At 43.4% G+C, this 72,089-nt stretch overlaps 1 protein-coding gene and 1 pseudogene across 2 annotated transcripts; one reads left to right on the forward strand and one right to left on the reverse strand.

Moving 5' to 3' along the window:
• Window positions 1-858: 858 nt before the first annotated feature.
• LOC121286107 lies at window positions 859-13,374 on the forward strand (annotated as a pseudogene).
• A 7,467-nt stretch (window positions 13,375-20,841) lies between these two features.
• Window positions 20,842-58,436, reverse strand: cmasa (cytidine monophosphate N-acetylneuraminic acid synthetase a). Of its 2 annotated transcripts, XM_041203494.1 has the most exons (9): window positions 57,993-58,436; window positions 54,723-54,865; window positions 51,822-51,974; window positions 45,160-45,290; window positions 38,049-38,143; window positions 32,641-32,791; window positions 28,121-28,253; window positions 26,611-26,828; window positions 20,842-20,910 (listed from the first exon to the last, which is right to left on the reverse strand). In XM_041203494.1, the coding sequence occupies exons 1-8, from the start codon at window positions 58,172-58,174 to the stop codon at window positions 26,650-26,652; spliced, it is 1,167 nt and encodes a 388-aa protein (XP_041059428.1). In that variant the 5' UTR covers window positions 58,175-58,436; the 3' UTR covers window positions 20,842-20,910; window positions 26,611-26,649. The 2 variants fall into 2 exon arrangements, with proteins under 2 accessions (XP_041059428.1, XP_041059427.1); XM_041203493.1 differs by lacking the exon at window positions 20,842-20,910 and having other exon boundaries at window positions 26,264-26,828.
• Between the last annotated feature and the right edge of the window lie 13,653 nt (window positions 58,437-72,089).

Below are 72,089 nucleotides of genomic sequence, written 5' to 3' on the forward strand. Positions count from 1 at the left end.
CCAGCTGCAAATTCTTTCTTTGAGGCACAAAAATTCCAGGTACATCAGGAGTCGAAATTGTTTCTTCATTCCCCACCCCTTTTGTCAAAAAATGTATTCACATTGGGTTTGCATTAACGTCAATGGAATTTTACACTGGGGCCTGAACAGGAGTTTCCCCACCAGGTGAAGACAGGTTTGAAGCTATTGGAAGGATGATGAGTCCCACTTGGGTCAGCTGGAATCTATCCTTTGTGGTCCTACCACCCGCTTCCTTTTCCTGCTCTCATTTCTGCCATAATCAACCAATTCTAAAGTGCATGCCAGGATGAAAACTTTCTAGTGAGTAGATTTCTTTATATATCTGTTACTTGCGATATGCATTTCAGTATGAACAGAGCTGAGGAACAACACTTCAAATATAAAATCAATTTGATAATTCATTGATTTATTACATGTTCATTTTAACATGTTCAATACATTATTTTACTCTGTTTTTCTGTCATTTTGTGTATTTTTATACATTACTAGGAGAAATGATTGATTGTAAAAGTTGCCTCAATTGGCCCTTGGTCGCGAAATAAGTTGATGAAAAATGAATTAACCTTTGATGATGATGATGAACGCTGTTTTCTATATGACAGGAAAAGTCACCAGGAACACATGCAGAGGCTATCCACAGTGTTGCAGGCATAAAGATAATAACAAACATACAAGAAGGTTCTAGAAAAAAGACCACCAACACCATCTCAGAAAATGCCAGCCTTGCCAACATCACCTGAAAATGCATATACGACATTAAAAAAACCTCTTTGCACAGTTTGCATTTTGGCTGGTCTGTGTGTTGAGCCTGAAGCACCATATGTGTGCACGAAGATCATGATAACCAGTCACCTGTCCAATCGCCCAGGTAAAGCCTTTGTTCTTTCTCCCAATGCAAGTACTTGCTGAGAAGTGTCTCTCATTAAAGCTAAATTAAACAGCACAAAGTTGTAGGTGTTTTCTCTAAAGCTGTCCCCTGTTTTTTGTGGTAAGTTAAAGGTCTCAATGGCATCACATAGGTACATTTAAACGTTTTTCTCTTTGTATATACCGATTGTAATGGATACTTCTCCAAATACATTGACTGACTGCATGCCATTTTTCATATTTGTCGCCCTCTGCTGTCCAAATACTTCAGTGATAGAGATTCATCAATTTGGCGAAAGACGCCCTTTGGTCTGCCCAAAACTTGTTGGTCTTCCAGTGCAAAGAGTTGTCCCCAACCGAATGATGCAGACTGGCACATTCCAAGGTCCAGGATTATGTGCTGAGGGATGCACTAAAGCTTGGAACAGCTACTGCAAAGGCGCAACGGGGATAGGTCGCTGTCTAAGACCTTTCTGCCAAAGGACACCAAGGGGCTGGGAATTGTATACACCCCTCGGGCTGTACGGCTCCCAATAAATGTATGCATTGAATATTGATTGTATTATAATTGTATTGAAGCACCTCAGAATGCATCATGATGTATGTTGATATCTCCAATACCACTGTCTGATTGTCTGTCATGACCATATTGAAATGACTGTAATATTCATTGATTGTATTGAAGCACCTCATGATCCACGTGTAAAAGTTGAATCTGATTGTACTTTTTGTGATGGTGATTTAGAAATGTTTTGTAATGTACTTCCAGATATTTTATGAATAAAGTATGTTTTCAAAAACAAAGACAGAGAACATCATTCCACCAAAGAACAATCATTGGGCGGAAATTTTGCCTTCACTGCCTGGCTGGGAACCTGGCAACCTAGAACTTGCCAGGTTACATCCCAAAAATTGTGCAGGTTTCATTACAGGTGGGCAACCTGCACTGCTAGTTTCCCAGCTAGGTGGTGACGGTGAATGTTACTCCCAATTATTAATGTGCACTTTATAATGGAAGTTGCCCAAATAAACCTGTCACACTGTAATCAACTACTCCCACCCTTCGTGTTGCTGTAATGCCAAAGTTTTGTACTCCCCACTCCTCAGCCTGTACTGCAGAGAAACCTCCATGCTCCAAATCAACTCTTCCCAAATTGCTATAAATCTTGCTATTTGATTGTGAACTGAGTATATATTTAAATTGTTGTAGACAGGGTGACTGTAACAGTGGTGAAATTGGAGGTCCAATGCTGATTCTTGAAGGATAATTAATCAAAGAGCAATCAACTGATGTTAGGAAAGTGGCAGCAAAGTAATCACAACATTTAGAAAAGCAGTTCAAATCTGTAGCTAATCTCGCCAGGGCCCCCTTTAACCTCCTCCAAGCCCCTATTAACCTTCCCCACCCCTCTCCAACCTCCCCCAATCCCTTTCAACCTTCCCAACCCCCTCAACCTCCCTCCACCCCCACAATCTCCTCCAACCTCCCACAATCCCCTCCAACTTTCCCCAAGCCCCACTGCAGACTCCGTCAAACCCCTACAACCCACTCCCAGCCCCCTCAAACCTCCCTCAATCCCCTCCAACCTTACATCCAACCGCGCCTCCAACCTTCCCCCAGCCCTCAACCTTCCCCCACTCCCCCTCCAACCTTCCTTCTAACCCATCCAACTTTTTCCCCAACCTCCTTCCAAACTTACTCCCCACCCCACTCCATCCCTCCCCTCCAAACACCCCTCCAAACTTCCCCCACCATCTCTCTAATCTTGCCCCCAAACCCCTTCCAGCCTTTCCGTCGGCCCCCTTAGCCTAACCCCAACCCACCCCATCCTTCCCCCATCCCTCCAACCTTCCCTCACCCCTCCTCCAATATTCCCCCACCCCTCTCCAACCTTCCCCCACTTCCCTCCAACCTTCTCCCAACCCCCTTCCAACCTTCCCCCAACCCTATTCCAACCTTTCCCCCAATCCCCCCTCCAATCTTCCTCTCAAACCCCTCTCCAACCATCTCCCCAACCCCTTTCCAATCTTCCCTCCCACCCCCCTCCAAAGTTCCCCCCAACCCCTCTTCAACCTTCCTCCACCCTCCCCCCCCCAACCCCCCGCCCACCCACCTCACACAACATACAATTGGTTGTAAAATTACAGGGACGTGACTGACCATTTTCCAAGCAGGAACATTCTCACTTGCTGCTGCTGCTTCTCACCTTTGGGCAGCTTCGTGGTTTCCTGGCGGGCTTTTCAAAATAAAAAAGATTGGAATCACGAAGCTGCCCGAAGGCCAGGAGCAGCAGCAGCAGCGACTAGTGAAACTGACCTGACATTGGCAGACCAGCTTAAAAAACGTCGGAACTCCCAACCTGACAGACCTGTTTTTCTTAAGCTGATTTCAAGCCTGCAGCTCTGGCTGCATGGTGCGGACAACAAAAAACTGAAACGCCGAGCCCAGGACCCCCAGACCCTGCCCTCCCACCCTTCTCCCAGGCCTGGGCAGAACTCAGAAAGAGATCAAAAAAGATCATTCACGTGCCAATTTTGGCTGAAGATGCTTGCAAACCACTTCAGTCTTGTCTCATGTTGGGTTCCCATGCTCATATATACAATTGAGATGTTGAAGGGGCTTGTTGTATTTTTATTTGCTTGGTTGTCCACTATTATTTTTAACTGGATGCGGATAAATTGGTTCTGGGACCTTAGTTCTTTCTATTAGATGCTGCTTTTGGGTTTAGTGTACAGTAGACCTATATTTCAGCTTCACCAGGATGGCACCTCATTCTATGGCATGCGTTGGTAGTACCCCTGGTTGACCCTCCTACACTGTCCACTGAGCTAGAGATGGACTCCTTGGTTGGGTGGTATAAGAGGAGTGATGCCCAGTTTTATGCTGCTAGATCAGTCCTTAGTCTGTCTGACCTAGCGGCAATATTGCAACATCACATGATGGAGAGTATCCTCAGAGTGGGAAATGAGGGTGTGTGTTCATTGAGGCCAATGCAGTTGTAACCTTTACCTGTGTGAACAGGCGTGTCTGGGATAGGCAGGTTGGTGAGAATGTGGTTAAGTAGGTAATTGTTCCTGTCAGTTCCCTCACCACCTGGCCCAGTTTGGTAGCTGTATCCTCAGGACTTGGCCATGTTGGTCAGTAATGTTATTTCCAAGCTACTGTTGGGGTTGAACATTGAAGCCATCCCACCCTGAATATAGGCTGTACCCTTGCTTCTCTCAGTACCTCCTTTAAATGGTGTTCAACATGGAGGAGTATTGCTTCATCAGTTAGGCAGGCTTGGGGAATGGGGGAGTTGCAGTGGGTGATCTTGAGCAGATTTCCTTGGCCTTGTTTGAGCTGAAGACATGCAACTTCATGGGGTCTGGAGTCAATGTTAAAGATTGCCAAAGCTATCCTACTTGATAATATGCCACTGCGCCCCACCTGTGGTGGATCTATCTTGCTGATGGGACAGGACATACCTGGAAATGGTGATGGAGGGAGGCCTGGGGTGCTGGTGATGACTAGAACTCAGAGTATGTCAAGTTGAGGCTTGACCAGCCTTTTGTACAACTCTCCCAACCTGTTTGCCATTCCTCACATATTAGAGTGAGAAGATCTTTGCTTAGTGCTTAGTGAGAAAAAGCTTTTTCACACAGCAAGTGGTTAGGGTTTGGAATGCACTACCTGGAAGTGTGGTGGAGGCAGGTTCAGTTGAGCCATTCAAGAGATATTGGATGATTACTTAAATAGAAGCAATGTGCAGCGTTCCAGGGAAAAGGCAGGAGATTGGCACTAATGCTCAGAGAGCTGGTGCAGACACGATGGGCTGAATGGCCTCCTTCTACACCGTAACAATTTCGTTATTCTGTGATTTGCAGTGAAATTCTCCTGAAAGTGCGTGAACATTTAATAATTCTTGGTCTGTGACTAAACCTTTTTTTAAATTTTGATTTTTGAAAATTAAAAATCTACATTGGTTTTCAACTGATGTTACTGCTGTACATCTATACACTACAATTATAGAGAATAAACTGAGCACAGAGCTGTGCAGTAATTTCACATATTAAAGGTCCAAAGCTTGATTATTACTTGCTGCAATTGCAATTAATTATTTTATTCTAATTTATTATTATTTACGAAGTAACTGCAGCCATTGCATTTCAAAGGTAGATTATCTTGTCCGTGTGACATCCTGAGGTCATGTAAGCCATTATATACAGTAAATGCAAGTTCTCCCTTTCCATAGTAACATTTGCAGCATTTAAGGTGACACTGTGTTATTATAAATGTGTTCAGCAGAGGGAGCCTAATTCTTAAGCTCATCCTGTCATTGACTTTTATAATTGTCTGGATATTAGAGGATCTACAGTTTAGGTTTATATCAATGGGGATTACCTGCATCAGCAGGAAAGAGGCCGCAACATGGGACTAGAGCATTTGCCAACGGTAAGCTGCTTGTGTCACGGGGAGGTCACATTCCTGGAAGATGGGCTTCCCACGGTGGCAGCTGCCTGAAGCACTGCTGCCTCTTCAGATCCCAAAAAGATAATTCCAGGGGTACTTTTGCCTGGGCCGCTTCCGCTCTAATACCTGTGGAACTGGTTAGAGTTTGGCCCAGAACTCAAACCTGCCAGCTTGGCCGTTTTGTGGTTTGACAGGTCAGGCAGATAACTTGTTGATAATAATAAACATAAAAATGCTGCGGATGCTGGAAATCTGAAATGGAAACTGAAAATGCTGGAAAATCTCAGCAGGTCTGGCAGCAACTGTGGAAAAAGAAATAGAGTTAATGTTTGAGTCCAACGTGGCTCTTCTTCAGAACTGGAGAGGTAGAAATGCGATGGATTTTATGCTGTTGATAAAGTGGGGGAGGGGCAGGTGGAGCAAAATAGGTCAGGGATAGGTTAGAGGGGAGGAGAGATTAACTGACAAAGATGTCATGGAATACAGGGTAATGATAGTATTAAAGACTAAAGCTTTAGTCAAGAGTAGGTGTCAATAACAGAATAAAGGTCACACTATCTGAAAGCAAAATAGCAGAATGTGTTAATAACAGAAAAAAGGTCAGCACTGTTTGAAAGCAAAAACATGAAAATAAGACACAGACAGGTACTTGAGGGAAAAAAATCAAAAACGGAGGACAGAGTTCATGGTCTGAAGTTGTTGCACTCAAAGTAGAGTCCAGAAAGTTGTAAACTACCTAATCGGAAGATGAGATGCTGTTCCTCCAGCATGCGTTGAGCTTCACTGGAACATTGTAGCAGGCTGAGAACAGACATGTGGGCATGAGAGCGGGATGGTGAATTGAATGACAAGCGACAGGAAGGCCACGTGATTCTTGTGGACTGAGCAAAGGTGTTCCGCAAAGCAGTCAGCTAGACCTTGGTGTCCTTGTACACCGATCACTGAAAGCATGTAGGTGCAGCAAGCAGTTAAGAAGGCAAATGGTATATTGGCTTTCATTGTGAGAGGACTTGAGTACTGCAGCTATACAGAGCCTTGGGGAGATCACACTAGAGTAGTGTGTGCAGTTTTGATCTCCTTACCTAAGAAAGGATATAGTTGCCACAGAGGGAATGCAGGGAAGGTTCACCAGACTGATTCCTGGGATGGCAGGATTGTCATATGAGGAGAGATTGAGCTGACCAGGCCTGTATTCACTGGAGTTGGAAGGATGAGAAGGGATCTTAAAGGAGTGTATAAACTTCTGACAGGGATGGACAGACTGGATGCAATATGACGTTTCTAAAACAAGGGGTCGCCATCTCAGGATACGGGGTAGACCATTAGGACTGAGATGAGAAGGAACATTTTCACTCAGAGGGTGGTGAACCTATGGAATTCTCTACCACAGAAGGCTGTGGAGGCCAAATCGCTGAATATAATTAAGAAGGAAATAGACAGATTTCTAGACTCTAAGGGCAGTAAGGGTTTGGGGAGAGCTCAGGAATATGGTGTTGAGATAGAGGATCAGCCATGATCATATTGAATGGCAGAGCAGGCTCAAAGGGCCGAATGACTTACCCCTGCTCCTGTTTTCTATGTTTCTATAGCTCACCACTGCCTTCTCAAGAATAAATAGGGATGGGTAATAAATGATGTCCACATCCTGTGAATGAAAAAAACGTGCAGGAATTCATTATTTTGCATATTGGAGGATGAGTTATAGATAGAGGAGGATCGCTCATACCAATTATGTGTTCACTGCTACTATCACAGCATCACAACTGAGAGAGAATCAGCAACAAAGTTCAGTGAACTCATGTATAGGTTCAATGACATTCCCTTTCCCATTGAAACGCTTTTACGGCTGTTTGACTCTTTTGAAGCCAGAGAGAATGATTTGCTGCTCAAATCCTCTCCCAAATCAGGTAAACATTGTTACACCTTAAGAAAGAAGGACAGACTCCAGAGGCAGAGGTGGTAATTGATGAATACATTTTTATAAGTCATTCTTGCAAAGACATTAGTGCTGCAGAGTTCAAGCAGGGATGTCTCTTACAGGCACTGACACTCCCAACTTTCTGACTTTAACAGGGCTCATTGGTTAATTGAGATCCTGAAATATCTGTACCACAGCCAACAGGATGTAAATGGTGTGAGAAAAATGAAACTCACTTTGCCGATGGGATTTGGTGGTCCTCCCAAATTTGAGCTGAAAAATCTTCTCGCTCTCGGACTCATCCCCACATATCTGAACTGCAAGATCTTGCAAGTGCAGTTTCAGTCCAAAAGATACTAGATGGAAATACTACATAGAAATACACTCACTAACTCTGGTACAAGATCTAAAGCAATTTTTCTGTATGAGTGGAAAGCTTCACAATCTTAAAATTGTATGAACAGATTATTAAAATATGTAACGAAATATGAACGGCATGACACTAGGAAGTTCTGAGGAACAAAGGGACCTTGGCGTGTGTGTCCATAGACTCTGAAGGCAGAAGGGCATGTTAGTGGGGTGGTGAAAAAGGCATATGGGACACTTGCCTTTATCAATTGAGGCATTGATTACTAAAGTAGGGAGGTCATGTTGGAGTTGTATAGAACCTTGGTGAGGCCACAGCTGGAGTACTGTGTGCAGCTCTAGTCGCCACATTATAGGAAGGATGTGATTGGACTGGAGAGGGTGCAGAGGAGATTCACCAGGATGTTGCCTGGGATGAAACATGTAAGTTATGAAGAGAGGTTGGATAAACTTGGGTTGTTTTCGTTGGAGCAGAGAAGACTGAGGGGCAACCTGATCGAGGTGTACAAGATTTTGAGGGGCATGGACAGGGTGGATAGGGAGCAACTGTTTCCCTTAGTTGAAGGGTCAGTCACGAGGGGACACAATTCAATGTGAGGGGCAGGAGGTTTAGGGGCGATGTGAGGAAAAACTTTTTTACCCAGAGGGTGGTGACGGTCTGGAATGCACTGCCTGGGAGGGTGGTGAAGGTGGGTTGCCTCACATCTTTAAAAAGTACCTGGATGAGCACTTGACACATCATAACATTCAAGGCTATGGGCCAAGTGCTGGTAAATGAGATTAGGTAGGTAGGTCAGGTGTTTCTCACATGTCAGTGCAGATTTGATGGGCCAAAGGGCCTCTTCTGCACTGTGTGATTTGTGATTATGTGAAAAGAAAAAATGCTGGAAAAACTCAGCAGATCTGTGGAGAGAGGGACAGTGATAATGTTTTGAGTCCATATGACTCTTCTTCCAATATGTTACGGTTACTGCTTTTATGACAATAAAGGAAAAATTATGTTTTATTTTATGAGTTAATCTCTCACTTTCATCAACTGTTACAGAAACACAGTTCCGAATTGTTCTGTATGATGCGTTATTGTCTCCTTGATGAATTGATACAGAAGTTGTACAATAGAAACTGGAAATGCTGCAAATACTCAGCAGGTTGGGCAGCATTGGTGAAGGGAAATAGAGCTAAAGTTTCAGATCGATGACCTTTCATCAGAACTCAGCATCCGCAATATTTTGCTCTTGTAGGAATTATGCATCATCATCGTCTATGTAGATTGTCTTTTCTCAATCACAGAATCTGATGGCGATTGTACTTGGACTCAGTTTGTTAAATGTTCTCTGAATTCTTAATGGTTGTAACCATAATCAACTCCCTTGTGCTACAGATTATTTACATCATTAGGAACCCCCAAGACAGTCATTTCTTTGTATCTTCAATACAATGAAAATCGCAGCCTATCGAAGATTGAAAAATTCTCACCTCTTTGGGGATGTCTTCAAAATAAGAAGGTAGGACTTACAGGCATGCTTCAGGAAGGGACATTTCTTAGATTCCTCGGGATTAATGTTCCGATTACTCCTTGAAAAAGTATGAATGTTACCAATAGCAGGAAATCTGACCCAGAGGTTAGGGTGCATCGAACAATTTATTGTCCATAAAAATCCAACTGGTTGTGGATCCCTTGGATCCTAGTATGCGCTTTCCCTGCACGTGGAACAGCAGAGTGGGTTGGAAATTTGAGATAGTAATTTATTTTTATGTTAAGGCTACTGTTAAGTAATGCATAATCTGAATGATTTATGTAGACAATCCTGAGGAGCTCCCAAATTTTGAAAACCTTAAGTGACAGGTCCACTTCCACTATTGTTCACAAATGAAGCAAATCATTCTTTTTTTCATTTGCAGCCTCTGTATATTTGTGCTAATAATTCTTTTTCATCAATCAAAGCTTAACAGAATCAAGGAGAAATAATTTTGATGGACATTTACATGCAGAATAATGCTCTGTATGATAGACAGGGAAAGGGCACTGTTGCAGCTGGAATCAGTCATTAATATGGACTTAACTGCTTTGATTTTGGATAACTTAGGAATGTATGTGGTTTTACCCATGATCAGAATGACTGATACTAGGCCATATACTCAGGATGACCAACCGATTCCAGGAGCAAAGAGGAAGGGGCAGGGCACTTAGTGGAGAATGTTGGAATGTTGAAAAAGACACTTATAGATGATTCATTACCTCCTTTTCACTTTTAGCTGTGATCTGTGGCTTATGGTGAGGTCACCTCCTGAGCTAGGCAGAATACAACGATGGCTGTGTTTGCATTCTGTGCTACAAATCAATTAAGAAAACTGTTGTACAATCTTCCATGACATCTGTGACATTAGATCATACTTGGAAACATGATGATTAGAAAAGATCAGATCACCGTGTTTTTCATAGTACAGCACATGCCCGAGATTTTGTTCCTCCTCTGTTACCACGGTACCTGATGTATGTGGATAAAATATCTTTCTCCACTATTCTGTCATAGTTAACTACAACAGTTTGTTTTTATAGCACCTTTAATGAAGTGAAATGTCCCTAGGCACATCACAGGAGCATATTCAGCCAAAATTTGCCACCTCAGTACTGTGCACCTGCCTCCCTTGTAACTATTTTCTGAAATCAAGGAATGGCTGAAGACACTGAATGCTGCAAACATTCTGGCTGTAGTGCTGAAGACTTGTGCTCCAGGACTAGCTTCATCCCTGGACAAGTCATTCCAGTACAGCTATAACACTGACACCTGCCCAATAATGCAGAAAATTGGCCAGGTATGTCCTGTCCATAAAAAGCAGGGCATATCCAATCTGCCATAATTGGCCCATAAGTCTACTCTCAATCGTCAGCAAGGTGATGGAACGCATCACAGACAGTGCTATCAAGCGGCACTTAATCTGTAATAACCTATTCTTCGAAGCTCAGTGGACCACTCGGTTCCTGACCTCAATACAGTCTAGGTCTAAACATGGACAAAAGTGCTGAATTCCAGAGGTGAGGGGGTGACTGACTGTTCTCGTCATCAAAACAGCATTTGCCATGTGTGGCTTTGAGGATTCCTAGTAAAATTGAAGTCAATGGGAATCAGGAGAAAATTCTCCACAAGCTGGAGTCATACATGGCACAAAGGAAGATGCTTGTGGTTGTTGGATGCCAGTCGTCTCAGCCCCAGGACACCACTGCAGGAGTTCCTCAGGGTAGTGTCCTAGGCCCAACCATTTTCAGCTGCTTCATCAAATGACCTTCCCTCCATCATAAGTTGAGAATTGGGAATGTGAGCTGATGATTGTTGTGTTCAGTTCCATCCTCAACTCCTCCGATATTGAAGCTACCTATGCCCATGTTCTGAACGACTTGGATAACAGTCAGGTTTGTATTGATAAGTGGTGAGTCAGGTTCACACCAGACAAGTGCCAAATTCACATAGTGCATTAAGTGCATGAGATGCAGCATTCTGAATAAGCTGTAATTTATGGTAGCTTAACACTAGCTAGGAAAGCCATTCCCATATTTCCTTGTTCCTTCTTCATTAATTTCCTTAAATTTGTACTGGGAATGCTTTCATCACTGACAAGATTCCCTTGATAATGTGACGCATGGCCTTCTTCTTGAACTGATGTGTCTTAGTAGTGATCTAATATATTTACTAGACAATTATGAGAGGTTTTACAATTTTGATGACTGATGTCACATAGAGCTCAGATCAGGTGTGGCAGATTCAGCAAGGAAGGTCTTAGTCAGTAGACTGCCTGAAACACAGAATTGTTACAGTGTAGAAGGAGGCCATTCAGCCCATCGTGTCTGCACTGGCTGTCTGAACATTTTAACTTGGTGCCAATCTCCTGCCTTTTCCCTGTAACCCTGAACATTGTTTCTATTTAGATAATCATCTTGAATGCCTCAATTGAACCTGCCTCTACCACACTTCCAGACAGTGCATTCTAACCCTAACTACCTGCTGTGTGAAAAAGATTTTTCTCATCTTTAATTTGCTTCTTTTGCAAACATTTTAAAACTGTGCCCTCTAGTTTTCGATCTGTTATGGTATATTATGGTATGGGGCAAACTGTGGTAGTCTTTGCAATTGGATCATGAAGGAGTAGCAAATTCATGCAATGGCAGGATAGCTCAGTGGGAGCACACCCACTTCTGACTAAAAAAGATTTTGGTTCAAACTCTATTATAAACTTGACCATACTTTATAATCTAAAATGGCACTGAAGTGTAGTATTAACAGAGTGCTATTTTGTTGGTGGTGGCTGTTTTTCAAATAGGGAGTTAAATCAAGGTTCACTGCCTCTTCAGGCAGACATGAAAGATCCCTTTGCAAAATGAAGGAAATTTTCCTCAGGATCCTGGCTAACTTTCATCCATTACCCAGCGCTACCAGAACAGATTAACTGCTCTATCTCATTATTACTTGTGGTTCCTTGCTATACACCAGTGTGCAGCCACATTTGCAGGCTAAACATTTATATATCATTGGTTAGGCCTCTGCTGAATATTGTGGACAACGTAGGAGCTACATTATAGGGAAGATGCAAAGACCTTGGAAAGGGTGCAAGGAGATCAACTAGAATGTTGCCATGGATCAGAGACTTCAATAACATGGACAGACAGAAAAATTCTAGCTTCTTCACCTTAGAGCAGAGAATGTTACAGGGAGATTTGGTAAGGGTTTCAATAATTATAAAGAATTTTGATGGAATAGATGGGGGAAGCAATTGGTTCCACTGGCAGAAGGGTCAGTAACTAGAAGACACAGGTTTAAGATTATTAGAAGAATCAAGTGGGAGATGAGGGAAGTTTTGTTGATGTAGGATGTTTTCCTAAATTGGCCTTTTTTGTTTCCATTAGTAGGAGAAACTAGGACCCGAGGCACAGCCTCAGAGTAAAGGGAAGACCTTTTAGAACAGAGATGAGGAGAATCTTCTTTAGCCAGAGAGTGGTGAATCTATGAAATTCATTGCCACAGAAGGCTGTGGAGGCCAGGTAATTGAGTGTATTTAAGACTGAGATAGATAGGTTCTTGATTGGTAAGGGGATCAAAGGTTACGGGGAGAAGGCGGGAGAATGGGTTTGAGAAACTTATCAGCCATGATTGAACGGTGGAGCAGACTCGATGGGCCGAATGGCTTAATTTCTGCTCCTATGGCCTAACTCATTTTGCCTTTTCCAGATTGTATGATTGCATGATGGTGTATGGAGATTATATCATGCTAGCATTGTACAGGCTTGTTCACTGTCTATGCTCCTCAGCTTGAGAAGTTATTTCACTTGTCCAGCATTGAGATGTCAATGAGCAACTCCCTTGCACAACTTCCTTCAGCTCTGCCCACGTGTTCCAACTCTGTTCACGTTTGTAACTTTTGAAAATGCTTCATTCAAATTTATGACGGTTCAAAAATCTGGTTTACATGCATATAACTTTGCAAAAATAACTTTCAATACAAACTCTCCAATACACTACCATTTATTTAAAACTTTTGGAAAGCATTCAGGTTTTAAAACAATTCCAAAAGTAGTTTAAGGTTAAACGCTGCTCGCATCCCTTTAAGTTCCAGGCTGACTTTGTGGATGTGTCTTTTCCTTCTGTCAATTTTGTCATAGTCATTTGGTGCAGGTTCACCGCCCAAGTGCGCTGAGGTTTATGGACAGTTCAGACTACATCACAAAGGTCCTTTGGGATCCTGGAGTTTGCCATAAGGTTTTTGCCGAGATCATTGCATCGGGTGGTGGGGGGAGTGGACGGTTTGGTCGAGGTCAGTGGTGAGCATAGCCTCAGAATCATAGAGTTTTATAACATGGAAAGAGGCCCTTCAGCCCATTGTGTCCTTGCTGGTCATCAAGCCCCAAACCACTCCAATCCCATTTTCCAGGATTTGGCCCGTAGCCTTGTATGCTGTGGCGTTTCAAGTGTTCATCTTAATACAAATGTTGTGAGGATTCCCGCCTCTACCAACTTTTCAGGCAGTGAGTTCCAGATACCCCCAACCTTCTGGGTAAAAAAAACTTTCTTCAAGTCCCCTCTAAACCTCCTGTCCCTTACCTTAAATCTATGCTCCACACCAAATCAGCAGTCTAAGGCCAGAATGTGATGCTGTGAACAGGAAAATCAGCCACAGCAACAAATTTAATAACTCCCTGCTCTCTGAAGCTGTCTTTATATTTCATTACAGGCTCAAAAAAGTCAAAAAATGAACTGAAAAGTCATAGGACAGGATTTTACGTCTGTCGGACAGGCGAGACTATCCCAACATCATTGCCCTCTCTCGTGACTTTTTTTGGGTCGGTGGGCATGCGTGAGAGTGGACAGCGTGCCAGCCAACAATTAAGCCTATCAAAGCCCTTAAAGTATTAATTAAGTTGTATTGTTCACTGCCCATTCAACTGGTCAGTTGGCGGCTGGGCGAATAGGCCAGGCGGCCTTTGCATTTTTTAAGAAACCTCATCCACAGGCTGGATGAGGCTTCCAAAAGAAGTTTGCCACTTCATTTTAAACATGTCCCTCTTCATGTGACTGAGTCACATGTGGGGAGATGTTTATATAATTTATTAAACCTTTATTTTCCTTTGTCCAAATCTTTAGCTGCCTGAGGCAGCTCTGTGCCCTCAGGATGCTGTCAGCGCATGCACCCCCGCGCATGCTCAGACTTCTGCGCTCACCCTCTTCCCACCCCCGCCTCGGCAGCGCTGAGCCTTTCATGCTGGCTGGCTGTTAATTGGCCAGCCAGTGTGAAATCGCGATCAAGGCCCAATCGTGGGCAGCGGTCCGTATCATGGCCACTCCTGGGCCCACCCGACAAAGGGAAAGTCCTACCCAGGTGCCATCCTCTGGTGATTTCAACTATGGCCTCAATGGCAGGTCTTTTGTTTCCACCCTTGTGCCATCTCGTCGTACAGCCGTAAAGCACCCCCAAACTTTATCCCGTCCGAAGCCCAAAAACTACCAGCAGGCAACGAGAAATTGTAGACACGTGGCTCATTAACAAGCTTAATAGCTCGCTAATTGGTCATTTCAAAATGCCAGATGGGATTTCGATTTTGCCTTCTGCAATTTCTAAGACTGGTGTGGTGACATTGAGTTGCCAGCCCGATATCATTGCCCTGTATTTTACATTCCTGGAGGGGTGTGGGCTGAGCCAATTTGCAGCTATACAATCCATCACTGTGTCAGCTGAGTTGGAGGTGGGGTGGGACTCGTGATTTTCAACTTTTTAAACTAGAGCAGTCTCCAAACAGTATTAAAACTACAGCATGAATCCCCCGAATGCTGCAGGATTTTTTCAGCAAAATGCAGTGAGTGGAGTAACATAATACAAATTATCTGCAAAAAAATCAATCATAGTTACTTACAGCTATGATCCAAATGTAATTGACAGGGGAAGTTACTCCATCATATCCATTTTTTAAAATTCTTTCACAGGATTTGGGTGTCATTGGCTAGGCCAGCATTTGTTACCCATCTTCAATTGCCCTTAAGATGGTGGTAGTGGTGAGCCAGGTTCTTGAATTGCTGCAGGCCATATGGTGTAGGTACACCCACAATGCTGGTAGGAAGGGTGTTTGAGGATTTTGATCCAGTGACAGAGAAGGAACAGCGATATAGTTCCAAGTCGGATGATGTGTGACTGGAAAGGAATCTGTAGGTAGTGGTGTTCCCATGCATCTGCTGCCCTTGTCCTTCTAGGTGGTAGAGGTCACAAGTTTGAAAGGTGCTGTCGAAGGAGCCTTTATTTGCTGCCATGCATCTTGTAGATGGTACACGTTGCTGGCACTATGCATCAGTGGTAGAGGGCATTATTACCGATGCAATTGGTAAAGCAGAGTTATTTAAAAATCCCAGGGGGAAACTTTAAACAACTGTCATAACATAGAATTTTAAGTTTATGTTTGAGATATGACTCTAAATTCAGGAATCAGGCCACCAGTTCGAGGTTTTACATTAAACTAAGTGAAACATTTTATTACTTTACACAGGTTAAACTCTCATTGCCTCACCAGCCCCTTTGAACTTCATCTTTTCACAGTGAAAACGCCTTTCATAGTACAAATTTTATTAGTAATATAAACATATTGCTTGGTAGCTGCTAGAAAGGCGTCAGTTTTCACCCCCCCTTCTTGAATGCTCTATTCAAAAAAATGCAAATACACTATACCTGTTTACATCCCAAACTAGTACATATCAAAAAACCCAGACTAGCTGACTTTAATCCAATTAAGATACACCCACAGACTAAACGTTTATTTTGAAAGAAAAGTATTTTCCAAAATTTTATATACATTTATAGTTTCATGACATCCCCCTACTTATCGAAAAACGAACCGTCATAATTCTAAAAGACGGCTTCATTTTAATAACCCAGCTCACCCCATCTCTTATACTTATTACACTATTATAATACCAGATGCATGCATTAACATAAATATATATACACAAGTCCTTAGGATCAATGGAAATCACTCCAGGTTAATGTGCAGGTTTCTTTTTTTAAATGTCGCATTTTCCTTTAAGCTTCAAGCTCTTGATAATGCATCTGTGAACAGATTTTCTCTTCCAGCAATATGTATAATACGCAGATTAAATGTTGTAATAATAGATTCCATCTGAAAAGCCTTGCACTTTTGTCTCAAAATATGTCCAAAAACCTCAAAGGATTATATGTGTAAACAATTGTTTCTGATGAATTATTTGCAACATAGATTTCAAAATACTACAATGCTCACACTTGGAATATTGCATGCAATTCTGATCGCGACATTACCAGAAGGATATGCAGGCATTGGACAGGGTGCAGAGGAGGTTTACCAGGATGCTGCCTGGTCTGGAGGTTATTAGCTATGAGGAGAGGTTGGAGAAACTTGGATTGTTCTCACTAAAGCAACGGAGATTGAGGGGCGACTTGATAGAAGTTTACAAAATTATGAGTGGCATGGACAGAGTAGATAGTCAGAAGCTTTCTCCCAGGGTGGAAGAGTCAATTACTAGGGGAACTAGATTTAAGGTGAGAGGAGAAAACTATAGTTCCTCCCGCATTTGACTGAAAACTATTAGATCATCAATATAAACCACACAATTGCTTAGACCTGCAATTACTTTGTTTGTCAGGATGGGAATAGAGGGATACGGACCCTGGAAGTACAAAATGTTTTAGCTGACGGGCAATATGATCAGTGCAGGCTTGGAGGGCCGAAGGGCCTGTTCCTGTGCTGTACTTTTCTTTGTTCTAACACCAACCTCAAAGTTTCTTTTTCAATCATTGGATATCTTCTCTGTTGTACGTTCAGCTTCCTTGAAAAATATCCTATCGGTTTTTCAATTCCAGCATCATCTTGTAACAGTACAGCCCCAATGCCTATATCACTTGCATCAACGGCCAACTTGAATTGCTTGGCATAATTGGCTACCGCCAAAACTGCTGTCGTAGTTAATACAGTTTTCAAGCTATCAAATGACTTCTGACACTCCAGTGTCCATTGAAACGTCTTGTTCTTTAATAGTTCAGTCAGTGGAGCAACCACTTGACTAAAATTCGGTACAAATTTCCAGTAAAAACCATTTGTGCTCAGAAATCTCAAAGCTTCTCATTTTGTTGTAGGCACTGGGAAATCCATGATAGCCTTGACTTTCACATCTCTCAGGGCTACCTTACCATGTCAAATGATGTGGCCTAGATACATAACTTAAGCTTTTGCAAATTCACTTTTAGCTAAGTTCATCACCAAATTAGCTTCTTGTAGTTGAATAAATAATTCTTCCAGATTCTGTAAATGCTCCTCCCACATTTGACTGAAAACTATTAGATCATCAATATAAACCAGACAATTGCTTAGACATGCAATTACTTTGTTTGTCAGTCTTTTTGAAATGTTGCAGGTGCATTCTTCATACTAAATGGCATGACTTTAAACTAATATAGTCCACTTGGCATTACAAAAGCTGATATCTCCTTTGCTCTCTCCGACAATGGTATCTGCCAATATCCTTTTAGCAAGTCAATCGAGGGGGAGGTGATAGTGTAGCAGTATTATCGCTGGACTAATAATCCAGAGACCCAGGGTAATGCTCTGGGGACCCGGGTTCAAATCCCGCCATAATGGAATCAGATGGTAGAATTTGAATTCAATAAAAATCTGGAATTAAAAGTCTAATGATGACCATGAAACCTTTGTCTATTGTTGTAAAAACCCATCTGGTTCACCAATGCCCTAAGGAAATCTGTCGTCTTTGTCTGGTGTCTGAAATGGCCGAGCAAGCTACTCACTTGTAACAAAGTCGCTAAAAAAAGGATGAAACCAGGCGGACCACCTGGTATCAACCTAGGCAGCCCTGTCGATCCTGCAAAATCTTCCTTACTAACATCTGGCGGCTAGTGCCAAAATTGGGAGAACTGTCTCACAGACTAGTCAAGCAAACAGTCTGATATCGTCACGGAATCATACCTTACAGATAATGTCCCAGATACCACCATCCCTGGGTATGTCTTGTCCCACAAGCAGGACAGACCCAGCAGAAGTGGCGGCACAGTGGTATACAGTCGGGAGGGGGTTGCCTTGGGAGTCCTCAACATCGACTCTGGACATGAAGTCTCAAGACATCTGGTGAAACATAGGCAAGGAAACTTCCTGCTGATTACCATGGACCGCCCTCCCTCAGCTGATGAATCAGTGCTCCAACTGGAAGAAGCACTGAGGGTGGCACGGGCGCAGAACGTATTCTGGGTGGAACCACAACTGACTGAATCCTAAATGACATAGCTGCTAGATTAGTGGTGAGGGAACCAACAAGAGAGGGAAAAACCATACTTGACCTTATCCTCACCAGCCTGCCTGCCGCAGATGCATCTGTCCATGACAGTATCGGTAGGAGTGACCACCGCACAGTCACTGTGGAGACAAAGTCCCGCCTTCACATTGAGGATACTCTCCATCGTGTTGTGTGGTACCACCATTGTGCTAAATGGGATAGATTTCGAACAGATCTAGCAACTCATGGGCATCAGCAGCAGCATTGTACTCAAGCATAACCTGTAACCTCATGGCCTGGCATATCCCCCACTCTACCATTACCACCAAACGAGGGGATCAGCCCTGGCTCAAAGAAGAGTGCAGGAGGAGCAGCACCAGGCATACCTATAAATGAGGTGTCAACCTGGTGAAGCTATAACCTGTATGCCAAACAGCGGAAGCAGCAAGTGATAAACAGAGCTAAGTGATCCCACAACCAATGGATCAGATCTAAGCTCTGCAGTCCTACCACATCTAGTCATGAACGGTGGTGGACAATTAAATAACTCACTGGAGGAGGAAGCTCCACAAATACCCCCATCCTCAATGATGAAGGAGCCCAGCAAAATTCAGTGCAAAAGATAGGGCTGAGGCATTCACAACAATCTTCAGCTAGAAGTGCCAAGTGGATGATCCAGCTTGGCCTCCTCCGGAGGTCCCTAGCATCACAGATGCCAGTCTTCAGCCAATTTGATTCACACCATGTGATATCAAGAAACGGCTGAAGGCACTGGATACTGCAAAAGCTATGGGCCCTGACAATATTTTGGCAATAGTACTGAAGACTTATGCTCCAGAATTTGCCGCGCCCCTAGCCAAGCTGTTCCAGTACAGCAACAACACTGACATCCACCTGTGGAAAATTGCCCAGGTATGTCCTGTACACTAAAAACAGGACGAATCCAACCCAACCAATTACCACCCCCATCAGTCTACTCCCCATCATCAGTAAAGTAATGGAAGGGGTCACTAACAATGCTATCAAGCGGCACTTGCTTAGCAATAACCTACTCACTGATGCCTGGTTTGGTTTCCACCAAGACCACTCAGTTCCTGATCTCATTACAGCCTTGGTTTAAACATGGGCAAAACAGCTAAACTCCCGAGGTGAGGTGAGAGTGATTGCCCTTGACATCAAGGCAGCATTTGACAGAGCGTGGCATCAAGGAGCCCTAGCAAAACTGGAATTAAAGGGAATCAGGGAAAGCTCTCTGCTGTTGGAGTCATACCTATCACAAAGGAAGATGGTTGTGGTTGTTGGAGGTCAGTCATCTCAGCTCCAGGACATCACTGCAGGGGTTCCTCAGGGTAGTGTCCTAGGCCCAGCCATTTTCAGCTGCTTCATCAATGACCTTCCTTCCATCATAAGGTCAGAAGTGGGGGTGTTCGATAATGATTGCATAATGTTCAGCACCACTCGCAACTCCTCAGATACTGAAGCAGTCCATGTCCAAATGCAGCAAGACCTGGATAATATCCAGGCTTGGGCTGACAATTGGCAAGTAACATTCGCACCACACAAGTGTAAGGCAATGACCATTTCCAACACAAGAGAATCCAACCATTGCCCCTTGACATTCAATAGCATTACCATCACTGAATCCCCCACCATCAACATCCTGGGGGTTACCATTGACCAGAAACTGAACTGAACTTGCCATATAAGTATGGTGGCTACAAAAGCAGGTTAAAGGCTAGGAATAGTGTGACGAGTAACTCACCTTCCTACTCCCCAAAGCCTGTTCACCATCTACAAGGAACAAGTGAGGAGCGTGATGGAACACTCCCCACTTGCCTGGATGACTGCAGCTCCCACAACACTCAAGAAGCTAGACAGCGTCCAGGACAAAGCAGTCCACTTGATTGGCACCACATTCACAAACATTCACTCCCACCACCACCACCGACGCACTGTAGCCGCAGTGTGTACCATCTAGAAGATGCACTGCAGGAATTCACCAAGGCTCCTTAGACAGCACCTTCTAAACCCATGACCACTACCACCCAGAAGGACAAGGGCAGCAGATAGATGGGAACACCATCACCTGGAAGTTCCCCTCCAAGACACTCACCATCCTGACTTGGAAATATATCGCCGTTCCTTCACTGTTGCTGGGTCAACATCCTGGAACTCCCACCCTAACAGCACTGTGGGTGTACCTACACCACATGGACTGCAGCGGTTTAAGAAAGCAGCTCACCACCAGCTTCTCAAGGGCAACTAGGGATGGGCAATAAATGCTGGCCTAGCCAGAGAAGTTCACATCCTGTGAATGAATAAAAAAATCTTTGTGATAAATTTCAATTGTCCCACTTCCTCAATGCAATCCTCCAACTGTGGTATGCGATACGAATCCGCTTTTGTCATTGAATTCACCTTTCTATAGTCCACACAGTCTTTGTAGTCCATCCGGTTTCAGGACCAGTACAACAGTGGATCTCCAGTTACTGCAACTAGATTTAATGATATCATTTTGAAGCATGAAATCAATTTCTTTTTGTGCTTGTGATAACTTTGCCAGATTTAATATATAAGGATGTTGCCTTACTGAAGATGATATTTCTTTACATACATCATGTAAAGCTGAATGTGTCTTTCCCAACTTACTTCCACAAATAGGTTTGTGTGACTACAATGGCTTTGCCAAAGCACTTTGACACTTGCTTGGAAGGAAACTCAATATTTCATTTAAATTTTCAAGCACCCCCTCATTATCCAATTTGATTGGAGGAAAATCAATTTCAGAGTCTTGCACTTCTACCTTTTCTCATCATCCACCATCACTAACACCTCTTTCTGTTCCTCTTCCCTGTCAAAGTACTTTTTAAGCATATTTACTTGACACACCCTCTGCTTCTTTCTTCTATCCGGAGTATTTATTAAATAATTTACTTCACTCAATTTTTTTCCAATCCTGTAAAGCCCACTAAATTTTGCATTTAATGAATCACCTAGTACTGGTAACAAAGCTGGTACTTCCTCACCAGAAACAAACCCGCAAATTTTAGCCTTATCTGCTTTTACTTTCATCACTTGCTGTGAGATCTTTAAATGTTCCCTAGCCAACTCACATGCTCTGTTCAATCTTTCCCTGAAATTTGATACGTAATCCAGGAGAATAGTTTCTGAATTTTGACCCACCAATTTCTCATGAATCAATTTCAGTGGTCCCCTTACCTCATGACCATGAACTCGTTCAAAAAGGCTAAAACCAGTCGATGCATTAGGAGCGTCACTAACAACAAATAACAAAAATGGAACTCCCATTTCCCAATCCTGTGCATAATCAAGACAGTATGTTCTTATCATTGTTCTTAAATTTTGATGGCACCTTTCCAAAGCTCCTTGTGACTCCAGATGATAAGCTGCTGACTTAAATTGTTTTATCCCCAAACTGTTCATTACTTCCTTAAACAGCTGTGACATGAAATTTGACCCCTGATCTGATTGTATTTCCTTAGATAAACCATACCTTGTAAAATATTTAATTAATTCCTCCACAAGCATCTTAGCTGTAATATTTCTTAAAGGTATCGCATCAGGAAACCTAGTAGATGCATTCATTATTGTTAATAAATACTGATTTCCACTGTTAGTCTTAGGGAGGGGTCCTACACAATCAATCATGACCCTGGTAAAAGGTTCTTCAAATGCTGGCATTGGGATTAAAGGCGCCGGCTTAATCACTGCTTGTGCTTTTCCTGTTACTTGACATATGCGACATGTTCTACAGAATTTGACTACATCCCTATGCAATCCTGGCCAAAAAATCCCCTTTAATTCCTAAATATCCCCCCATTGGAATTTCATGAGCAATCCTCAGAATCTCATTTATATAACCTAATGGGATGACAACCTGATGCACCTCCCTCCAGCTTTCATTTGCTGAGGCATGATCCGACCTCCACTTTCTCATTAATATATTCCCTCGAAGATAACATACCAAAATACATTTTGCTTTGGTTTCTGAATAAGCTTTCTGATATTAACTCTTAATTGCAAATCATTTTTCTGTAACTCCACTAACCTCTGAGTTAAACACTTCAACTGAATGGTCTTGCATTCCTTCCTCTTGAACAATGTTATCACATACAGTGCCAGCTAATTGGATTTTGAAACCACCTCCTTGCCTTTGAACTGCCTGCTTATCTTGTTTATTTTGTTCTTCCCCATGGGCTTTTGATCGCATTATAACATGATCAGGGAACAGTCTAGGATGTTCCTTCTGTAGCATTTCTGTTGAAAACACTTCTACAGGCTGCTCCACTACCACAGGCATCACCTACATTTGCGATCCAGCTATATCATTACCCAAAATAAATTGAACCCCTGCAATGGGCAATTTTTTCATCATTTCAACTATATCTTCATCTGTCTTCCATCTGCTCTTTAAATTTACCTTCCACAATGGAAGATTTAGCATCTACCTGAACCCCACTTATTATTACCTTCTCCTGTAACGCTCCCTCTGGACAAACATTACTATCCCACAACATTAAGGATTGACTAGCCCGTGTCTCTTAAAATTTTAAGATATTTACCTATTCCACCCTGTACACATGAAAAGACTATCCTTTCACATGCAAAATCTTTAAACATTTCTGCAACCTGCTCCTCAGAATTCTCGAGTAAACTATGAACACAATCCCACTTCTTTACCTTTCACTGATTCTCCTTGTTTCACCTGTACACAAACCACTGTTTTCTCCTGTGCCTGAACCTCAGAACCCACTGTACTTATACTTCCAGAATTTTTCTGTACCCCAATAATTCCTACAGATTTTCTTGTAGGAAAATCTCCAACACACTGATTTTGTGTGCCCCACTTTATTACAATGAAAGCATTTCAATTTTCGAATATCATTTCTACCTTCAGCATCTTCCTTTTTGTTCTGAGAAAAAACTTCTTGGGAACTTCCAGCTGCTCCTCTTCCCTGACTACCTACTTCCTTTCACCTTCCCACTTTATATCTTTTTCCAAATTGAAAGGGTGACAGAGAAAAGGTTTAATTCTATGAACTAATTCAACCATCAGCTATCTCGGCTCCTTGTCTTACTGAATCAACCTTCTGTTTCTCCACATGAGTTCTCACTACCGAAGGGATTGAATCTTTAACTTCTTCCAAAAGAATGACTTCCCTAAGAGCTGCATAGGTTGTTTCTATTTTTAAAGCCTGTATCCACTGATCAAAATTATTTTGTTTTACTCTTTCAAACTCAGTATAAGTTTGCCCAGGCTGTTTTCTCATATTCCTAAATTTCTGCCTGTATGCTTCAGGAACCAACTCATATGTACGCAAAATAGTTTTTTCACCACATCATAATTCACCAACATTTCTTCTGAAAGTGAAGCATATACCTCAAGACCCCTACCTAACAACTTAAACTGTAATAATAAAGTCCAGTTTTCCTCTGGCCACTTCATCTGTTTGGCTAGCTTCTCAAATGAAATAAAGAATGCTTCAATATCTTTTTCCTCAAACTTTAGAAGAGCTTGTACAAATTTAAACATATCCCCAGTGGGTTCTACTCTAGAGACAAATCTTTTCTCACCTACTGAAGTCTCTTTTCTAACTACCAACACTTTCAGTTGGAATTCTCTTTTTCTTTCTTTCCTCCTTCTCCATCTTTGTAATTTCTAATTTCCTTTTAAAAGCCATTTCTCTGTCTTTTGCTTCAAATTCAAGCTTTGTCATTTTCAACTGAAGTCTCACTACCTCCAGCTGTGACTCACTAGTGTCAGGTTTCACTTCCAACTGTACTTGCTGACCTATACTTTTAACTATATCAGGTTTCCTAGCTCTCACAGGTATTCCCAATTTTTGCTTATCCGCCAACTCTGTTAAATTACTTTTAGTTATTTTCTTCAACACTCTTCTACTCCCAAACAAGTCTTAGCAATTTCCAAAGCCAATTTGCAGTCTCACCACTTCTAAAATACCTCACCAACTCCTGACTTCAAAGTGCCTCTAGTACTCGTAAATTTAAGTTCACCAATTCCTAACAAATCAAGGAATTAGGAATATAATTAATCCCGGACAAGCCCCCAATTGTTATGCAGTTGGTAAAGAGGAGTTATTTAAAAATTCCAGTGGGAAACTTTAAACAACTTTCATAACCTATAATTTTAAGTGTTAAAATCAAGATGCGAATCTAAATTCAGGAATCAGGCCACCAGTTCGAGGTTTTGCATTAAACTAAGTGAAACATTTTATTAATGCCACAGGTTATTAACATGTACACATGGCTACAAATTACTATCATAACTTTCAACAAATTCCCAAACTAATCTCCATTAACGCAACAGCAACCCATAGGCTTAACCAAACACCAGGCAAAGCATTTTCACCTTACGAACATCAGCGAACATCCCCACTTCTGATGTTACGATGGAAGGAGGGTCATTCCTGAAGCAGCTGAAGATGATTTGAGCCAAGGAAATTACCCTGAGGAACTACTGCAGCAACACCCCAGAACTGAGATGATTGACTGTCAACAACCATAAACATCTTCCTTTGTGCTAGGTATGACTCCAACCAGTGCAGAGGTTTCAACCCAATTCCCACAGATTTCAAAATTTTGCTAGGGCTTCTTAATGGCAGAATTAGTAAAATGCTGCCTTTTTGTCAAGGCCAGTCACTCTCACCTTTACAGGTCAGCTCATTTATCCATGTTTGGACCAAGGCTGTAATGAGGTCAGGATCTGAGTGGTCCTGAGGGAAAGCAAACTGAGCATCAGTGAGCAGGTTATTGCTGCTGCTTGATAGCGCTGTAGCTGACCCCATCACTTTGCTGATGATCGAGGGCCAACTGATAGGGCAGTAATTGGCTGGGTTGGGTTTGTAGATCCTGATGAGACTTGTGGTATCAGCTATGTGCAGAATTATAATTATTAGCTTGTTGAGGAAAAACTGGGTGCTGCTTCAAAAAAAAACAGCCCCGCTGTGAACGATCTCCTTTGAGCTGGCTTGATTGACCGCTCTGTGATCAGGGGACAAGCCTGTGAACCCATTTCATGAGCTCAGTGGCGGTTTGTGCGAACAATGACACAGTCATACACCTCAGGAAGTCTTACAGTTTACTGGGCTGTGTAAGAAACACTTCAGCATTGTCGAAAATTGTTAGCCATCAATGCAAACAAGTGAACTACTTATGCTTTATTAAAGCGGCAAAGGGACACATTTAAACTTGCTCACCCAACAGAAACCAGGACTGGCAGGCAGATCAAACCTTCCAAGTAACTCATGCAATGAAGTTCCGCTCTCTTCCCACAGTTTACATTCTTAACCTGCTATTTGCAGCTAATGAGAAGGACAGGCACCAGAATAAGAGAAGGGAGTTTTCCTATTATTTTTGGGCTAATTTTCAACCACCAAGAATAAAGGAACTACTAATTCCTCACAATGTTGGTTTGTACAAACATGTCTGTTGTGGTTACTTACATAATAATAATAACTGCATTTTGAGAGAAGAAAATTTTTTGGGAGATGCCATTAGGTGCTACATCGATGTCTTTTTCTACACTTCCTTACACGTACCTTTTAATTAATTTAATGTCATACAACAACTTGAGTCTTGAAACCAGAATCCATGTACTAAAATGTTGTGTGTGGTCAGAAATGAATTGTGCTTGTGAAACTTGGAGCACTGGGAAAGAGTAAGACAGGAAAAAAATCAACAGCTTTTAAATGTGGTGCTTAGGAAGGATCCTAAGAGTTAGCTGGGTGGAGAAAGAAATTAATAAAGAACTACTGAATGAGGCTGGAAGAACAAGAGAACTTCTAAATAATACCAAAAGACAACAAATAGAGCTCTTCACACATGTTATTCATACAGAAGGGCTGGAGTAGCTAATCGCCACCAGAAGGACTAACAGAAGAAAAACAAGAGGTCAACAGTAAAGGAAGCAGCTAGACAACATTAAAGACTGGCTTAACCAGAACTCCAATAATAAAGTCATTCATCATTGCTATGATCAGAAAGCTTGAAAGGCCCACGCTACTCGACATAGCCCATAGATGACGAATGTCATACCTGCATAAGTTTAAAACATTAGATAAAGCCTATAGTCATACTCATGACATACAAGATACACGGACACTCAGCCACCAGTGTAATAATATTAATTATATTTAAAATTAATTAATATTTACATATTATTGTATTTTTTGTACGTAGTGTATTTTTGTCCTTCAGTCACTCTCTCTTTTAATCAGCAAGAGCACGTATTCAGCAAATTCCTCTAGAGATCTAGTTCCCGCATTGTGCTTACAGATGTAGTCTGCCACTTTCAGAACAGGAGATGTCGCATCAAGAGGAGCACCCCGAACTTCAGCTTTCTTCAGGCACTCAAGGTCAGATTCCGCATATCCTATTTTTTGAGACAAAGGAAATTTAATTTTTAAAAAAGATTGTGAATACTCTATACTGAAGACTTTCAAAACATTGCAGAGATGGGGAGGGGCATAGAAGGATTTGAACTCGAGAATGAGAATTTTATATTCAAGGCATTGCCAAACTGAAAATCAATAGGGGATAAGTCACCCTGCACAATGTTCTGTCTATTTTAAGTGAATAGAATGAGTGGGTTCCCTCTTAAATGTGACCCAATAACCCCAAGTGCAGGATGAAAACTGTACTGAAGACTTGCAGCCTTTAAACTGTTAACATTTATTTTGCATTTTATTGGGCAAGTGCATTATGATGCATAAGTTGTAAAGGTGCGCTTTCAATAACGTGGGGTTTAATTTAGGATAATAATTCTAGATGGAAATAATGTTTTGATTTTTCCATCAAAACAATCAAAAACAACTCCAGCTACACTTTAATCAGATCTGATTGTGTGCAAGAAAATCATTTTAGAGGACCTAACTCCCTTGAGAAGCTGATAAGTCTTTACTAGAGATCAGTCACTGCTGTAATGTTGGAAACGTGGCAGCAAGGTCCCACAGACAACAATATGATCGTGACTTGAGTTTTTTTTTAAGCGATGAAGGCTGAGGGATAAATATTAGCCTGGGCACTGGGGTAAACGCTCCAGCTCTTCATCGAATTATGTCATGAGATCTTTTACGTCCAATTGAAAAGGCAGGCAGGGCTTTGGTTTAACATCTCGTTCACAAGATGGCAGCTCTGACAGTGGTGGAGTGGTTATGATTGGAAGTATGCAACAGGCCAGAATTAGAGAAATGCAGATATGTCAGAGGATTGTGGGGTTGGGTGAGATTTCAAAGATAGGGGGGGACGAGAAGGAAAGGATTTTAAAACAGGTTGAGAATTTAAAATCAAGACATTGCTTGACTGGGAGCCAGTGAAGGTCAGTGGGCACATGGGTGTAATGGGGATGGGACTTGGTGTGAGTTAAGACACTGGCAGCAGAGTTCTGGGTGACCTCAAGCTGGTATTCATTAAGCATCTTAATGACGCCTAAACTATAGCAGAGTCTTGTAAAATTGGATGGCAATTAGGATGAAAGGAAAAACATAGCTTGAATTTTTATAGAATGAAATGTTTGGAAATAATACTGGGACAGAGGGAGGCATCTTTAAAGCAGGTTTAAAAGGCAAAAAGTAACCTCCGAGGACCTTAATCCAACTAATCAAAACTGATTAATACACCAGCCATTTCAACAGCTTGTACAATTCTTATAATCGCAAGACCTACCTAAGTAAGCCACATTTTTCCAAAGGATGCTTGACGTTTTCATCAAATTTTCCACAGTGTTCAGTTTGTTTTGGGCATCTCCCTCCCCTTCAAGTTTTGAATTATTAGAATTAATCTTTGGGATGAATGCCACCTGGAGAGAACAGAGCAAACCATCACCTCAATTTTCTCCCTTATTAAACCAGGCATTAAAACATATACACTCTGGTGAGGGTTGAGCAGTGATTCGCTCACATGGACTTCATTTGTTTCTTTTTATTATTACATTTCACTTGAAAGGCTCTCTTTACTTTCTCTCACCTGTTTCCTAACTCCAGAAATAACAAAGCTGGTCGGCTCAGAATTGAGGCCTGGAGTCAGAAGCCGGCTGAAGGCTACAAAGCAAGGGAAAACTTGGCTGTAATGGTCCTTGCACCATATATTGAGCAACATGTGTACAGGTTACAACATGGGAAACAGGTCTCCGGTGTGTCAACATTTAGAATTATGTTCCTGTGGAGGGGAATCACATTTGCCTCCCCCTGTTCCCATAGCCTTTTATCCTTTTTTCCCTTCACCAATCCAAACTAATCTTGAATCCCAACATATTTTTTGCCTCAACCACTATCTTGCAGATTCACAAATCTGTAAAGAAGCTGTTTGTACCCTCTCTTCTAATCTCTTACATTTAATCTTGTATTCATGGCCCCTCACTCTAGACTCCTCAATTACTGTTTGGCCTCCTTCTTTGCTGTAAGGGTCTATGATTTCATCGGGTGGCAATTATGATCAAAGGATGGACATAGCTTGTATTTTTATACCGAGGAGCTCCTGCAATGATGTCCTGGAGCTGAGATGGCTGACCTCCAACAACCACAACCATCTTCCTTTGTGCTAGGTATGACTCCAACCAGCGGAGAGTTTTCCCCCTGATTCCCATTGACTCCAGTTTTGCTAGGGCTCCTTGATGCCACACTCTGTCAAATGCCTCGATGTCAAGGGCAGTTACTCTCACCTCACCTTGGGAGTTCGGCTCTTTTGTCCATGTTTGAATCAAGGCTGTAATGAGGTCAGGAGTTGAGTGGCCCTTGTGGAACCCAAACTGGGCATCAGTGAACAGGTTATAGCTAAGTAAGTGGCGTTTGATAGCACTACTGATGACCCCTTCCATTACTTTACTGATGATCGAGAGTAGGCTGATGGAGCAGTAATTGGCCGGGTTGGATTTGTCCTGCTTTTTGTGTACAGGACATCCCTGGGCAATTTTCCACGTAGCTGGGTAGATGCCAGTGTTGTAGCTGTACTGGAATAGCTTGGTTAGGGGCGCAGCAAGTTCTGGAGCACAAGTCTTCAGTACTATTGCTGGAATATTGTCAGGTCCTATAACCTTTGCAGTATCCAATGCCATCGGCCGTTTCTTGATATCATGTGGAGTGAATCGAATTGGCTGAAGACTGGCATCTGTGATGCTGGGGCCCTCTGGAGGAGGCCGAGATGGGATCATCCACTCGGCACTTCTGGCTGAAGATTGTAGCAAATGCTACAACCTTATCTTTTGTACGATGTGTTGGGCTCCCCCATCATTGAGGACGGTGATATTTGTGGAGCCTCCTCCTCCAGCGAGTTGTTTAATTGATGTGGCAGGACTGCAGAGCTTAGGTCCAATCCATTGGTTGTACGATCGCTTAGCTCTGTCTATCATTTGCTGCTTATGCTGTTTGGCACACAAGTAGTCCTGTATTATAGCTTCACCAGGTTGACCTCTCATTTTTAGGTATGCCTGGTGCTGCTCCTGGCATGCCCTCTTGCGCTCTTCATTGAACCAGGGTTGAATCCCTGGCTTGATGATGATGTTGGAGTGATTGGAAATGCCAGGCCATGAGGTTTCAGATTATGCTCGAGTACAATTCTGCTGCTGATAACCCACAGCGCCTCATGGATGCCCAGTCTTGAGCTGATAAATCCGTTTGAAATCTATCTCATTTAGCACGATGGTAGTGCCACACAACACGATAGAGGGTATCCTCAATTTGAATGCAGGACTTCGTCTCCACAAGTACTGTGTGGTGATCTCTCCTACTGATGCTGTCATGGACTTCTATCCTGTATACATGAAATAAATCTGAATTTATGAATAAATGATAGGCTTAACTATTTCCATTCTTTTGTTGAATATGATTCCTGGACAGGAATCCCAAATCGATAAAACACCATTAGTGATTTAACAAAACCTATTAATTTTTTTCAAGAAACCTAACATATCAGCTACTGCAAATAGAATGATTAAATGTCAGATTTCTTAGATCAGCAAATTCATAACATTCAATGCACCATTTAAATATCTATAATACAGATTATTATTTATCCAGTTGCATACATGTAATACAAGCCCATAAACCGACTAAATGCTGTTGGTGGACCTACTTCAGACTAAGTTTTAGTAGATGCTTTGCGCACACCAGATACTGACATCACAGGTAGGTGTTACCAAATGATCCAGTTTGGTTGGATCCCAAGCAGAATTTTACCAAAGTAACTATTTATTACTAGTCTGAAAGCAACACAAGACTACAGTGATACATTTCAGGTTTCCCTTGCCCTGCAATATATACTGTACCATTCACAAGTACATAAGTGGTTCCATTAGTAAACCTAGCATCCACCCCCCTCAAAATAAAAACCTCTATTCACTACTATGTAGCAGTTACCACATCTGGAATTAACTCCAAACCACAGTAAGCACCCAGCAGACAAATACGACATGGTGATTGGTAAAAGAACCAGAGGCAGCATGAGGAAAAACCTTTTTTCCAAAATGAGCAGTTAGAACAAAAGGAATGGAGTGGGCTTTCAGCACCTTCAACCTGTTCTGTCATTCGTCAGCTCATGGCTGATATATACCTGAACTCCATTCAACTGCCTTTGATCCATTTTACTTGTTAGGGGAAAATTAAAAATGCTAAAAGAGAACACTCAGAATTTACTGAAGAATACTTAAAATCTCCAGGCAGACAGGGCTGCTAAGCATATTAAGAGTTGACGATTACCAGATGAACATTGCACAGCCTTGAGATTCAGGCTGAAGACACAATCAGGACATAAGATAGATTAAGTGCACTCCCCTCTCACATAGGGAAGGGGCAGATGGTTTTAGCTTAGATATGGGAAGTCATACAATGGACAAAGAAGGGGCTTTGATGAAACACAAACAGTCTTCAGTTGTGAGAACCAAGGTCTTTGTGCACGTGTTTTAATTTTGATTGGATAATATAATTATGTATACCACCTTTAGAATAATTTGTTAGCAAAATCACATGCTTATGTACTCAATAGGATAGAGTTAGCAAGAGACTGGTGTGTCAGTTACTGATTGGATGTATTCAAATGTACTCAAATGTATGATAAGCCAAAGTACAAAAGTAATGAAATCTGGGAGCTGGGTCTTCATTCTTAGGAATGATTGCGGCTCCCTTGTATATGCTTGATTAAAACTGGTTAAGGGAAGCCTGAGTCTCTGTGGTCGCTGCGTGATCGGGGATTGTAACTTCTCCTCTTCAACTGGCCTATGTGGTAGTTGCTATGATTGGAGGGGGTGACTTCTTCATTCCTTTATACCCATAACTAGCAAAAATCTATCAATCTATCTGAAGCCTTGATAATTTCAATTCATCCAGCATTCACAGCCAGTATTTTCTCCATTACATTTTGTTTTAACCTGATGTTAAATTCACAACATTCCTCCCCTTGACTTATTTTGACATTTACTGGTAGCACTTGAATTTGTCCTTTTCCTCCACTTTGAAGGTACTCACTTAAGAGGTCTGCCACTTCCTCATTGGCCAATATCTTCTCAACTGCATTCATCTTTCATTGGCCCCACATTTTATTTCCCACTCACTTTCTCCTAATATACAAGAAGTTTTCCTTTGGAATTAAGAATTTCTAAAAGAAGCATTTTGACTTAGAAAGGGCCTTGGTTAGGAGAGGTTTCAGCTGGAAGTAGGCCAGTGTGAGTTGAGGAGAGATCCATAGCATCTGTTTGAGATGGCATCTATCACTTGGGATTCGGGAGCGTGGTGCTCCTGACCACAGGTCGCCGTAGGTTTACATAGACTGTGTATTTACTGTGAACATTAAAGTATAAGATAGCTTTTGTAACTTGTGTTATCCTTTCAAATCTGTATATATTTGTAAAAGGTATAGTTGTGCGTGAAGGGGTATTGTAATTTAGTTTATCTTTTCTTGTTGAATAAATGCTTTACTATTTTGTTAAAATGTTCTTCAGCTGACTCCTGTGACTCTGTTCAGTAGCTACTCTCCAGGTATCGAAACAAACAAAAATAAAAGTTAGGATCTATCAAACTGGGTTCCACTTTGGGATCAGACTTGTCCAGGGATAACCTCAACTGGGGTCATAACAACCTGTACGTAACTGTGGTAAAAATTGTCTGCAGTACAACCACAAAACAATGCTTTAAATATTAATATTAAATAATATAGGAAAATGTAAGTTAACAAAGTTTAAAAAAACACATTCGCACCTGAACATGTATGTCCGCTAGTGTTCTGAGCACTGGAACGTCATTCTCATTAAATTTCCTCTTCCGGCTTGAGCTTGGGCCTTCCTGGAAGTCTTCATCCAAGTTACAAACCAGCAACTTTACATCCTTGTGCTTACCCAAGTAACCATAGCTATATAAGAAAGAAAATAAATGATCAGCTGGTTCAAACAGAAATTGCTTGAGCACTTGAAGGAAATAAATTTGCAGGGCTACAAGAATCAAGCGAGTGGGATTGACTGGATTGCTCCACAGAGAGCCAGCATGGACTCAATATGCTGAATGGCCTCCTTCTTAAATGACTCTAATAGTGAGCGGTGTAGATAATGAAGAGAAACAGTAAAATCCTTACCATTCTATGATCGATATTTAACCTTTTCCCACAAATAGAAATTTGCTCCAACCCTAATCGCAGAAAGTCAAGATGATCTCATCCCAATGCTGCTGGTTCATAACCTTACATAAGGAGCAATTTTCAGTTCCTTACATAAAAGAGGCAAAGGACAGCTAAAAAACCAGCCTCTCCACTTCTCTCACCTCCTTTAAGACTCCACGTAGAATCTACCTTTTTGTCCAAGTGTTTGACCATCTGTCTTCCTCTTTTGGTTGTGTCAATCCTTCTTTGATCACTTTCCTGTGAAGCTCCTGGAGATGCTTTATTATGTTAAAGCAGCTTTTTATTAACACAAGATATTGTTGTTTTACAGGATTATCTGGATAGCAATCTCTCTGTTCAGGTACCATGTCCTAAGAGGGCGTTGGCGAACATGGGCCCCCATGTTAATCTTCCTCTAGAGGTGTGGATCATCTTGATTGGTGGTACATTCAAGCAGTTTGCGAGCTCTTTAGAAAGATCATTCTTTGTCTAGCTTGATTTCTTTTACCATCAATCTTTTCCATCAGCATCAGACTTTCTAAATGATGGGGGGGAGAGACAGGATTTTCAGATGGCGGAGTTCCCCTCACTCGGGAGGGAATCCCGCCTCAGAGCTGCCTGCCTATCAGCCTCTTGTCCCAGCAGCATCAGAGGCTGCAGTGGACAGGATTGGGACTGCAAGCAGTCCCCAGAGTAAGTCCCAGAAGTCCAGGACCATGTAAGTTTTGGGGGTCCTCATGGCAGATAGGGGAGTTGAGGCCTGTGGGGGTGGGCAGAGGGGGATAAGGCTGTTGCTGGAAAGGACAGAGATCAGTGGGGCATGTGTAGAGGAAGCACCTGCTGGGGCCAGACCTTTCAGGGGGTGGGGGCGTCCAATATTGAAAGAAGGCTGTTGATGGGGGCGACCACACCCCCCTTTCCTGCCAGAAGCCTGAACAGGATCACTTTTTGGGCTTCCCTCACCCCTAAACTCCTCCTGCCAGCTTGAAGAGGCTGGATGGGAAGTATTCCTTAAGTGGTCATTAATTGGCCATTTAAGGGCCTCAGTTGGGGTGGGGTGCCAGCCTAGGCCTCAATGGTCCCACTGTAAAATTGTGAAGAGGTTGGGGTGGGTGAGAGCCCAGTGGGAAGGTCACACAAAGAGTTTTACAGCCATCCCCCTGCCTACAAACCTACAGGTGGGGGAACGAAAAATTCTACCCATGATTTCTTATCCATGATTTCATGGATAGTATTAGGCAGGTTGATAATGTCGGACATGGCAAAAAACATCAGGTGGTGTTAGCACATTTTCATATTGTTTTAACTCTCATATTAGAAAACCACTTGTCCCCTTCAGAGCTCCTTCATAAATAGGAGATCATATGATGCTTCTTTCTGGTGACACTGTGGAAGGGTGGAAAGCAGTGGGAAAAAGTCTAAAAATCAACAAAGAGTTAAATTCTGGACAAATCTTGTGGTTTTTGAAGCGATAAGACACCATTGAGGGAGGGAATTTCAGAGTAGGACTATGGCCAATAGTAGGAGGAGAGAAAATGATCAGAAGGAGGAACATTTGGAGGGAATTATATTGCTAGAGGAGCTTATTGAGGTAGGGTAGAGCAAGGGGACAGAGGGATCCAAAGACAAAAATGAATAATTTTGCTTCAGAGAATGGGCAGCCAATGAAACTGAGGAAAAACAAGAGCAATGGATGAATGAGATTCAGTGTGAGTTGGACACCCATGCAGAGGTTTGATCAAGTTGTAATTGGACCTAATATATAGCAACAGACAGAAAATACTAGTAGAAGTAGTTTACATGCCCCATAACAGTAGTTACAATATTATACAGGGTATAAATCAGCAAGTTAGAGGCAAAAGTAGTCTGGAGGGCAAGTTCACAGAATGCATTTGAGAAATTTTTTAGAACAACGTATGAAGAAAACAGGCTGGTTTAGATTTACTGTTGTGAAATGAGACAGGATTAATTATCTTATAATAAAGGATCCTCTAAGGAGAAATGATCATAATATGCTGAATTTCAAGTTTTAACACCTGAACCCAAAGGAGAAGAGAAATGCTCTTGCTGCTTGCAGACTCTCGGACTCTGAGCAGGTCAGAACGAGAGCTTTGGGGAAGGTTTATTGAAAGTTTAACTAATAGGGTAGATAAAAGGGAACCAGTAGATGCAATATTTTTGGATATTCAAAAGACATTCTATGTCTTTTGAATGTCCAAATACATTACATCTTCCATAAGGTGCCACACAATAAACTGTTACACAAGATTAGGGTTCATGGGATGGGGGTAACATATTAGCATGGATTGAGGATCGTTTCTCACACACAAAGTAGAGCAGGAATAAATGGGTAATGTTTGTGTCGGCAGGTTGGGGCTAGCTAGGTATCGCAACTTTTAGTGCATGGGCCTCTGCTATTTACAATCTATGTCATCACTTGGATGATGGGAGAGTATGTAAAAGAATCCATGTTTGCTCATGATACAAAGCTAGCTGGGACAGTAACTATGAGGAGGACAACACAAAAATGGCCTCAAAAGGATACATATAGGTTAAGTGAGTCAGCAAGAAGGTAGATGATGAAATATATGATAAATTATTACTTTGGTAGGGAGAATAGAAAATATTGTTTAGGCAAGAGAGTAGTAAATGTTGGTATGTAAAGGGATTTGGATGTCCTTATACATGAGTCACAATGTTAACACACAGGTGCAGCAAGCAATAAGGAAGGCAAATGATGTGTTAGGCTTTACTGCAAGAGAGTTGCATTTTAAGTCTAGGGATGTCATTCTGCAATTATAAAGGGTTTTGATGAGACCACACCTTAAATATTATTGGTTTGCTTACCCAAGGATGGATATATTAGCCTTAACAGGGGTACAAAAGTTCATTACATTGATCTCAGGGATGAGAGGATGAGGAGACACTGAGTAGAATGGGCTTACATTCTCTGAAGTTTAAAAGAATGAGGTGATCTCACTGAAACATCTAAAATTCTTTAGGGACTTGACAGCGTAGACATGGGTGGGGGGGGGACCCAGAGAGTCGAGAATTAGAGGTCATAGTCTCAGGATACGAGTGGCTATTTTGACTGAGATGAGGAGAAATTTCTTCACTCATAGGGTTGCGAACATTCTACTCTGGAATATATTCAAGGCAAAATCGGTAGAATTGTGACACTGAGGGAATCACAAGAAATGGGGATAGGGCTGGAAAGTGGAGTTGAGATAGAAGATCAGTTATGATCTTATTGGAAAGCAAAGTAGGCTGAAGAGCCACATGGACTACTCCTGCTCTTATTTCATATTACAGAGTAGGAGAATCGGAGGCCAGCAAGGAGAATGTTGGAATAGTGGAATCTGGAAGTCACAAAGTCTTATAAGAAAGAATCAATACATCCTCTCTAGCTGTTTACACAATTGCAGAGTGAAGTTCAGTCAATGCTTCTACCAATAAGCATAATTAAGTGCTCCTCACTTTCCTTGAATCCTGTCTAGGGGCAAACTGAATTTCCAGGATTCCTTTTCAGCATTTTCCCAAGAATCCTATCAGCAGATTCCATGTCATTTCGTGCATGTGGGATGGAGTTTGAATGCTGGTAAAAATCAACAGTCATATTTTAAAAAAAGACTAAAGGTTTAATCACCCTGGCAAGTCCTTCCCTATGCCCTGTATTTCAATATAATGCCCAATATTAGAAAGTAAATAACACGCGCAGCAATTTAGAAAAAAAAATATTGAATTAGAGTACAATTCAAAAACAAGTATCACAAAATGGTCAAACGTTCTCGGTTGAGAGAAAATAGAAACAAGCTTGATGCTCATGAATGGTAGAAAAGGAAATGAAAGAAATAACTTGCATTAAATAGCACCTTTCACAACCTTAAAACATGCCACTTACAGCTAGAGCATTTTTGAAGTGTAGTTATTGTTGCAACGGAGAGTAAACCAGCAGCCAATTTGTACATAGCAAGGACACACGCATGCAATGTGCGCGCACACACACACACACACACACACATATTAGATTATCTGAATTACTGATGTTGGGTGCATGATATATATTGCAAGGGGAATTGAATACATAAGTAGCAAAGTTTTACTGCAGCTGTATAGGGCTATGGTGAGACCACACATGGCATCCTGCGTAGAATTTTGGTCTCTATTTGAAAGAAAGATATTATTGCTTTAGAAGCAGTTCAGAGAAGGTTCACTCGATTCATTCCTGGGATGAGCGGCTTATCTTATGAAGAAAGATTGAACAGGTTGGGCCTATACCCATTGGAATTTTGAAGAATGAAATGTAATCTCATAGAAACATATAAGATCCTCAGGGAATCTGATAGGGTAGATACTGGGGGACGATGTTTCCATTTGTGGGAGAGACTAGTACAAGGGGGCACAGTTTAAGACAGATGAGGAGAACTTTTTTTTGACTCATTAGCATGCAGAATTCTCTTCCCTAGAGAGTGTTAGAGGCAGGGTCATTGAAATTATTTAAGGCAGTGTTAGACAGAGTTTTGACAGACAAGGGAGTCAAGGGTTATGGGGGGTGGGAGGGGTGGGGGGGGGGGGGGGGGGGGCTGCAGAGGGCAGAGTGTAGTTGAGACCACAACCAGATCAGCCATGATCTTATTGAATGGTGGGGCAGGCTCAAAGGACTGAATGGCTTACTCCTGCTCCTAAGTCCTATGTCCCCATATTGTGCAGAAAAACAGGGTATACCTTTTAATTGACAATGATGCAGAAGTCATTACTGGACAAATTCTGAAATTTTCTTAGGAAACTCTTATTAGCTGATATTTCATTCACCCACAGCATAGAAGAATTCTGATTCACATGAATGAATGAGAAAGAATTCTTGTTGGAAAATTAATAGCTATATGACAACATATCATAGAAATATGCAACCAGATCATCACATGACAAAGTTACAGTCATTCAAAAATACTTGCACACTAGTTAATTGTAGATAGAAAACACAACTGAAATTTTCTATGAACTAAAATTTTACCTCATTACTCTCTGTTCTGCAATTGGCCAGTCAATGTCTACATCAATGTCGACACTATATTTTGGTTCCATCTCATAGTAGGTCATTTTGCCACCCTAGGCAGGAAAATAGGAAAACTAAAGCAATGATTCAAATGCATGAGCAATGTGCCGAAGCTCTTTCTAAAAGAATTAATTTTCATAGATCATGGCTTTTAACAGTTGCTCTGTTCAATAAAGAGAATTACCTGTTGGGTTCCTATGATACAAAAGGAGCCCCAACACTATGTTTAAAACCTTAGCCTTAAAAAAAATAGCAACAAGGTAGACTTCTCTGCTGAATAAAGACGACGGCTACTACACCTCACCTGACCAGGTGGTTTGCCATTTGTCTAGGAACTGAGAGAACTATCCCCAGGAGTTTCAAAAATAAAATAATTATCTTCTCAGCTATGGAGTCCCACAATTCATTGTACAAATTCCTTGTAATCAACGAAACCAGAGGAAGTGCTGGGAAACTGACCTCCCCATCCTGAACTATCACAAAAGAGGGGGACTGAAATTCATTACAGTGGAAGAGGTGCTAATAGCCTTTTTGCACCTCCTTAGGAGGAACAATGGAATTCTGGCTAGAAGAACAGAAACTGATTGTTAAGATGCAGTTAACTATTAATAGGCCATGTCACGTGACCCAAACCTTTGGCCTTTTGGACAGTTTTAACGTTACATCTTTGGGCTTCACAGCCAGTCTGCTGTTTTAACATTCCAAATGATTAGCCACAAAGAAGCAGCCGCCCCCCACCCCCCCACCCCAGGCAGAACAACCACCTGCCCATCTATTGCCTGACTCTGCTGGAAGATTTTGTTCCATTGCTTACAGAACTGACTTTCTTTTATTCTTGTCTGTGTATTGTATAGAGTGTCAGTTTGGTACTAGAAGTTTCTGTTGTGCAATGGTGAATGCAATTTCTTTTAAAGATTTGCACCATTGTGTAATCCAGTAGTGATTCAACTTGTGGTAACAACACCAACTGAGAAGCAAATCTTACAACTCTGGTCTTCAGCAAGAAAGAACTCCTTATGGGACACTGACTTTAGACTCTGGAACCCAAGTGAACTAGTGTTCATTTTCTGTTGTCCTTAAGCTGTAAAATTCCTTTTCCCTACCACCGCACCCCTGCCCACTTTTGTGTGTATGCGCGCGCACATATATGCTCCTTTCATGGGTTTTGATTGTGGAAAATAAACTAACCTCTGAGTTAATCATAACTCAAGTTTGCTGTGGGTTATTAGAAAACCGAACGACTGGGAAAATACTCCACTTCCTATTCTTTTAAAAACTAATTCAAAACACATTCTGCCTACGGACTGGAGCGGTGGTAAGAGAGCATCAGTGCAGTTTGACTGTCCATCTCCTGTCTGAAACATACTTTAAATGTCAAAAATATATTCACAATCTACCCTGAGAAGTAATACTTCTCTCCATGAATGGAAAGGAAAGCTTTTATCACGTCAGATTTCTGCAAAATTCCCCAGCCTTACATCTATGCTTCTCTACATCCTCAGTACTCTGTGCATTCCCTTACCTCCATGTTCCTTTACTGAGGGCTGGGGGTGAAAGGCTTTCAATTGCTTTGGCCGCACTCTCTGCAACTCCCTCCCTAGACTTAGTTATCCACCCACCTCTACCTTTAAAAACCCTCTCAAAACCCAACTTTTCTACCAGCCTTTGGGTCCATCTGCTTAACTTCTCTCTCTACATATCTCCCCAGTCATTTCCACTTCTGGACTGCCTCAAGGCTTTTAAAAACGAAACTTCTATAGCTGTTACAAAATTGCAAGCTGCTATGTAATAAGATGATCCAAAAGCACGTTACATCAAATGCTTTGCATTTGAAGGATCACAACTGTTGTTATTCTGCAAACACAGCAGCCAAGTTGCGCACATCAAGGTCCCACACATCAAGGTCCCACAATTAAATAAATGACCAGTTAATATTTTGGATAAGGCAGTAAACAGAGGCTCTGACTCTCCCCTCGGGTGGAAATAAAAAGTTCCATGACACTAGTTCAAAGAAGGGCAGAAGAGTTCTCCCCACTGTCAAGGTCAATATTTCTCTCTCATCCAACATCACTAAACAAAATATATTCAGATAAATAGAATACTATGGCTATAAGTGCAGATCAGAAGCTTGAAATCTGGCGGTGAGTAACTCATCTCCTGACTCCCAAAAGCCTTCCCACAATCTACAAGCCACAAGTCAGGAGTGTGATGGAATACTCTCTACTTGTTTGGATGAGTGCAGCTCCCACAACACAAGAAGCTTGACACCATCCAGGACAAAGCAGCCCACTTGATTGGCACCCCATCCACAAACATTCACTCTCTCCACCACTGATGTACAGTAGCAGCAGTGTGTATCATCTACAAAAGGCACTTCAGGAATTCACCAAGGCTCCTTCAACAGCACCTTCCAAACCCAAGACCACTACCATCTACAAGGATAAGGGCAGAAGACACATGGGAACACCACCACCTGGAAGTTCCCCTCCAAGCCACTCACCATCCTGACTAGGAAATATATCACTGTTCCTTCACTGTTGCTGGGTCAAAATCTTAGAACTCCCTCCCTCACAGCACTGTGGATGTACCTACACCACAAGGGCTGCAGCGGTTCAAGGTGGCAGCTCACCACCACCTTCTCAAGGGCAATTAGGAATGGGCAATAAATGTTGGCCTAACCAGCGAAGTCCACATCCTTTGAATGGATTTAAAAACTAAAACAGATAATCTGGTCATTACTGTATTTTATTGCTGCTTTAAGGACCTTCCTGTGGGCATCATGTTCCCTGCATTACAACAGTTCAGATATACTTCATTGGCTGTAAAGCACTTTGGGACATATTGTCATGAAAGTGTTATAAAATATAAGTTCTTTCTTTCAAAATCTACTTTCGGAAACAATTTTGTTATTCACCAATTTTACAAAGATCGGAGAATTAAAAATAGACTCTGTCAATGAATATCCATGATGGACACAAGTTTAGCAGCTGTTCATGGTTTGCCATAGAGAGCTGGAAGTGAGTCTGTTCCAAAGTTTTGCAGTTTTGTTTAATTACGATCAACAAAGAAGCCACACTCCTGTAATTAGGCAGTCAAAGGGAATCAGAGTGTTGCTGAGAAAAAGATATGACAAAGCTTTTCATCTTGCACTCATCAGGATATTTCTTAAGAATACCAATATATGGGGAAAACAACAATTTCTACTGTATGAGAAGAGTGCACTGATTTGTTGGCAAGTGGACTCTGATTGGTGGAGGTGTTGCCGTGGAGAATGCACCAGTGTTGGTGACTGCCAAGCATTGTTTGAAGTTTAAACCAGACAGCTTGACTCTGATTGATCAAGGTATTGCCCTGAGGAATGAGTCATCAAATGGCTGTCACTTTGTTCAGCTGAAACAGGCACAATGTGTGTAAATGTTCTTCCTCTGCAAAGAACAGGGGCCCTGTGTGTTAATACATGTAGCTTCCAGTACAAGCAAATGGGCCACACTGTCAGCCCGACTGAATCTTAAATTGGTTGTCAGCATATTTGGCACACTGAGGATTATTTAGCGAATGTTGTCCAATTGCAGAATCACATTGAATGTTAGACATTGTGTTTTGAGTTTTGCAAGCATGGGCTGGTTGAATATAATTTGCACCTTGCTCGTTGCGAACAATGGCTGGGGCATGCTATTTGGTACGATCCACCAGTCTTTGGGACATATAGCCTACATACCTGGCACTGAAATTCATATATCACATTACTCATTTGTCTGATAGACAGAATGTCTTTCTGGCTTGGGTGGTACAGTCAAGCCAAGAAGACATTCTTCTATCACAAAAGGGTATAAGAATTTCAGCGCCTGTGTGATGCTAAGTACGTATGCCATATGACCCAAAGACTAGCAGATCATATCAAACAGCATGAACCAGCTGCTATTTGCAACGGGCAAGGTACTGACCGTACCCAACCTGCCCATGCTTGCAAAACTCAAAAGCACAGTGTCTAACATTAGATGTGATTCCGCAGTTGGACATGTGCTAAATAATCCTCAGTATGCTAAATAATCCTCAGTGTGCTAAGAATTACGCTGACAACCAATTTAAAATTGTCAGTCAGTCAGCTCGCAGTGTGGTGCATTTGCGTGTACTGGAAGCTACATATATTAATACACAGGGCCCTGTTCTTTGCAGATAGAAAGAACAGGTACACACATTGCGCTCATTTCAGCTAAACAAAATAAGTGACAGCCATTCACTGACTCATTCCTCAAGGCAATGTCTTGACTAATCAGGGTCAAGCTGCCTAGTTTAAATTTCAAACAATGCTTGACAGTTAACTGTCAGTCACTGGTGCATTCTCCATGGCAACACCTCTAACAATCAGCACTCTCTTCACATATAGTATGAATTGTTTTCCGCTCATATTGGCATTCTTGCAAAGTGTCCTGATGAGTGCAAGATGAAAAGCTTCAACAGGTTTCTTTCTTCAGCAACATTCAAGTACTGCCAAACTACTATTTGAATCAACATCCCCTTACAATCTTTGGACGTCTCTGTCTTTATGACTAAAAATTGTTTCCCGTTTTATACTTTCTTAACTCAAACTTTCAGTCATATTAACAACAGTATATCAACATGATTATTGGAAGATCTGAATCATCAGTTTACAATATATGGCAAATGGACAGTGAACGTGCAGAAATTTCTGGGCATTCAAGTAATGAAACTATTTTGCAAGCTGCTAGTACAAAATACTAAAATGTCACACTGCACATAGTGAGTTCTGATAAAAGGACACAGTTTCTTTCAGGAATTCAGGCAGGAGTGGGAAGGCCATACACTATGTGCTTTCTTCACTGACAGCAGGTCATCTTGCATTTGTATATTTTTGATGTTCTTTGAAAGATGGAGTCTTAAATTTTCCTTCCTAAAAGCAGCAGTTAAGTGGGTCATATATGCGAAAGGATCTTCTTCAGGCCATCATTTATCGCCAGCAACTCATTCATCTTACCCCAGTTCTTATTCTACGTACTGTCACTGTGGTTTGTAGGGAAATGGGGTCAGCACCGACTTCCTCAACCAGGATGGCAATCATCTAATAGATATCCAATCTTTGCCCTGCTGCATTAACAAGTAAGCTTACAGGCTCTGCTAGCCCAGATCTAACCTGTTTATTATTTACTAATCGTCAGGATGTGAATGTTGCTGGCAAAAGGCATTTTATTGCCCATCCTTAATCGCCTTTTAGAATGGACAACTGCAGGCTATGTGGAGCTGGTTCTCCCACAATACTGTTAGCTGGGGAGTTCCAGGATTTTGATCCAGTGACAATGAAGGAATGCTGATTTATTTCCAAGTTGGAATGATGTGTGTACTTGGGCAGCAGATGAATGAGAGCATCAATATCTCCATGTCCTTCTCGAATGTTGAAGTCACAGGCTTGGGAGGTGCTGCATAAGTAGTCTTTATGGCCCAGAAAGTTAAGATTTCTGCAGGGGATTCACTTGCATTCCACTTTGACTTCCAGGCATTTACCATTGTTCTAAGCGTTAACTGGATGACAAATTTTTCCTTGTATGGAAAGAATAAGTATTTTGTCAGCAGGTGTTGAGATCCTGTGTCTGTATTGACTGAGGAATTGAAAAAGGTAAAATTTCGGATAAATACATTAGCTTTACCCAGCATCGGAAACCAGGTGCCACATCAGCTTGATGTAGCTCTATCGTGCAAGACGAAAAACTTTTGTTTTCTGTCTACAATATTATGGATCTCAGTTCCTTCTGCCATTCTCCTCCTCTAGGTAGCATTCTCAATTATTCAAAGGTCGCTGAACTATAGCTTATGCCATGATTTTATTATGGGTAGGGCTAGGAACCAGTTCCCAAGTCTGCTTCGGCCAGAACAGGAATCGAACCCCATGTTGTTGGCATTATTCTGAACCACATACTAGCCATCGAGCCAACTGAGTTAACCACACCCCTCCCTGCCCTTCTGTCATTACTAACATTTCAAAACAACTTTTCTTTAGTTCCTCCTCCTTCAGGTACTATGCCCTAACAGGGTGTTGGCGACTATGGACTTCCACTGGATTGGTTCATGATTATGCTTGGAAAAGTACTGCAGTGGTTTGCCATTGCCTTCTGCAATATGGCTGACCAGGAAACTCTCCCGCTTTTAGCACCTGCCTTGAGGCATATTGGAAGGATTTACAGGCTGACAATCAACCTCTTTACCCATGTTATGAACACCTCCTGTGTTCAAGGCCTGAAAAGGGACTTATACCAGAGCTTTGGTCCAAAGGCAGAGATGCTACCACTGCGCCACAAGATCTCCCTGCCTTTAGATAAACATCTTTAATGTAGAAAAGCTTCCCCAGGTACCTTTTATAGAAAAGGAGGTTTTTGTTCATACATTCAGTGTCCAATACTCCAAAATCACCCTGAAAGCCAAGTATAAACTCAAACTCCTCTTTGTTACTGCTAACTACTTTCCTCTTTTCTCCTCACCGCCTGATGCCAGGTACATGGAACTCGCACATCTCCTTAATTGGCATTATTCACTCAGAAAGCAACTAGGCCTCAACTTGAATAATCAGATTTGAGTTATACTTTAGTACATCAACTAAAGCTCCCTCCTGCTGTCACTCTCCCTAGCCCCCATCAAGTATCTCCAATTCTGCAGGGGAGTTGGGGTTCTTTTGGTAAAATCTCATATCTGCCTTAAAGATTTTCAGACAATGACTGGATCTCCCAGGGTCCAGTACAGGTCATGCCACCAGGTTTTCATGGGCACACGTTTCAAACCTTATCAAACTAAAATTAGCAATGCTACATCCCACCTTCTTATAATGATGACTCTGGGTCTGTATCTACTACAGGTAAAAGTCCAGCTGTCACAAGAGGAAGCCCCAGAAATCCTGTGGCAGTATGATTTTGGTGGAGACCTAAATTAACAGGTCTCCATCCCTTTATCTTCTGCCCTGTGCCTAGATCCAAAAGACTGGGATAGAGGAAAAACTTCCCTGTTCTGTTAAGTTTCATTTAATAAGGAAGCTGAATCCCTCATGTTTGTGTCAGCCATTTACCTGGAGCAATCCAGCCTTAATTAACTGCGTAGTGGCAAAATAGAATGATCCATTTTCACAGAGCTCTCCACGCCAGTCTTGCCTTCGGGGCCTTTTAGCTGGATTCAGATTTAAAGGCTTTGTTACTTCACCTATTGTAAAATAAAATTAAAAAGACAGAAATCATTCAACCTCTTCTTTGGCTCCATTCACTCCCTCCTAGAAAAAAGTCCGGCTGTTGGAACACCTATGGGTCCTAGCTACGCCTGCCTTTATGTGTGATACTTGGAACTTACTTTGTTCTAATCCTACTCAAGTTCCCTTACTTTTTTATATTAGTCCCACTTCCTGTTCTTGCCCTGAACTAGAAAATTTCCCCAACTTTGCTTCCACTTTTCATGCTTCTCTCTCCTTCAAGTTCATCTCTGGCCTTTCCCTCCCTACCTTGACTTCTCCAATTCCATTTCTGACGGGATATCAACCAGTATCCACTTAGCTTAATGACTTCCACAGCTACTTTGGTTATACTGCCTCTCATAACGCTTCCTCTAAGGCCTCCATAACATTCTCCTGGACTCTCCCATCACTGTTGCATTTGTTCTAATGATGCGACCTTCCATACCAGCGCTTCTGATAGGTCTTTCTCTTTGACAGGGCCCTCAATTGTGTCCATCCCATTTTTTGCACTTCTGCTCTCATCCCTTCTCCTCCCTCCTACAACCACAATAAGGTTCCCCTTGTCTTCACATTCTATCCACCATCCTCTGCATTCATCAAATCTTCCTGTGTCATTATTACCACTTCCAGCATGATACCAAACACACCTTCTACCCCCCTCCCTCACCCCCGTTTCAGCACATCAAAGTGGGTGTTTCTTCTGTGACGCCTGGTCCATTCCTCAATCATGCAAACCCCTCCATATGGTACATTTCCTGTGCTTGCACAGAAAGGTGACACCTGTCTTTTTATTTTCTCCCTTCTCACTGCCCACGGCCAAAAACACTTGTATACGTTAGATGACAATTGTACTTTTCTCAATTCAGTACAGAACAATTGTTGCTTACAACGCAGTCTTCCCCACATTGGGGAGACCAAACTCAAATTGGGTAGCTGCTTTGTGGAATACCTCCATTCAGTCTGGAAGCATGACCCTGAGTTTTCAGTCACTTGGCATTTTAATTCTCTGACCTCAGTCAGCTATTCTATTCTAATGAAGCTCAACAGAAGCTTTAGGAACAGCATCTCATCTTCCAACTTGGCATTTGTTGCCTTCCAGACTCAATACTGAGTTCACCAATTTCAGATCATGACCATTGCCCCCATTACTTTGGGCAGCAGGTGCTGGCAATGATACTGTTTTTGTCATTTTCAGCTCCTCTAGATCCATCTTCTATTTCTTCCATTATACCATTAGCACCCCGTTTGCCATGCGCCTTCATTCCTTCTTCATTTAATCTCTCCTGTCTTCCACCTAGATTGACGTTTCGGCGGCCGCAAACATGACACTAGGATGGAATTTGCCTCCCTAGTGCCAGGGTCAAGGAGGTCACTGAGCAACTGCAGGAAATTCTGAAGCGGGAGGGTGAACAGCCAGAGGTCGTGGTCCATATCGGTACCAACAACATAGGTAAAGAAGGATGAGGTCCTCAAAGCAGAATATAGGGAGCTAGGAAATAAATTAAAAAGCAGAACCTCAAAAAGGTGCTAATCTCAGGATTACTCCCCGTGCCACATGCTAGCAAGATCAGGGATAGAAGAATAAAACAGATGAATGCGTAGCTGGAAAGATGGTGTAGGAAGGAGGGATTTAGATTCCCGAGGCATTGGGACCCATACACGCTGGATGGGTTGCACCCCAGCAGGGCCGGGACCAATATCCTTGCAGGGGTATTCGCTAGTACTGTGGGGAGGGTTTAAACTAGATTCGCAGGGGGATGGGAACCTGAATGGACAGACACAAGAGTGAAACAAAGATAGGAATGAGATCTCCTCTCATCCTTCTAAACTCCAGTGAATACAGGCCTAATCGGCCCAACCCCTAATCGGACGACAAGCCTGCCAACCCATGAATCGGTCTGGTGAACCTTCACTGCACTCCCTCGATGGAAAGTATGTCCTCTTTTAGGAAAGGAGACCAAAACCGCACACACTATTTCAGGTGTGGTCTCACCAAGGCTCTGTACAGCTGCAGTGAGACATCCTTGCTCCTGTACTAAAGTTCTCTCGCAATGAAGGTCAACATGCCATTTGCATTCTTAACTGCTTGCTGCACCTACATGCTTGCTTTCAGTGATTGGTGTACAAAGACACCCAGGACCCTTTGTACATCAACATTTCCTAATCTATCATCAATTAAATAATACTCTGCCATTCTGTTTTTCCTATCAAAGTGAATAGCTTCACACCTATCCACGTGATACTGCATCTGCCATGTATTTGCCCACTCACTCAACCTACCTAAATCGCCTTAAAGCTTAACACCTTTCTCGTCACTTACATTCCCACCAAGTTTTGTGTCGTCAGCAAACTTGGAATTATTATATTTGGTTCTCTCATCCAAATCATTGATATATATCGTAAATAGCTGATCCTTGTGGTACCTCATAGTCACCGCCTGCCACTCTGAAAAAGACTCATTTATTCCTTTTTTTATTTATTCATGGGATGTGGGTGTCATTGGCTGGGCCAGCATTTATTGTCTATCCCTAGTTGCCCTTGAGAAGGTGTGGTGAGTTGCCTGCTTGAACCGCTGCAGCCCCTGTGGTGTAGGTATACCCACAGTGCTGTTAGGGAAGAGTTCCAGGATTTTGACCCAGCAACAGTGAAGAAACTGCAATATAGTTCCAAGTCAGGACGGTGTGTGGCTTGGAGGGGAACTTCCAGGTGGCAGTGTTTCCATCTACCCACTGCCCTTGTCCTTCTAGATGGTAGTGGTCATGGATTTGGAATATGCTGTCTAAGCAGCCTTGGTGAATTTCTACTGTTTCCTGTCAGATAACCATTTCTCAATCCATGCCAATATATTACCCCCAATCCCATGTGCTTTAATTTTACATGCTAACCTCTTATGTGGGGCTTAATCAAAAGCTTTCTGAAAATCCACATCCACTGGTTCTCCCTCATCTGTTCTGCTAGTTATGTCCTCAAAGAACTCCATGATTTCCCTTTCATAAATCCATGGTGACTTTGCTAATCCCGTTGATATTTTCTAAGTGTCCTGGTATCACACCCTTTATAGTCACATATCAGCCAAAAAGCGAAAAGATTACAGTATCTTAAACGCTCCATTAATTTTGTGCAGAATCAGTTATGCTTACCAGTTCGCACTTCACTTGGAGTTCACCTTTACTAAAAGCCTTTTTTTAAATTACTGTAATTGTGCCTTTTATCAATACAAGTACTCCTCCTCCTCAGTTCACTTGTCCTTTCTAAAGACTGGTCTAATGTTTAAGCTCCTAGTCACGCCAGCTTGCAGGCAGGTCTCTATAACAGATACTGCACCACGCCCTTTAAGCTGAATCAGTGTTTCTCCTCCAGTATCCCAAACCTCTTGGCCCAACCCACTTGCTGTTTTAAAAATCTGCCTGACTGCATAAGCTAAACATTAATTTGGAGATGCAGAGGTTGTGGCCTGGTTGGAGGTTGGAAAAAATGGAATTTAGTAGCAGGGCTTAATGAGAAGTTTTTTTGTCTCTAAAAGCCAAAGGAATATCAGGGCGGGTGGAAGGGGTGGAAAATGACTGCAGTACAGACTGGGGAGGCTGGGGTCAGCAGAAATCAGAGACCAGGGGCAGCTCGAGAGATGTGGCGAGGGGAAGTCAGGGGCCTCACAGAGGAGAGTGAAGAGTTGGGATACCGCTTGGGGAGGGAGGGGAATTTTTATCCAACATCAGGAGGTTGGTGAATCACGTGTTCTAGATTCAGCAGGTAGGTGGAAAGGCACTTACCTCCTTGGACTAGCAGTCCATGCCCCCTCTCCCTCTTTAAACAATTGGCTTCCCGAGGCCTGGAAAACTCAACCATCAAGGGTTAAATTACAGTGAGTACAAAGCACCCAGTCTATTAGAATAACTAAATTGCCAACTTGCCTCCTGAGAGTGGGTTGGTTGCCTGCCCACTGCCCTGCTTCTGTTAAAATTGGAAGGGCAGGCGGGGTGGTGGGAGTTGAAGGCAGGTTGGGGTAGGGGTTCAAATTTTTATTATAGCATATCCCACCTGACCCAAACCTACACATTTGAGGGAGATAAAATCTCACCACCCCACCCCCACCATGTCTATGGATCGTAGCTCCTTTGCAGCTAAAAAAAAATGAAAGCCTTTCGGACACCACATGTCAAGGAATCCTAACCTGACCTGACCCAATGTCAATTTCAGCAACATTCCCTTCCTGTAGGCACCAGAAGCTGCTTCAACCAGGCTGGGCAAGTTCTGCCAAGGGGTTTTATTTACAGCACAGAAACCGATTGTTCAGGCCAACAGACCCATGTCTATGTATATGCGCCATACAAGCCTCCTTCAAATCTTTTCATCTAATCCTATTAACATATCCTTCTATTCCTTTCTCCATCATGTGCTTATCTAGCTGCACTTTGAAGACATCTATGTCACTTCTCCATGGTAGCAAGTTCCATGTTCTACCCAATTTCTGGACAAAGTTTTCCTGAATTCTTCACTGGATTTATTAGCATTAATCTTATACTTATGGCCACTGGTTCCAGACTCACTCTGAAGTGGAAATATTTCCTCTACATTTATCCTATCAAACTCTTTCATAATCTCAAAAATCTTTATCAGGTTAACCATCAGTCTTCTCTTTTCATCAGAAAACAGCCTCTGCCTATCTAATTTTTCCTGATCGAGTATAACCTGTGTGTTCTGGTATCATTCAAGTAAATCTTTTTGCATCTTCTGCAATGCCTTTATATCCTTTTTGTATGATGGAGACCAGAACTGTGCACAATACTCCAAGTGTAGTCTAACCAAGGTTCTATACAAGTTTTAACACATCTTCCCTACTTTCAATTCTACCCTAAAAATTAACTCCATTGCTTTGTTTATTTTTTAAGGCCTTATTAACCTACATTGCTCCTTATACTGCTTTGTATATTAGTACCCAAAGGTCCTTCTGTTCCTCCATTTATCTACTTCTTTTCCAAGGGGAGAGCAGCCTTCTTATTCTTGTTAGCAACACACATTGTCCACACTGAAGTTCATTTGCACACATACACACCAATCCTGCAAGATTATTGCAAACATTAACAAAATTGCTCATTATTTACAGGCAACGAGGAAAAACATCAATGTTAGCTCATCAGCACCTTAATTATATTGGTGCCTTTCTTAAAACCTGTATGAATACACTATGACTTAAAACTACATTTAACTCCTTTGTCTAAATCTTCTGTGAATAAATGGTCAACAGATCAAGGCACTAAAACATGCACATGGTAATGTTCATAGTGTCTGAGGAGACATTGCTTTATGCTACTTAATATGCATTATCAGGGCATTCATACACGGTGACAGCAAGTTGCCTTTAGTTAGAACGTGGTTGGAATTTATTGGGAGCTCAAATTCTATTATCTGCATTTTTGCACAGACACTACAATTGACTGAAAGTTAATGTCACTTTGTTTTATCTACATTAAAACCTAAGATTGCAGAAAAGATGGTCCACATTTAGAATGCATGCTTCTGGGAGGGTGATTCTGCGGTTGGAAGCTTTAAGATGGGTTGTCTGGCCTGGAGAACTGGTGGTAGATTGTGGAATGTGGGAGTACTTGGGAGATTTTTTGGGAGTCATGGTGAATATTAGGTAGAGCTTGGAGGGTACCTCAAGCACGATGGGACTGAGGAGAGAAGGGAAAAAAAACTGGGTGCAGAAACGGCCCTGGGAGACAGAGAAAAGGTCCTGGGGGACATAGAAGCACCGAATCAGGAGACTGCTGGAAAGATGGAGATCAAGTGCAGCATTATTAGGATGGCAATGGCAAGGTGTGGGAATATTTGGGGTGGTGGGGGCAGCAAATGGTTTGTGGGATGCCGTTGATAATAGCAATAGCTGATGGGTTGAGATATGATTACAGCAGAGGAAGCAACAGTGACAATGCAGCTTTTGAGTATTTATTTTAAATTATACAAGTTTCTCAAACTACAGCAGTGGAAAACCTTTCAGTAAACCCTCCAATGAAACCCTGCACCCCCAAACCCAACCCCTACAACCAGACCCAAGCATTGGGACATCCATGTGTACCCCTTTTAAAAGTTCCTTAATTACTTACACAAAGACCTTGGGAGTTTGAGCCAACCAAACAAATTTTGCTTCAATCCCCTCACTTACCAACGATCCCTGGTGTAAATGCAGTCTTGCTATCACCTGGAGGCATTACTGCATAACTCCTGCAGTGTCATGCAATCAACTTATACAACGGCTTTGTAGGATGGACACTTTCTTAGAAATATAGATGAATTGCCAATTATAACCATACTGATGCTTCGGGGAACAGCTACCTAGAAACCTTCATTTCCAATTTGCAACTAATAAGCTTAGATTTTGCAATCTGCATCATTTTAATCCAATTTAAGGGGGTTACAACCAACAATAAAATATCAGGTTGGAAAATCTAGGTGACAGTGTCAATAATTTATTCAAAAACTAATATTAAATTATACACATGGTCTACCTTTCAACACCTCCTGCCAGCGAAAATGATGGTGTCTTACAACAGAAAAGACAGAATCGTACCCGTCTTCCTTGATCATCTTCACCACATCTGTCAGATGGTATGGCTGGAGACATGGGGAAGTGCATTGTATATGACCTACCACGTCAATATCTGTCAATGAAATAAGGACAAGAATAGTTATGATTTATAAAGTAAATGATAGAAAGAGGATTGTAAGGAAATCTTTCAATCCAGACACTGGAAGCTTGCTAATCCTATTACACTGCAGCTATGTGTGCACGGAATGCTACTTCTAGAGCAGGAAGTTACTAACAGATGTTGACTGCAAAGCGTATTACAAGGACTTGTTGGAAGCTCGCTTACATACACGCTTACAGTTGTCCATACGGGTTTTTTCCTTTTCACTAGCAGGCAAACATTCAAAAGATTTGCTCGTCACATTACGAAAAGATTCAACTAAATACAAGGTGAAAAGTTGCAAGTGGAAATTGCATTTTGCATGCATGTTGTAAAAGAATACCTTTCATTGGTTAACAGATTCAAAAAGTAGGGATATAAATTGCATCGAGACAAATAGTCATTTCTACATTTCAAAACCTTGGGAAAACAGGCACAAGTGCCTTCGGAGTCTTTTGTTACCTAATATTTACCAAACATTTTTACAGGATTGTAGAGCCAGATTATACTCTTTCCAAAATCATACTGAGCCATAACTTCTAACTAGCATCAGAAAATGCTGCAGAAAGTAGAATAAATAAACGCACACTTACCTGCTGTAGAAAACAGCTTTGACACTTCTGTTTGCCGGAGCTGCTTGGGGCCTGCATTGAAAGATTCCTTGGAGGCCCCAGCAAAGTCTTAATCCAGCGTATTCAAGGAGGCCACGCCCCCTTTTTTTTAACAGCACTAGCTGCTGTAAAGTAGGTAAGGTTAAAGGGCCAGGGCGGAGGTAAGTGTCTAAGGTAATTGAATAGGAATTGAGGGCAGGGGGTGGCCTGAGGTCGGATGCTGGGGGGAGCGACACAGAGGTCGGGGAGATCCGTTAGTCAGTCTGGGTCTTTACAATAGTTGCCCAAAAGTTGGAAGAGGTTTTAATTCTTCCAACTTTTCCTGGGTAACTGTCGGTATATCCCTAGCAGAACCATCAAAGTTTGCGATCAAATTGCATTTTCGGATGGTTCTCAGCGCAATGGAAATGTCCAGAGGAAGCTAGCACCTCAGGGCAATTGCCACGTAAACCCTTGCCTGGGAACATGCCACGAGGATTCCCCAGCGCATCTTTGGGGTACCCCCCAAATCTGATGCTGAGGAACGTGGAAGTTATGGGCCATTGGCACATTAATTTCAAGACACATTTATTCCTCATTTTCAATTTTTACAATTTAGGCTTTTATGATGAGCAAACAACCAATACCACCCACCCCCCCCAACCCCACCACCGCCCCCCCCCCCCCCCAAAAAGTTCAGCAATCCCTCCTGATCACTAGTGTTAACCCGCAAGATATACTTGGTGAGGCCAGTTCCTCGTATTTAATATCCAGGCACCCCATCCACAAACATTTGCCTCCTCTATGCATGGTAGCACCAATGTGTACCATCTGTAAGATGCACTGCAAGAACTCACCAAAGCTCCTCAGACAGCAACTTCCAAACCCACGTCCGCTACCATCTAGAAGGACAAAGGCAGCAGACACATGGGTACACCACCATCTGGAAGTTCCCCTCCAAGCCACTCACCATCCTGACTTGAAACTATAGCACCAGGCCTTCACAGTCGCTGGGTCAAAATCCTGGAACTCCCTCCCTAACAGCAGTGTGGGTGTACCTACGCCACAAGGACTGCAATGGTTTAAGGCAGCAGCTCACCACCACCTTCTCAAGGGCAATTAGGGATGGGCTATAAATGCTGGTCTAGCCATCGACACACAAATCCCATCAATGAATTCAAAAAGTGAGGGTGCCAAAAATACTGTTCAGTGGTTGTAATGATTTTGAGAATGCGATTTATATAAACACTCATAAAGCACGTATTGCATTTTAGAGATGTTTTGTGGAAAGAAAGGAAAACGTCCAGTTTTCAGGCAATTCTGGTTTTTGGACAGCTGGATTTGGGAACTGTACCTGTATACAGTTATCTATCACGGATCAGATAAAGTAATGACAATTCAAATGTACGCCCTTCATCAGAACTGAGGCTAGAGGGGTAAGCAGCCATTTTAGAAACATTAAAGAAAAGGGGAGGGAAAATGGAGAGAACCAAGAAATACCAAACTGCTGAGAGAGAATAAATAGACAATACCTAATTATTATGTATAAATCTGTCTGCAGGTCATTTAACCCATCTTTTGCAATTGGTGGATCTGTTGGACACTTGCCGCATCCCTTCCCCCCCGCCCCACCATCCCCTCCTCCTTGCTACCTTTTCTCCAAACGCTCTTTATCGGTATAGAGAATGTATTTCCACTTACTGGGAAGACTAAAACTAAGGGCCAAAAAAAAAAAATCGGACAGTCATGAAAAAAATGCAAAAGTGAATTTAGGAAAACCTTCTTTATCCAGGGAGTGATTAGAATGTGAAAGTTTCCACCAAAAGGAGAATTTAAAGGAAAGTTAAATAAGCGCATGAGGGAGAAGGAAATTGAAGTTATGCTGATGGGGTTAGAAGAAAAGGAGTGGGAGAAGACTCATGTGGAGCATAATTACAGACATGGACTAGTTAGGCCGAATGGTCCATTTCTGCGCTTCACATTCTTTGTTATTCATCTCAGAGGCCTCAGTTCCAATGTAGGGTAAGCACCCAAGACATTTGAACTTTATGCACAATGCACGACTGGACAGCATTTGCAGTATCACTCCTTTTATATCACCGTTAACTGGTGGTATTGCAAACTACAGTACCTTTGCGATTTTCCAAGAATTCCAAAATTGTGTCCAATGAACTCGATGTATCTTTTGACACTTCTGGGCTTCTACAATGTACTTTTGCTCCAAATCTTTTTGCCACCATCGCAATCTCTTCATGATCGGTTGACACCCATACGCTATTTGACAAGTACAAATAAGACAGTTTTCTAAGCAAAGTCTCATTATAGACCAAGATGTTTCAATGTTAGTTTTATTTAAATGGTGTGCTTGAAACTCTGACACTTGCACAAAACCTCATAGCACACATTTTCACACAATACAGAAGTTTAAATTTTATTTTCCTATTTTACTATGTAGTGACATATTGAAACCAATTATTAACTTACAGAAGTGGGAGTCCAAAACTGAAATGTACTAAAACAGATGAATTCATATGTTTTATCTTAAATGGAGCAACAAAAAAGCATGTCTTTTTTGATCATTGTGAGTGCTTTACATGCTTAATGGATGGTGGTGGCTGTTAATATACAAATATAAAATGAGTATATATTCAGTGTTTTCATTAAAATTCCTGCATGTGGCTTAATAAGTGTTGTAATATTAAGATTTATATATTTTGTCACACCTGAACCCAGCCCCTGCTTTTTAGTTTAATGCCCCATTTACTTGATTCACCCGGATATTAGTCCCAGCCTGGTTTATGCAGAGCCTGTCCAAACAGATGTTCTGTTGAAGGGTCATTCGGACTCGAAACGTTAACTGCTGCCAGACCTGCTGAGTTTTCCAGGTACTTTTGTTTTTGTTTCAAATGGAACAGTTCCCTCATTCCCCTGTACTGGTATGAATCTCCCATGATGCGAAGCCTTCAGTTCCCACATCACTCTGTTAGCCATGCATTCAATCTAATCTGCTTGACCTATGAGGTTGTGCTTAATAATTTGGGCCCCATCAAAATCCCTCAGCAGAATTTCATCCCCAGTTCTACCTGTATGCCTGATGGCAGGCAGTAAGAGGGGGAGAGTTTCCCAGTCAGCCATAATGCAGAAGGCAACAACAAACCATTGCAGTACTTTGCCAAGCATAACCATGGACCAATCCAGTGGAAGTCCACAGTCACCAAAGCCCTCCCTGGGGCATGGTGCCTGAAGGAGAAGGATTTACGTAACAGGTGTGCTCAGGGGAAAGAATGAGGGTGTGACTTCTACCTGTTCTTGGCTCCATATAAAACCGACTTTTCTCTTACTTCCCCTATTCCATTTTCAACTGCAAGAGAATTGTAATCAAACTGATCTATTAAAATTCTCAGAGCCCTTCCCAAAAAGATCATTTTTTACAAGAGCTTTACTACTGCTGGACGCCGGATCTCTTTCACACTTCCTGGTTTGTATTGGCAGCAAAACAACGATGTAAGGGACACGTCATCAGGCCTTCCTGCCTTTGACACATAAACTGCTGCAGGTGCAACAGGTAAATCAAAGAACAGATATACTGGGGAAAGCTAACCTATTCAGCAACTCTAAGCTACCCTCAGATTCCGCATGCCAGTAAATTAAGGGAAAGAAGGAAATCGAAAAGAAAAAAATGCTCTTGGCTATCTTCAGTACCTCACTCTTGTAAAACCCTTTGAATAAACCCACAATATACTACCCATTCGAGAACACCAGGGGGTGGGGGGGGGGGTTCACACCCTCAGCCTTGCCCTCCATCATATTGATGGTCCCCCTGCTGGCCCAACCATGTATCCCTTACCCCAAAAGCGCACACATCACCCCCATGCTCCACTCAGCCCCGCATGCCCCCTTACTCCTGCTAAACCCACCTCCACAAACAATTTACTCCCTCCCCCACACCCCGAAATCCCCCCAACCCCAAAACCCCTACACAAACCAACAATCTCACAATCCCCATCCCCCCCATGTATCTTCGCAACCTCCCTCCACTTCTCCTCCACCCCATCCCCCACTTCTCTCCCCATCCCACCTCTCCTCCCCACTCCCCCATCTCCCTGCCCCTCCCCCCAAACACCCTCCCCTCTCCCCCTACCCCCTCTCTCTCCTCTCTCCCCTCTCCCCCCACCCCCTCACTCCCTCTCCCCCCACCCCTCATTCCCTCCCTCCCTCCCTCTCCCCCACCCCTCCCTCCCTCTCCCTCGCACCCCCTCCCTCTCCCCCCCACCCCCTCCCTCCCTCTCACACCCACCCCTCCCTCGCTCTGCCCCTCCCTCCCTCTGCCCCCCGCCCCCTCCCTCCCTCTGCCCCCCACCCTCTCCCTCCCTCTCCCCCCCCACCCCCTCCCTCCCTCTCCCCCCCACCCCCTCCATCTCCCCCTCCCTCTGCCCCCCACCCCCTCCATCCCCCTCCCTCCCTCTGCCCCCCACCCCCTCCCTCCCCCCCTACCCCCTCCCTCTCCCCCTCCCTCCCTCTGCCCCCACCCCTCCCTCCCTCTGCCCCCACCCCTCCCTCCCTCTGCCCCCTCCCTCCCTCTGCCCCCACCCCTCCCTCCCTCTGCCCCCTCCCTCCCTCTGCCCCATCCTCCCTCCTCCCTACACTCTAGCCCTGCCCCCACCCTCTCCCCCCCTCTACTCCACATTACCCCCCTCCTCTCTCCACCCTACCTCCCTCCTCTCTCCACCCTAGCCCTTCCTCTCTCCAACACCTCATTTCCCCTCCCCACTTCATCCCTCCCCGAGCCCCCTCCACCCAGCTCTCCACCTACCCTACCCCCCTCCACCCCGCTCTCCCCTTCCCCCACTCCACCCATGACTCCCCCTCCCCCATCCACACCGCTCTCCCCCACCCCGCCGTGCCCTCCCCTCCCCCTTCCACCCTGCACACTCCCCCACCCCCGCTCTCCCTCCCTGTCCAGCCCTCTCCCTCCCCCGTCCACCCCGCTCCCTCCCCCACCCAAGCCCTCTCCCTCCCTCACTCCAGCCCGCTCCCCTCCACCCCGCTCGCCCCCCCACCACCCCACCCGCCCCCACCACCCCGCTTGCCCCCCCCACCCCGCTTGCCCCCCCACCACCCCACCCCGCTCACCCACCCCACCACCCCACCCCGCTCACCCACCCCACCCTGCTTGCCCACCCCACCCTGCTCTCCCCCTCACCACCCCACCCCGCTCTCCCCCCCTGCCACCACCCCTCTCTCTCCTCCTCTCTAACTCCACCCCCGTCTCTCTACCTCCTCCACCCCCCCTTCTCTCCCCCACCCCACCCCCCTTCTCTCCCCCCCTCTCTCTACCTCACCCCCCCTCCCCACCCCTACCCCACGTGCTCTCTCTCACCCCCTCCTCCCACTTCTTTACCTGTCAAACTGATCCGAGTCTATGGCGGCCCTCAGCACCCAGCCGATGAGGGGCACCCCGGCCAGCAGTTTGATGTTCTTCAGCGGGATCCCCTTGCTGCCTCCCCGGGCCAGGATCAGGGCGGCAAAGTGCCTCTTTGGGCGCAGCCTTGCGCTTCGCCTTAGGCCCTGCTTCCCGGTCATCGAGTCCAGCCTGACCCCGCCGCTCAAAGCTCGGCTCAGGACAGCACAGCAACGCTTCGAGCCGGGAGCCGCAGTGAGGGAGCAGCGGCCGGGGACCCGCCCCTTTGACGCTTCGGTTTAGTCCCGGCCTTTGCTTCCCGGTCATCGAGTCCACCCTTACCCAACGGCCGAGAGCTCAGGTCGCGGCGCCTCGAGCCCGGGAGCCGGCCGCCCGCCCGCCCGTCCTTTTGATCCTCATTCACTTCCGTTTCTTCTCACATTGTTCCTGCGGGGAGACCGATCCTCCGGTCACCCCCCCCACCCCCTCCCCCCGCCACCTCTACCACCCCGTCACCCCACCACCACCCTCCCCCCCGGACAGCCCCCCCCAACTCTCTACCACCCCGTCACCCCACCACCACCCTCCCCCCGCCACCTCTACCACCCCGTCACCCCACCACCACCCTCCCCCCCGGACAGCCCCCCCCAACTCTCTACCACCCCGTCACCCCACCACCACCCTCCCCCCCGGACAGCCCCCCCCCCCCCCGTCTACCACCCCGTCACCCCACCACCACCCCTCCCCCCCGGACAGCCCCCCCCCCCCCCTTACCACATCACCCCACCACCACCCTCTCTACCACCCCGTCACCCCACCACCACCCTCCCCCCTGGACAGCCCCCCCCCCCCACCACCCCGGTCAGCACCCCCCCCAACCCGGTCAGTACCCCCCCACCCTGGTCAGCCCCCCCCCACCCCCCGTCACACACCGTCGCCACCCCCCTCTACACCCCCCAACCCCCTGGTCATACCCCCTCTAACCCCCCCCCCCCCCCCCGGTCAGCCCCCCCCCCCCCCGGTCACACCCCCCCACCCCGTCAACAACCCCTCTACCCCCCACCCGGTCAGCTGCACCCCAAACTCCCACCGGTCATTCACCCGCCCCCGCTCTACCACGCCCCCCTCTACCCCCCCCCCACCCCCGGTCAGCCGCCCCACCCCCACCCCCCCCCACCATACCCCCCCGCCGGTCAGCCCCCCACCCCATTCCCCCCCACCCCCCGGTCAAATCCCTCCATTATGCCCCCCCCCCCGCGATCCCCCCCCTCCAACACGATCACCTCCACCCCCCCCACCACAATCAACCCCCTACGCAATCAAATCCCCCCGATTACCCCCCCCCCCCCATGCGATCACAACCCCCGGTTACCCCCCCCCTCAACACGATCACCCCCGGTCACCCACCCCCTCCCCCCGTGTTCACCCCCCACCCGATCTCCCCTGGGTGTTCACCTCACCCACGCACGATCACCCCCCCAATACAATCACCTGCTCCCTCAATCACCCCCCCAACACGATCACCCTCCCCCCACCGAACAGCCCCTCCACATGATCACCCTCTCCCCACTGATCACCCCCCCTAACACGATCACCACCCACCCCCCTCCCCCGAGCTGGATCACCACCCGCAGGATCGCACACCACAGAATCACTATCTCAGGATCACACCCATGGATGACGCCACAGAATCACCCTCATGGGATCACATACCATAGGATCACTGCCATAGGATCATTCCCACACAGAAACATTCTCCATGGGAACACTTCCTCCGCACAGAACTACTGGTCCCAACAGAGACATTCCCCTCAACCGACACAATCCCCCCAAGACACATCTCACAGAATCACAGAATTGTTAAGTTGCAGGAGGAGGCCATTCAGCCCTTCATGTCCGCACCAGATCTTCGAATGAGTATTATGACTCTGTGCCATTCTTCTGCCTTTTCCCCGTTTCCATGCACATTATTTAAATATAAAAAATCATCCAATGCCCTCTTGAATGCCTCGATTGAACCTGCCTCCACCACACTTCCAGGCAGTGCATTCCAGACCCAAGCTATTTGCTGTGTGAAAAAGTTTTTCCTCATATCGGCTTTACTTCTTTTGCCATCTCATTCTTGATCCTTTTACAAATGGGAACAGTTTCTCCCTATCTACTCTGTCCAGCACCCTCATGATTTTTAATACCTCTATCAAATCCCCTCTTAGCCTTCTCCTTTCCAAGGCAAACAGTCCCAACTTCTCCAATCTATCTTCATAACGGCAGTTTCTCATCCTTGGGACCATTTTTGTAAACCTCTTCTGTACTGTCTCCAATGTGTTCACATCCTTGCTATACTGTGCACAATGCTGCAGCTGTTGTCTAACAAGTGTCTTATATATGTCCATCATAACCTTCTAGTTTTTGTACTCTATGCCCCTGTTAATAAAGCCTGGCATACTATATGCTTTATTAACTGCTCTCTCCACCTGTCCTGCCACCCTCAATAACTAAGGCATATATACACCCAGATCACATGAAGAGTCATATGAACTCGGGTTGTTGGCCCTGTCTTCCTCTCCGCGGATGTTGTCAGGCCTGCTGAGTTTTTCCAGCAATTTTTGTTTTTGTAGGCACATATACATCCAGGTCGCTCTGCTCCTGCACACCCTTGGGAGTTGTAGCCCTTATTTTATATTGTCTCCATGTTCTTCCTACCAAAATGAATCACCTCATTCTTCTCTGCACTGAACTTCATCTGCGACCTACCTGCCCACTCCATCAATTTGTCTGTCTTTTTGAAGTTAACACTGTCCTTCTCACAGTTTACAATGCTTCCAAATTTTGTATCATCTGCAAACTTTGAAATTGTCCCCTGCACGCCAAGATCTAGATCATTAATATATATCAGGAAAAGCAAGGGTCCCAATACCAATCCCTGGGGTACTCCACTACAAACCTTTCACAAGCCTGAAAAATATCCATTAACCATTACTCGCTGTTTCCTATTACTCAGCCAATTTTGCATTGAAGTTGCTACTGTCCGTTTTATTCCACAAACTATAACTTGTCTCACAAGCCGTTTGTGCAACACTATATCCTTTTGGAAGTCCATGTACACACATCAATAGCATTGCCCTCATCAACCATTTCTTTTCCAGCTTCAAAAAACTCCAGCAGGTTAGTTAAAAAAGATCTGGTTCTTCCTAACCGACCCAGATTTTTCCATGTAACTATTAAATCCATCCTGCATGATTGTTTCTAGAAGTTTCCCCACCACCACAGTTAAACTGACTGGTCTGTAATTGCTGGGCTTATCCTTACAACCTTTTCTGAACAAAAGCATAATATTTGCAATTCTCCAGTCCTCTGGCACCTCCCCTGAGTCTAGGGAATACTGAAAGATTATCACTAGTGCCCCTGCAATTTCCACTCTCATTTCCTTCAATATCCTTAGATGCATCTCATGGTCGCATGTCAACTTTAAGTACCGACAGTTTATCCGATACCTCCCCTTTATCAATTTTGAACCATTCTAGTGACAGAGTTTCCTCCTCTGTCACTGTGGCTTGGGTAGCATCTGCTTGCTTGGTAAAGACAGATGCAAAGTATTCATTTAACACCTCAGCCATGCTCCCTGCCTCCATGTGAAAATCCCCTTTTTGGCCCCTTATTGGCCCTACTTCTCCTTTTACCCCCCTTTTACTATTTATATGCCTATGGAAGACTTTGGGATTTCCCCTTTATGTTGGCTGCGAGTCTTTTCTCATAATCCCTCTTCGCTTCTCTTATTTGCTTCTTCACCTCTCCTCTGAACCTTCTGTAGTCAGGTTGGTTCTTAAATGTATTTTCTACCTGGCACCTGTCATAAGCACACTTTCTTTTTGTCTTAATTTCGATCTTTTTCATCCAGGGAGCTCTGGATTTTCCAGGTAATTCTGTTTTTGTTCTGGATTTGTTTGCCCTGCCTTTCTCTTTTGAGGGAATATACCTTGACTGTGCCCAAGTCACTTCTCCTTTGAAGGTAGCCCATTGTTCAGCTACAGTTTTCCCCACCAACTTTTAGCTCCAGTTTATCTGGCCCAGCTCCATTCTTGACTCACTGAAGTCGGCTCTCTCCGAGTTAATTATTCTTACTCTAGATTACCTATTGCCCTTTTCTACTGTCATCCTAAACGTTACAATACAATGATCACAGTCTCCTAAATGTTCCCCACTGACACTTGACCTACTTGGCCCACCTGATTTCTAAGAACCAAGTCCAACAGTGCCTACTTTCTTGTTAGACTGGACACATACTGCTGTAGAAAATTCTCCTGACACAGGCCAGAATTTTACAGCCCCTCACGCTGGTGGGATCTTCTGGTCCCGCCGATGTGAACTGAGATTTCAATGGCTCAACGGCCGTGCTACGGGGGAAACCTCCGCGGGGGGCTGGGAAATTCCTGCCACACTCTAGGAACTCTTGCTCTTTTGCCCTTTACACTACCACTATCCCAGTCTATGTTCGGATAATTAAAGTCCCCCATTATAACCACTCTATAATGTTTGCACCTCTCTGCAATTTCCCTCCAGATTTGTTCCTCTACATCCTTCCCACCAGTTGGTGGCCTATAGACTACACCGAGCATTGTAATTGTGCCCTTTTTGTTCCTTATCTGTAGCCAAATTGATTCTGTCCTTGAACCCTCCTAGACATCCTCTCTCTCCAGCACTGCAAAGCTCTCCTTAACCAATACAGCTACCTCTCTCCTTTTCTTCCTGCCCTATCTTTCCTGAACACTTTGTACCCAGGAATATTTAATACCTAGTCCTGCCCTTCCTTGAGCCAGGTCTCTGTTATTGCCACAACATCATAATTCTGCACAGCAATCTGCGCCCGTAACTCACCAATCTTATTTATCATATTCCGTGCATTCACATACATGCAGTATAACCCTGATTTAGACTTCATTGCTTTCTCACTTACTCCAACTCTGCCTATTAATTTGCTATTCTCTAGTCTGGTGCTATATTTCATGCACCTTGGGATTACTCTGTAATATTCTGTCCTGCTTCCCACACCAAGTTAGTTTAGCCACCCCTGACAGCACTAGCAAAACGCCCTGCGAGGAGCTCAGTCTCAGCTCTGTTCAGGTGCAACACATCCAGCTTGTACAGATGCCAGCTCCCCCAGAGCCAGTCCTAGTTTCCCAGGAATCTAAAGCCCTCCTGCACCATCTTTCCAGCCACGCTTTCATCTGCCTTATCCTCCTGTTTCTGTACTCACTTGCACGTGGCACTGGGAGTAACCTGGAGATTACTACGTTTGAGGCCCTGGTTGCTAATTTTCTACCTAGCTCCCTAAATTCTGTCTGCAGGACCACACACCCCCACCCACTCCCACCCCCACCTTCCTACTCAAGTCATTGGTACCGACATTTCCCCCAACACAACTATTACTCTGACAACCACTGCCCTAACACAAATATTACTCCTAACACAACTATTGCCTCATCATTATACATCCCCCAACACAACTATTGCCCCCATAACCATTGTGTTTCACATCATTGTCCCCTTTACAGAAATATAACTCCCAACAACCGTCACTCCCATCAAAACGCTCCCACATAACCATTACAAAATAAAGTACTGCAGATGTTGGAAATCTGAAATAAAATAAAAATGTGCTGGAAACACTCAGCAGGTCAGGCAGCATTTGTTTTTTGCCTTTGCTGTTTTTTTCACTATTGTTGGCTTCTTTCTTTCTTCACCCTTTGTTATATTCAGATGGCTGCTATATAGCTATTCACATGCCTCATCTGGATGCAACCTTTGTCTCTTCACTATAACTATTACTATTCTCTTTGGTTTTTGCATCATGATATCCTTTTGTTATTTAACCTCTCTTGTCCTCCAGTCTATCACAGATCTTCCCTTGTGATCTTCCTGGCCCCTCCCCCATTCTACTGGTTTAAATTTACATTTCTATTTTTCTTCAGTTCTATATCAACCTGAAATGTGAACTCTGTTACCCTTAACAGATGATCTTTTGAGTACTTCCACTATTTTTGTTTTTAATCCCCCATAACCACTGCCCCCCATTGTGACTGCCTCCTCCCCAGCTCCTGTACCCTCAAAAGCACCACCCCTCTCCAACTCCTGCCCTAGCACAACCATTACCCCTCCAGCCCTTGCCTCCTCCCTAAGCTCCCATCCCAGCCAATGCTCATCCTTCTGCCCACCTACCACAACCTCCCACTCAGCCAATGCTCACTTGCTCACTTCCTCCACTATCCCCACAGTTCACCCCACTCCCCTCGTTCAGCGATACTATCACCAAAACTGCTAGGCAATTGCGTGCTACAGTCAAACTAGTCAATGAGTTTAAAGCATCAAAGGTTACAACTAAATTCAGTGTCCCAGCCTAATGTTTGAGAAAGTGGGATGGAGTGGTATTCTGTGCACCTGAAGGAGTCAGAAGTAAAACAGTCCTAGGATATCCTGGTTAGCAAATTGCAAATCAGCATTTTTAAAAGGAAGCGGTACGCTTGTCTGGACTTGAGTCATTCTCATTGTTCAAGCCCAGTGGTGCGGGCAGCAGGTGCACGCTATCAGTGCTCCCCCATCATCACAAGTGAAATGCTGGAGCTCTCCACCTTACAGCACTGTAGGTGAATGGATTGCAGCCATTCAAGAAGGCAGCTCATCACAGGGCAATTGGGAATGTGCAATAAATGCAGCCTGAGAATGATTTTTTTAAAGATCTGCTGAGAAGGGATTTGCATGTAAGGTTACCAACCCTCCAGGTTTGGCCCGGAACCTTGACTAAATTAATTTCCTGGAAACAGCGACGTGCAACCTGGAAGAAAAGTGATAGTGATGCGTAAAAAGGCTGTTTGGCTGAGCATTGTGGCATTTGATAATCCTTTCCTCACCCTTTTAACAGATTTGCAAAGCTAGAGACAGTGATATGTCTGACAATTGATTAAATTTATTATTGTTTCATCTTAACAGCTCGAACAGAATAGCATGTATCTATGTCTAAAATTATTTGTGTTGAGAACTTTTGTAGGAAATCATGAGCATTGCTTATCCAAACCTGTTCCTTCTCTTGGAAGTTAGGGAAATATTCCTTTGAGTGAAAAAATGGCAAGGATTGTACAGTAGAAAGGATTGTGAGGCTAATATTACGCACAGTTATTAAAGAGCAAACCGGATTGCAACTCTTGGCAGCCAGCCGCAAATACGCAGAAATTAGGAAAATGCCATCCAAATTGCCCTGTTCCTCCAGAAGATTTGCACTCTCAATATCTCACTGAGAGTCTTGGCAATGAAGCACATGTGATGGATACGTGACATTATCCACTAACCATGTGAGAAAAATGTTAGGATTTGTCCAACCAAGTGGAAATGAATTTTTAACTGTGTGGAGGCTCCTTCCTTCAGGTTTGAATTGTTGTTGGAGGTTTTATAAAAAATATAAATATTTTAGAACTTATTCTATTTTAACTTTATATTTTATACCCATTTTCCTTTTTCTTTTCTTGTTTTCCTTTCTGTACATTGTTTAATTTGAGCTTTGAATACTGTCTTATTATTTTCTCATAATTCACTCTCTTAACTAATGTTCCCTGGTTCAGCCCTTGTATGTCTCAATAAGGATTCTTAAATTTGATTGGTTAAGGAGATTCACAGTTTCTTTTCCTAATCACAGAAACCCCAGACCTGTAGTGTGTGTCATGTGACATAAATCTCTCGTTACTGCAACTTCCAGTGCGAAAGGCTATGGAAAGTCTATGAGTAAATGTAAGTGTAATGAATGGCTAATGCTGACTGCAAAATCCAGGCTATTATATTTCTTGTTATAGCAACATTCTGTAACAGGCTGTAATATTTTTGACTGACTTAATCATACCTTTAAATTGAAATTTATGGTTTTTGCAGGTGATTTGCAGGAGCTATTCATCCCAGGAGGAGCATTGCTAGTTTAAATTTGCTGTTGCTGTAACAGTGCAAATTTGCTGTTGCTGTAACAGTGCAGGCTGGTTTTCAGGACAGATAAACAGAGTTGCTGATAAAATATTTTCAAACTCAGAAAAGGTTGTAAAATGTATTGTACAACAAAAGCTTTTATTCACTATCATGCCCAATCCATCTTTGGAGAAGTCGTACATACACAAAAAAAACTTAGGGACATGATGTCTGAAAAATGAAGATAAGGGATTGATATGTTTTAAAAACGTTAATACAGTTGCTCTTTGTGTTTTGAAGGCTACAAGAGAGAACAGAAGCTGATGTTGATTGACAAAGTCAGAGTTTGTTTCTTTTGAAATGCAGAGGAACGAGCAGACATAAACCTCCAATCTCCAGCATCAGAAAGTGCTGGCCTACAGAAGTGAGAAGAAATAAATGCAGGGGGTGAGGGGGAAATCCAAGGTCGGTGGCCTGCCATTTCTCCGCCTGGTTAAAAATACACCCACTTAGTCCTTTTATTAGTTTGAACCTTGTGCATATTATTACTTCATCCATCAATTATTGCCAAGGGTTGTTCAATCATCTTCCCCATTTCCCTGTGATCTTATTTATTTATAGCATCACCTTATCCGCATTTCCAGATATGTAAAATAAAGGCCAAAGTTACATCACAATTTATTAATCCGTGACGATTAAATAGGTGCCAGTGTGTGGAAGTGGTGGTTTGTGGTTGTAAAGCTTGCAACAGTACAATACATCTTGTTATTCATAATAAGAGGTTGTCATTATAACATAAGACACCCCTCTTCCAATACATTTATTAATTTCTTAGAGCAGGTACTTCTTTTTGTTAAACAGCCTGATAGTTGGTGACTTGTGTCAACCCATTGTATCTTAGAAATCGCTCTAACATTTCTTTTATGCTGACTAGGTCTATTTTTAGCCTCTTTTCAGTGACACTTTATGTCGAATGAACATTATCCTAAGCAGACCGGTAATCAACATAATATTCTATGGGCAAACTTTTCTTATATTGCCCTTATCCAAAACACTGACAAAAATACTATATAAGTAAACCCTCACGTCTAACGCTTCTACTATGGCTAGCCTTTCAGCATCTAAGGTGCTTTTCACTACCCTATTTAATTTTCTTGGCATCCCAAGCCAGCGGGCAACATTTATCATTCTTTCCCACCAGGAATATGATAAACCCTGTGTGCTAGAGTACCTATCTGGAAGATTGGCATGTGAAGCATCGCTAAAATGACCAACCTCTGGATCACTCAAGGCTGGAAGCTTGAGCACACATCTCTCCAAATTTAATTTTTTTAGTATTTTCTTTGCTCTCAGAACTTTCTCAACTGTAGTATGTTTCATCATGGTACTCAGCTCCAACACATCATAACTAGCGTCAGGCCTAGTCTGAGTGCACAACCAGTTCAACTGCCCAATCAAATTTCTCAGCTGTTCCGTTTCCTCCTTGGTAGCAGAATCCTCTTTTCATTTGGCTTCCTTTATCAGCTTATTTTCCAATTTATTAGCAGCTTCTAAAATCTCTCGGTCACAAGGACTTCTACTTCTATTGAGATTCCTAGCTTGCTCTCTAGTTCTCATTCTTGTTAAGTTACGGCTTCCACTTGCATTCCTCTCCCTTTCTGGATTACTACTATCTGGTCTTTCTCCCCGTGCGAGCAGAACTCCGTGATTTTTTTCGAGGGCCACGAGCAGTTGCTGGTTCACTGTTAGAACTCATATTGTGCTTCCACATCTTTACCTCAGTTTGCCAATCCATAGGTCTTGTCTCTTGTCCTTCATCCTGCACATTTAGCCAATGTTTGTATTTACCAGTGGCCTTTTCTGCTCTCCCTATGATGGTGGCATCCCTCCACACACTGGTCCCTTCTAGCATGTACTACTTTGGTTAGTTGCCCTTTTGGATGATTAGCATTATCCTGTACCTCAGCATTACTTCATTCATATTAAGTCAACCTGTATCTGCAATCGTTTGCTCCTCATAACTACCCAGTATATGTGTATGTGAAGTGCATGGTGCCTCCTCGTGTTCTATGTCCTGTTCAGAACCTGTAAAGGTATAGTCAGTACCAATTAACTGCGAAGAATGTACCCTAACAGTTTGATTACCGTTTTGCACAATTATTACTTTCCCATCAATCCTTAATACCATTCCAGGTCCTTTCCACTCTTTCCGACCTTCCCTTTTATAATATACCATGCCTCCTTGTCTAAACTGTATTCCCGATGGTGTTATGCTGTGCCATAGGGCTTGCCAAATTTTCTCCAAAACCTCAGCTTTAATTGAAGCTTTTCTGCCCACATGCAAAGCATTCAGATGAGAAGAAAAGGTGGAGATAATGCTAGTCCCTTCTAGAGCAGGGGGAGCATCCAATAACACTGAAGGCAACTTCAGATATCTTCCATACACCAACTGGTATGGACTGTACCTCCCAACCATTTGCAAAGAGTCATTTGCGTGCGCTGCCCATGTTAGCTCTGTTTGCAATTTACAATCTGGTTGTTCAGCTAATATTTTATAATAATATGTCATCTATTACCGCTTGGTTTCTTTCACAAAGACCATTGCTAAACGAGCTCTCAGCTGCAGTGCGCATGACTATGATGTTTAAATTTTTGCACATCTCCAAATTCCTCTTTGGTGAATTCCCCACCATTATCTGTGAGGAATTTTGTTGTCGTTCCTAATCCTATTCCTACCCATTTCTCCAAGATCTTATCGACAATGGTCCTTTTGTCTTTACTACATATCACAGTGGATAGGCTAAATCTTGTTGCCATATCTAAGAAGTGTCGTAAAAAAATCCCCCTATCCTTATCCCAAACTTTCAAGTCCATTGCCACTACAGCATCAAACTCTCTGGCTAGTTCCAAGCTCACAACAAGTCGCGGTGGTGTCTTGTGATATTTAAGACAAATTTCACACTGAGCAGTGATTTGTTCAATAAGGTCATCGTATCATTTAACGACCACTCCCGCATCTTGAAGTAGAGTCTTCAATTTCTGTGATGCCAGATGTGCAAACTGTCTATGCAATTTCTAAATGATCATCTTTTTGTCCACCAAATTCTCATTCTCAGCAGTTAACAAAAATAATTAACTTTTTGATGAGAGATCCCTGGCTTCCTTAGTGGCAAGAAGTAATGGCCTGACTGAGTGAATTGTAGATCCACGTTTTTTCCAAACACAACTGCTCTATCATTCTCCATATCTAGCGTCATCTGAGCCTTCTTCATCGCAGATCGACTTAATGGCAGTATCTCGCTATTTGTTTGACCTCAAAATTCAGCCACCATTGAATCCTCTATCTTTTGTTTCACAGCATAGTTGTTCGCATTTGCTAAGAAAGTAGAAGGGAATGACTGTTTTCCCAAAAAATTTTTTAGGGCAGCAGCCATTTGATCTCGGAGAGATTCTTTCTCCCGGAATTGAGCCTGTTAGTACTAAAAGACGAACAACGTGGGAAATGCGAGCACAGTCCAGTAATTTAAATGCCAATACTGATTCCAGAATATCAAGTTCAAATCTCTGTAGTCTCTTGTACCATTTATCAAAATCCATTATATATTCTTCCATGAGATCATCTGATTTCCTGAACCTATCAAAGATTGTCCACTCATCCTTTTTGTAAAAAACTTATCCAAAAATTGGATAATCCCTCTTCATGATCCAAAGCATCCATTTTCCATTCTGAAAATATCTTACTCCTTATCTTACTTTTGGCTAGCAATGATAACGCCAAAGCCATACCTTGCTTCTTCCGGGGTATGGAATCTGGGTTCACATTTCAACTTCAGCCTTCCATTGCTGATAAGGTTCAGAATCAGAAAAAATTGGTGGATAGTCAAAGCTTGTGATTTTGCATCATCCTTCCACCATTCCGTAACTTACATTGTCAGCAACAGTGCAGTTCTTTTCCCTCAGAGGATTGAGTCAAAGGGCTTCATATACAGCAATAAATCATCAAAGCTTTAAGTTTATTCTCTTGCCATGTTACTCACAATAAGAGGTTGTAGTAAAATAATTAATCCAGGCTGGTCTTTTGGTTCAAGCTGATTTATTTTCAAGACTGCTACTGACTTCCATGTAGCTTTCCCGCAAGGTGTTCCCATTGTATCTTTTCGTTCTGTTTAGATGGGATAATCAATGCCCATCACCTGTTTAACTAGCAATTGTCTTTGACAAGATGATTGACATGCAGTGTGATTATTTATACATTGACCCATCTGAGGGTGCAATGAAGCTATGAAGGTTAGATATGAGTCATGATTGCTAGAGATTGTTGCTTGATGAGGAATGAGGCTGTGGTGATTTGAGTAGTGTCTGGCACAAGAGGGTATGACAATTGAAAATAGACTGAGCACTTGTGAAGTCATTAAACTTTTTTTGGCCATTGACAGGTCAGCTGATTTTGCTGCATTCCCCCGACGTCACTGAGCATCATCTTACGGGTCAGCGAGCGGGCCCCACCCCCCTTGCTCGCCGACTCATAAAATTCTGCCCATGCAAAAGTTAACAAGATTTCAAACACAAATTGCATTCAGTTCAAAGCGCATTTCCATAATCTTTAGCGCTGGTTTAATAAACATCATGCGGGAAGCCAACCGAGTGGGAAATATACAAAGAACAGCAATAGATTACAAAGCAGATAGTAAGAGTTACAAAAAAAGGAGTATGAAAAGAAATTTGGAAAGGATATCAAAACCAACAAAAAGTGTTTTAAAATTATGTTAGAAAAAAGAGTGGGTGGACTAGAGAGATATGAGCCCCTTGAAAACTAATCACGATGACATTGTCAGTGAAGATAAGGAAATGGTGGACACGTTGAATAATTACTTTGTGCCACTATTTACAGCTTTTTTTATTTGTTCATGGGATGTGAGTGGCGCTGGCTAGGCCAGCATTTATTTCCCATCCCTAATTGCCCTTGAGAAGGTGGTAGTATGTTGCCTTCTTGAATTGCTTCAGTCCATGTGTTGTTGGAACACCTACAGTGATGTTAGCGAATTCCAGGATTTTGACCCAGTGACAGTGAAGGAAAGGTGATATAGATCCAAGTCAGGGTGTTCTGTGACTTGGAGGGAAACTTGGAGGTGATGATGTTCCCATGCATCTGCTGCTCTTGTCCTTCTAGGTGGTAGAGTTCATGGGTTTGGAAGGTGCTGTCGAAGGAACCTTGGTAAGTTGATGCTGTGCATTTTGTAGATGGTACACACTGCTGCTACTGTGTGTCAGTGGTAGAGGGAGCGAATGTTGAAGGTGGTGGATGCAGTGCCAATCAAGCGGGCTGCTTGAGGTAAAGGATAGATGTAGGACATTACAAGGAAACCATTAGTGAGTTAGGGACAAGAGTCACCAAAACTATTGTAAGCAAAACAACAGTAGTGAAGAAAATTTTGGGCCATAACTTCCTGGGCGTGCCAATCGGTGTTGGTGTCGGTGCCCACTTAACTACGCCAAATTTCTTCCGTGCCTGTCTTGCCTGACCTTCCAACTCAGGCCGGGCGAGATCCAGGCAGTGCAGCTGTCTCCGAAGTCCAGCACCGCCGAATTGAAGGAGGCCACACCCCCTTTTTTACACCACTAAAGCAGGTCAGTTTAAAAGTCCCATTGAAATTGACAGCCAGGTAGAAGGTAAATGTCTAAGGTAAGTGAAAAGGATTTGGGGTGGTGAGGGTGTTCGGAGGTTGGGTGGGGATGGGGGTGTGGGGGGAAGGTCGAACATCGGGGGTGGTATGGGGGCAGTTGGTCATCGGGAGGGGTAGCGGGCTTGAACATTGGGGACCTGGATGGTTGGTCATTTGAGGGGGGTTGGCCATTTGGGGGGCTGGGGCGGTCAGACATCGGGAGGGGGTGCAGCAGGCTGGACATTCATGGGGCTAAGGGGCTGGTGGGTTGGACATTGGGCGGGCAGGGAGGGACGGATGTCGGGAGGGGGTGCAGCAGGCCGGACATTCAGGGCAGTGGGAAGGCTGGAGTGGTTGAGTGTCAGGAGGAGGTGGGGCATTGGAATTTCAGGGGGGTGTGGGTTGGACATGGGACTGTGGGGGTCAGATTGGGAGGTAAGAGCCGGGTCCGTGGCAGGAAGAGGGGGGAGGTGCCTGGTGAGGATTCCCATGC

The sequence above is a fragment of the Carcharodon carcharias genome, chromosome 13, assembly GCF_017639515.1.
Source record: "Carcharodon carcharias isolate sCarCar2 chromosome 13, sCarCar2.pri, whole genome shotgun sequence".
In the NCBI taxonomy this organism is placed as follows: Eukaryota; Metazoa; Chordata; class Chondrichthyes; order Lamniformes; family Lamnidae; genus Carcharodon; species Carcharodon carcharias.

Coding starts and splice junctions, on each gene's coding strand:
- cmasa (XM_041203494.1), bottom strand. CDS start 58,174: ATGACCGGGAAGCAGGGCCTAAGGCGAAGCGCAAGGCTGCGCCCAAAG. Junction 45,291..51,821: donor CTGGCAGGAGGTGTTGAAAG/GTAGACCATGTG, acceptor ATTTTACAATAG/GTGAAGTAACAAAGCCTTTA. Junction 32,792..38,048: donor GCAGAACAGAGAGTAATGAG/GTAAAATTTTAG, acceptor TTTCTTATATAG/CTATGGTTACTTGGGTAAGC.